Genomic DNA, 72,089 nt, shown 5'->3' with positions numbered 1-72,089 from the left:
CACGCAAACACAACGCACATAACACAAACAGACCCTCGAAGCATCAAAAGGCTTTTTGAGTCTGATTAATTCGCCGGAGCTTTTGAAGCATAATTTCAGGGTTCGGTCATGGGAACTTCTTTTGGGCAAGCCCCTTGGCAAGGCGGGGGTGGGTAAATAAAAGCTCCAGTGCCATTCTCTCCACGTTTGCAGAGATCGCAGGAGTGAGTGTGGGATTGTTGTAACCCGAGGCATTGTCGTGGCCTGTGCATAAGATTTGCACTTGGAAGCATTCACTGCAAGGCTTTCTGTCACTTCTCTGCCTTGCCTTGACTTTTGGTGCTTGATAATACGATAAGATCCTCCCTCCATTTCTCTTGTGCAAAATTCTCCTTCAAATGCCCTTTTATAAAGAGTGGGAGATGCCCTGTCTGTGCAAATCTTAATTCAAGGCACATTTTCACAGCAAGTCACAGAGCCCAAAACCACCAATTCTTTTTCTCCCCAATCGTCTGGCCCCACATCCACCTGCAGAGACCCTGCTGAACATTTTAAGACCTGGCACCCTTTGCAAGCAAAAGTTGCAACTCCTGGTCTAAACACACAATGTAACCCATCTAACAACTAGCATAGAAAAGGAAATTTAAGACGGGCAGCCTGACTGCAGCACAAAACAATGTCTGCTGTCTTTAAAAAAAGGCACTTTGCCAGCTATTAAAAAAACCCATCTTTGCAATTTGCTTTTCCACGAAACTTCCTTTGTTTGTCTATTTTTTTATTTCTCCTTTTTTTTTCTTTTTAATTCCTTCCTTCAAGATGGAGACTGTCCACAAGTGTTTTCAGTATTTTTTTTTAGAAGGTGGAACTACTTAAGGCCATTTAAATGCAGGAAAAGTTACTGTGTTATATCACGTTTTCCTACATTCTGAAATGATTATGAACATACTGGATTATCCAGTAAGTGGTCTATATGATTATTTTGGCTGGTTTACTGTAGATTTCTAGCTTTACTTTAGGAGACAATATCCACTGACAAATTTGAATCCACAATTTTAGTGGAACTATTGTGGAATACTGATTTAATTTTTGCAAAAGATGGAAAGTTGATACTTTATTATATAGTCACTTTAGAGGCCTTCAATGGTTATCTATACCATTAAATAGCTAATATTTGGAAGCTAATTTATGAATATCTCTTATGTACTAGGTAATCAATTAATTGTGACATCAAATATGAAACCTCATAGCAGGATAGGAAAATAGGAAAATAAAAATATTAATCGAACTCTTTCACATCTTCTAAAGCCTTAAATTAATCCTACAATTTAGGATGGTAGGATTACAAAAATATTTAATTGTTTTCTAATAGGAATTGTTACTACACAATAGCATCCATTCCAAATTATTCCCCAATTTTTAATTTCTGGAATTCTGGCATCCAAAACATTAGATCATTGTGGAAAATCAGAATAATTATCACTCAATGTTTAAACAAATGTATGGTATGAGCATTGTTTTAAAAACAAATAGATCATTTTGGTGTTGCAGTGAATTTTTAGAAATTGTATTGTGCATTTTCATTTTCTCTTATTTTCAGTAAGAGATTTATTTTGAAATAATCCAAGGCCTTTTAGCCTTCTTGAATTAAGGAATTACAGGGTCATAAAAAGGTAGTTTTCATAAATTTATATATCTGTATCCCATAACTGTCCTAATTTAATTTCCTTGTGTGTAGACTAAATGCTGGTTACAGTATAACAAGTGTTTTGCCTTTAAAAGACAAAAATTATGTCTAGCACTTCAGTGTTTGGGTTTTAAATGACATACAAGGCCAAAGTTATTATTCTGAATACTACAAAATATAGTCAAGGCACATCTAATGTATAAGTAAATCTCTCCCATCTCACTCCCAGCCTGACCTTTTCTCTGCTTTTTGAATTGATATTCACAGAAGAGTGAAATATTTCACAAATAAAATACATACCGGAAATACAGTACAAATACAATATATATAGGCAATACAGTAAGGTCAGAGTCACCATTTTCCATGCAGAAACCAGGAAATTATACCCTGTAAAGGAAGCTTTGCATGTCACAGACAGTGATTTCTTGCACCTTTATTATTCCATCCAGTGAAAAGACACTGGCTCATTTTTAACAAATGGGTCAAAATGGTTTGCAGTGGAGAGTGTCCTATTTTGTCATTGCTTCCATGTCAATGATTAATATTAATAGCAAACTCTCAAGAAGCAAAGCAAAGAATAAGGTCTCTAATTCAGTGAAGTTTCGCCTTTTCAGAAGACTGCCTGCCTCCAAAACTAATATTCATTGTATTCAGAACTTCTCTGGGGTAGCACAGAATGGAAGTGAACATGCCTAAACTTTTATTCACTCGTGTTCAAGAGCCCTCTAGCTTTCTACTTTTCAAATATTTATTATATAGAACATCTGTGGGATGTTTCTTGAATTTGCTATCGTTTTGAGCCATGGAATTTTTTGTTCATTATTAAGTTGCTCTGTTACAGTAAATACAGTTTCACAACTGAAACTGAAAGTACGTGATAGTAGTACCAAGAAGGCCCCGTGGCAATTCCTTACTTGAGATTATGCAATATTTAAAAATGTATTTCCAATCATTTCAGCAAGAGATACTGAATACCCATTTGTGTATCTATGGATGCCTTTTAAAAAGGAAGATTTTAGCTGGCTTAGTGGGGAAAAATCATGTAGTCCATTCTTGAAAGGATATGGATTCCTAATTTCTTACAGTTGTTTAAAAAGAAATATATTCTATAAAGTTTGTATTATTTGTACATTACTTGCAGACAATGAAATATTTGGTAAGTATTTTTGCCAATATTTTAATGTTCTAGAAAAGAGTAGGTTAGAAATCAGAATTTCTTGAAGAGAAACGAGAAGGAAATATAAACTATCTCTATGCATGAGCCATCTTTCTGAAGTAAATCTTTTTTAAAAAAATAGTTGTGCTGATACCTACCTTAACTGTAGATAGCTGACAAAATTAGAAACTGGGTCAAATCAAAACTGCATATTTTGGCCAAATTCCATTTCATCTTTCTACAAATGTTGTTTTGTTTAAAACTAGCTGTAAAAATGAAGACATCATGGGGAAGAAGCATTAATATATTTTGTGTTCATGGTTAGTTTGTACACATAAAAAAAATATTGGCATTGTTCTACAATTGATAAACTATAACTGAAAACAGTTTTGTTTAGGAAAACTACACATACAGAACTTGCAAATTATTAAAGGATTTTTTCCTGTTCTGTTTTCAGTGAAAAATTCAATTTTGATCTTATACTTTTATTGAAAAGTCAGATGTGTTTAAAAAGAAATCAACTTAGGTAATGTGAATTATGTGAACACAAAATTTCAAACTTTTTAAATTTTTAATGAAAGTATTATATAAGGACTTAATTCTGACAATACTTTATCATGTCACATTATATCAAAAAGATCATATTTAGTGAAATTTTCCTTTTGAGTAAGCCCTATTTATTTTAAAGATACTATTCAGAATAAAGATTTCTAAAAAATATTGCCCTTTTTTTAAAAAAAGAAAAGCATAAAGGAAGAGTCTGTGACAAATACGATTTTGTTTGTGGAGCTGTTCTGTCACACCCCTTTAATTATAATTTCTGATCATACTATTTTTAAGGGCCGTACAAATTTTTTTACTGTAATGGTTCAAATTTTAATTAATTATTGAGGTCTGTTAATGGATGTGTATGAAAATATAGGAAAGCTGCATGTAAAACATGTCCTTAATTTAGATGATGATACTTGTAAGGAAGGAAGGAAGGAAAGGAAATAAAGAAAAGCTGCATGTAAAACATGTCCTTAATTTAGATGAAGATGATACTTGTAGTAAGGAAGAAAGGAATATTTTGTGTGTATTTGATCATTTCAGCTTACTAATTTAAATTTGAATCAACAAGTTGTGTCTTCTTTTTGAAACAATTTTAAATACATTACATTAATAAAAAGGCCTCACAAGGGTTTATCAAATACACTTTCTCAGAATTTCTTGGGGTGTTGAACATTCCCAGACAAGTAATAACAGCAGCACAAGCGAAGAGGGTCAAATATTGTGAAAAAGCACAAGTTGTAGAAAAAAAACCCCACTGCTGTCCATTTCTGGGTCACCTGCTGGGGTGTTGAGGACAAGTGCCCATTATTTTCTTTTAAAATTAGCATTGTTGACTACCTTCACTGCAATTTGGCGATTTCAATCTTTTCCACGGCAGTTATAAACTTGTCTGCTCAGCAGTATGTTTTATTGAATTCTACAAAACTCTAAATTCATGTCTGTTCTGCATTTTATGGCACTGTAAATTAATTCCTTCTCTTTTTGGCGCAGATAGCACAGCAGCTGTGCAATCTGGACACGTAATCCACTTTGGTTCTAGCTCTACAGATATCTAGGGCCAATTAAATTTCAGTCAGGAGATTTACCTGAAATTTTCCCGGAAGCCACACAACGTATTGACACTTCCTGTTAAAATTGGAAGAGAACTCAGGAATTGTGTGTCAAAATTTGCAAGATGGCGGGTGCTCTATAAATAAAAATCCCCACCCCTTTTTATTTGCTTGCAGGAGGGGCAGGGGTTTTGACCACATTACAGTATCCCACTCTTGCAGATTCTCCAGAGTAGCCAACCATTGAAATTTATTATAATAAATCATAACATTGTGATACAAATGCACGGCATTTTGATTTAATTTCCAGATGTATTCTTAAGAAAAAATTTAGAAGATATGTGAAATCGGTTCACGTTTGATTGATTGATTATGTGCCATCAAGACAGTGACCATCTTAAATTCTTATATGAAAACATCATGACAGTGCTTATTATTATGGTGATAGTTATACACACACACACACACACACACACACACAGACATGCATACATACACACACAGACACAACACAAATGTTTAAATCCATATGAAATGGCCACAAAAGGGCAAAAATATATAGGCCAGAAAAAGAAAACTTTCACTTAATAGTCATAACTCTGATTGTTCCACATTTAATTAAAACACAAATCCTTTTGTCTGTCTTTAAATCATCCCTAATAAAATTGGCATTCCTTTGAGGTGAGCTCAGCTATTGGAAATTCTATAAAAGCAGTTTGCCATCATATTTTTTTCTGCTTTGTTCTTTTTTTTTTCGTGCCCTGTCTCTACTACAGGGCTGGCATTTCCTCGTATGTTCCTTTCAAACATTAATTAGGGCTAACTCTCATTCATTTCTTTGAAATCAGCTAAAATCATGACAAAAATTTGCCCATTTACATAGTCATGACTTAAATCTGATTAATACTTATTTATCCCAAGAGTCTAACAGAACTTTGGCATCATTGCAGAATTATTTTTATAAAAATATGCACCACGTTCTTGTTTCTTTAAGAGCACTCACGAAAATAATTGCAGTAATAGAATTTGTGCAGTCAGTAATGAAAAAAACAGTACCCGAAGATTGCAATGCAAGTTGAAAGCAGGTTCATTTGTTTTGGCAAAAAAATGTTTAAAAAAAGACTTTAAAAGATAGAATTGTGCAACCCATGTTGGAAATGTAACTATCCTCAATAATAGAGAAATAGTGGGTGTTTTGAATTGAAGTATTATTAATTCGTGGCAGGAGCTACTCCGCTTCTCCAAAGTATGGAATAAAAATTCTCATTATATTCTATCTCTGAATGAAAGGTTTATTGTATTTTTCTTACAAAATCAAAATTTAAAAGCACATAATTTGGGAATGCCTCCTCCAAAATCTTGTGAAATTTGGCACTCTTCAAACCTTAATATGGATCTGTGTTTTTTGAACATTATGGCTGCACATTCTCCAACATTTTTTTTCTTCTAGTAAAAAGCAAGAATAACTTTGTTAGCAGGTTGAAAGCTCAAAAATATTATCCCAAATAGGATTTGAAATTTAGTTGATTTCCTTCCTTTGAAAGATTACATTTCTCTTATAGACAGGAGATGTTCAGAAAAGCTTTTTTTAAAAAAATAAATAAATGGGGTCCATAATCACACAATTGAAATACCCACATAAAAAGGGGCGGCTGCCATTTTGACTTTTTTGACCTCCTGCATGGACACCCCTAACTACAAATGCCGTTGCATTCTGGGGATCAAAACCTGAAAGTTATAACCATTATGCATGGTTTTCCAATTGTAGATTATGACCAGGTTTGGTTCTGTTTCTGTCTGATTCCACTTTTAGAATGAAGGTAGTTTAAACTATGGCTATATTGATATAAAACAGGTTGGGATCCTTTAAAAGCCTTTTGGGTGATTGCACAGTGATTGAATAGCTGTCCTTCTAGTCTGCCTAGCCACTTATGGAGCCTGATTTTTCATAATACATTAAAAATTGTTTTTCTTATTAACTCCTTCATAGTTTTAACATAGTCCATTCCACACATTTTTTTAGAATTTTTCCCAAAATAAAATAATTGTTTTTTTTTTTTTTTATGAAACAAGCTTCTCTGGGTAAAAAATGAAAGTTCAAATATCATTTATTTTACCACTTAGTTAATAGTTTCATTTTAGTTATTTAAAAATTGTATTGCTTCAGAAATACAAACTGTTTGTAATATACTTGTATGTATACATAAACATATATACAAGCCAATGAGTATTGTATTTTGTGAGAGCAAAGTATAATTCTCTTAACTATTAAAAAACTCATTTTGCTTTTTTAAACAAATAGCCTCAAGTGTTATTTTTACGTCTGTTACTATACTTAAACATTCATTCTTATTAATTTGGGCAAAAGTAAGGAATATAGTTTGGTTTTAAAATTACATTCATTTGTGCCGAGCTTTTCTTTCTATTATTTTCTATAAACAATTTGGTGGAGTAAGATTATATATTATAGCATACATTTTCTAACACTTCTTGCTTCAAAAAGATATTATTGGAATCTTTATTTTATCTATGAAGGTAAAATTGCTCTTTAATATATTTATAAACTGGGATTGAAACAAATAAAAGTTTAAAAAAGAAACCACTTGTGTGTTTTTTGAACAGTACAGATTTCATTTATTTTGCAAAGAGCACACTCTTTCAGTATTGGCATAGAGCATAAGTTTCCTTCGGCATAAATATCTTAACTTTTAAGCTGCCTGCTATTCTTCAAATAAAATTACTACAATGTATGTTTCAACAGCTCAGTAATTTTTATAATTTCAAGCATAAAACTACTGCAATTCAGCATCGTTCTCATTTTTTTTATTATTGTTGCTGTTACAAATTGGAAGCCATTGAAAACCTACACGGCAAATTGTTTAGTAGAGAAATCTTTTCTGAATTTTAAAATGTAGATCTTTTTAGATTCAGCCTGGGTTTTAAGCAGAAGAGCATAGGGAAATTCTCATGGCTTCAGAGACTTTTCCCCCCTCTCTTCTAAATAGGCTTCTTAGCACTTTTGGGGTATGCAGGAGCAAAAATTAGGTGACGTGATACTTTTGGAAACTAATCCCAATTCTCTTTCAATAATAAGATGTTGAATTTCTAGCAGAAGATTTAAACCAGAAGGCTGGGCGTGATAAATTGACATTCAAGACTATTACTTAAAATTATAATAATACTCTGCAGAAATTTCAGATTGCATCTCATCAAAAATGGCTTTGTAAATCACATTTGTATTAAACTTTGAATAGAACATTCATCAGCTTTAGGCTCTGGCGGTAACTAGGAAATGGGAGTGAATGGGCAACATTTGCAAGGAAACATGAAGCATGCCGTTCTATTTCATTTCTTTGCATGCCTAGGTTAGACCCGAAGAGACTTCAATGAAGTTATCCTGATAACGTTTTCCCTTTCATGCCAGCACGTGGCCCAAATTAGTTCTCCATTTTGTGATGGCCCTTAGAGAGCAATTCCCATTGAAAAGGGAACAAAGGCCGTAACCCTGAGGTCAGAGTGCAATGCGCGGAGCATGACCCCCTCTTTGTAAAGCTCAACACTGTTTATTTTGCCTAAGTAAAGATCACCAATACATTAACTAAAGAGCATTAAAAGGGTCATATCCCCCGGGAGGGAGATCAGACAAGGAGCTGCTCTCCTTAGCCAGGAATAACTGTTGGACTTTTTTTTTTTTAAGCAGGCCTAGGCATTTACTTCCGAAGAAAGTAGTAGATGAACATGCTTGCGCTTAATTCTAACTTTTTCCCATGCTTGAGAAAAGCATACCCTAAATCTTTTTTCTTAACTGTTCAAAACAATTTTCTCAGATGAAAATATTCTCAGCTTGCACTTAACATTTTAGAACAGATTTAAGTATTTTTTTTTTTAATCAAGTGCAGTCAGGTTTTATTTTGAAATCTTTGAAAACAAAAGTAATTGATTTGTAAGTAGTCAAGATAAAATTGTAGTTTTCTTTTTATGTTGCCTGAGGAGTCACTAATCCTTTTTGACCATCTGAAATGAGTGACTATGAGCCAGTGGCTTCTATCCAGTCAACTTCGCAGGGTTTTGTGCAGGGAAATAGCAGGAGGTACAACGAGTACTACATACTTATGATTCCGAAGGAAAAATCAGATATAAATCTAACAAGTCATCTCAAAACTCAGGAATTTTCCTCACATCGGTTCCCTCGATAGATCTCAGGCATTTATTGTATTCTCTATATTTAATGAAAGAGAAGACGAGAAAAAAGAAAAGAAAAAAAGAAAGCACCACCACAACCATAACAATAATTAGATATACTCTACAAGTAGTTCTCAACTTATAGTCATTCATTTAGTGACCATTCGAAGTTACAACGGAACTGAAAAGTGAGTTAAGACCCATTTTCCTCCTTACAACTATCGGGGCATCGCCGTGGTCATGTGATCAACATTCGGGCATTTGGCGACTGGCATGTGTTTATGATGGTTGTAGTGTCCTGGGGTTATGTGACCATCATTTGTATCCTTTTCAGCTGACTTCCAACAAGCAAAGTCGATGGGGAAGCCAGATTTGTTTAACATCTGCAGTGATTCACTTAACGACCATGGCAAAAAGACCGTAAAATGGGACAAAATTCACTTGCTCACTGGACTCTATTGAGGTCGTAAGTTGAGGACTTCCTGTATAGAATGGCTTTTCCTCTGTGTATACTTGTGCCTCTCTGTATTTATATATATCTATCCATATTTCATTCTAATCATCTATCAATCATCTATGTCTGGAACTCGTCTATGAATCTCCAGTGACATCAGGTCTAACTGGGCCGTAAATTTATCTTTCCAGTGTTGAAAGACTGGTCTATTAGCATTAATCTGAGACATTGTTGGTGAGGTAGTATCTTAACCCAAATTTTATTCGGTCTAGCAAGGATCCTGGTGTCCCAAGAATTCCTCTGTAAACGTGGAGGGCCTTTATTAAGACTTCCTTAATAAAACTTTAGAGGGACCCGGTGGCTCAATGGCTAAGATGCCGAGCTTATCGATCAGAAATTTCAGCAGTTCGAATCCCTAGCACCGTGTAACAGAGTGAGCTCCCATTACTTGTCACCGCTTCTGCCAACCTAGCAGTTTGAAAGCACATAAAAAATGCAAGTAGAAAAATAGGAACCATTTTGGTGGGAAGGTAACAGCATTCCGTGCACCTTCGGCGTTTAGTCATGCTGGCCACATGACCATGGAGACATCTTCGGACAGCGCTGGATCTTCAGCTTTGAAACGGAGATGAGCACCGCCTCCTAGAGTCGGGAACAACTAGTACATATGTGCGAGGGGAACCTTTACCTTTAATGAAACTTTATTTTATTAAGATTGGCTACACTAGCAGAATCCATCATGTCTGATGGTACTGTACTTCATCCCACTTCTTACATACTAGATCATCAGGCAGGGGTCCATCTGAATTGCTTCTGAACGTTATCTCATTGCTCTGGACTTAAAAAATGTTTCAACCCCCTTTGTTTAGTAAACAGTTCCTGTGTATTTCTGCCCTCATCTTCCTTGCTCCCAACACCAGGATTTCACAACCTGGACAATTTTAAGGTGATATTTAAGCCGATAAATTTTACAAATAATAAAAGGATTTTTTTTTAAGTGGAGAGATTCAGAATTGGACCTTTAATAACATTTTTAAAAATTCTTTCTGAACTCTTAACTTCCTTCTCTGGTATCGTACTGACATTGTTTTCAATAGTGGTGGTGAATGTCCATTATGAATATATTTTTATCTGCATTTATTTTATATATTTAAAATATTTCTATATCAACCGTCAAATTTTTGGTTGCTGTTTTTAATGTTGGGCATTTTCCCAACACACAGACAGAAGAATGGCTAGAGTTCTCAAGGGGAAGCTAAGAAGAAGCACCCCAGTATGCTTAATTTTGGTAGCAACGGAAATGCTCCAGAAAGAGGTTGCATCTTCAGTGACAGCTAATGATCTGGAGGGTTGATAAAAAGCAATTTGAGCTCAGCTCGGCCTGTTTAAAATTTATTTTACAGATATCAGCACTCTTTGCTTAACCTGCAATAGCCATTCACTCCCAAACCTAAATCCTAAAATAGAACAACAATTTTTGCTAGGATAGCAGGTTAAAGGAAGGGAGAAAGATGTTTTGTTAGACATACTGAAATGTTTTCACCATGTTTCACTATTAGGCAGTTTTCTCTCAATAGGGGCTCCTGAAAAAAAATAGCTATGTCCATTTTAACTGGCCTCATGTTTTGAGACTGAAGTCTGAGTAGGCCTAATCTTGGTTCACTCAGCAATATTAGCTATTAGCAAAGACGTGGTAATCATGGTTGCCGTTACGGAATAGAGGCTTATAAGCTCATTGAAATTACCATTATCTTGGTCAACCTATTTGGAAGACCAGTTAAAAAATGCACAGGGAGGGCAGCTACCCAGATCTTAGACAGGATTTTCAAGCATGAAAATGTCAATTGACCCACTTCATGCTATGAAAGAGGATATCAATGTTCAGCTTTATAATGGATGCTGTTTTTTTTCCTCTTACAAATATACCGTACAACAATCAAACCTCAATTGAGATGTTTCTTATATCAAATAGTTTCACAACCGCAGCATAGAGTGTTTTTATATATATAAAAATTAAATAGGAACTGAAATATTTCCTTTTGTACAAGTGAACTACAGTCACAATATTTATTGATTATATATCCTATGACGATGATGGCGGACCTATGTCACGAGTGCCAGAGGTGGCACACAGAGTTTTCTCCGTGGGCACATGTGTTGTCGACAGCTGTTCTTCTGATTTTCAGTGCACACATGGAAAACAGCCCAAAAATGGCCCGAAAACAGCCAAAGAAATAGCCTGAAAATGGCCCAAAAACTGGCCAGAAAACGCCCTGGAAAATTGCTGAAAACCACCCAGAAAACGGCCCTTAAAACAGCCCAAAACCCAGCCAAAAAACTGCCATGGAACTTTTGTGTAAAAGTGGATTCCAGTGTGAATTTAAAATCAACAACAGCTACGTAGTCCCTGTTGTTTTAAAACAAACAACAGGAAATGCTTCACCCCAGCTTTTAAATAAATTAAAATAAAATAAATAAAAACCATTCAATTCTGCCGAAAATGATATATTTAAAAAGCTGGACATACAGGGACAAATTCACCATGTGTTGATCCAAGAGGTTATTCAAAACCAGTGTCAGCCTTAATTCCTAAAAGCCAAGAATTTCTGCAATGTGGTATTTATTTTAAAACAGTGTTTAAACCAGTTGATGGGGGAATTCTGGGATCTGAAGTCCAGAATTGCTAAGGTTGAGAAACACTGGATTAAAAAGCGAATAAGTGGTAATTTACGAATTCCAACCACAGTTTTATTCAAAAGCAACTCCTATAGAGAGAGATGGATACTAGCCTAGCAACTTTGTGCCTCCATAGTCTCTCCATCTTTCCATGTGTGAACTCCAAACCCCTATGAGTAAAATCTCCTTGATATCCAGACCTTTTCCTCAAGCAAGTATTTGTAAGGATTTTGGAGAACAATGAAAACAGACCAACCATTTTCATGAAGAACTAGCAGGAGTCATCTGCTATTTACCCAAGGAATTAAAAAAAAAATATTGGAAGCTGCACTTTCTCCAGATCTGTTCCTTTAGCCCAGTGTTGTAACCCCAGCCCACCACCCAAAAATGAAAGAGAGAAAAACTGTGGGTGGGAAAGAGTTTTGTTTAAGCCTTCTGCACTCATCCACAACTATTTGGTACTTGTAAAATGACTAAAATATATATAAAAGAGGAGAGAAGGAAGTGATAAGGGTGATTTGAATTGTACTAAATCTGTTTTCAGCCATCAACAAGAAGAGGTGTTTATAGTTAGATCTCGTTCCAGTCAAAATGCAATCAATATAGCTGAATTTAAATTTGATTTAACCAGATTCACTGGAAGTAAATCTGCCACCCAACTACCATCCGAGGTTCAGCATCTCCTTTCATCTTGTGCACACAAGATCTGTGTGATATTTGGGTAAATTAAGTTCATCCAGATCCAATGTGAATCTAGACATCTAAAATAATAAAACATCAACTGAATATTTTACTGCAGAATTCACATAGTTTATCCATCACTCTTTTTCAAGGAAATATGCCACAATTTTAACTGCAGATATTAATGGAAATCATGGCAATTACAGTTTTTTTGGATTGAGATAGTATTTTGGTATCAAACCCTAATTTAGTTTCAGTATCAAATTATAATTTTAACAAAAAGGTAATTCAGTATCTATTATTATTGCATATTCAGTATCCTACAACATAATAAAACAAATCCAGGTGTCCTGGAATTTAAAACAGCAGATTTAATTCTTTTTAAAAACATGAGTATTTAATGATGCAAATATTACTTGATCATTGCAGTTTTATTAATATGTGGAAGTAATTGCTGGCTTATCTTTAAAAAAAACTGCTCTTACTACAATGTAGGATTTTTGGGGGGGGTATGTATAAAAAAACACTTCAACTGATGAAACAATGAATATGAATACAATTTAAATGTATTATGAAAATGACTTCATTATCACTGCTATTCAAAACAATTTTAATTATAAGGCTTTTCTGTGTATTATTTATTTATTTTTTATTCTGGAAAAAAGCCAAATGCACAGACAGTCATAATTTCTTCATAGGTCCATTAATTAGAGAGGCAGTCCATTTATGCATTGTTTTAAATAGCAAAAAGGTTGCCAGCTCTCCAGCCTTCCTAGGGTCTGTCGCAAAATTATTAGTAAATGTTAAAAAAAAAAAGTCCAAATCATTGCAAGTACAATCTCAGAAATTTGAGATACATAACTGATAGGAAAATGGAATTATTTCAGTTCCTTATGAGAAAAGCAGCAGGATTCCATTCCATTTTAGTTTGAAACAATACAGAGAAAGGTTGTTTTTTTTTAAAGATGTGCGGCCTATATAATTCAAAATCAGAATAACAGAATAAGAGTTGGAAGGGACCTTGGAGATCTTCTAGTCTGACTGTTCAGTCTCTTTTTAAAAGCCTCCATTGATGGAGCACCCACAACTTCTGAAGGCTAGTATTCCACTGGTTTATTGTTCTGTCAGGAAAGCATTTATTTTGGTTCAATTCTAATGGGTTTTTCTCCCTTGTTTAGATTTTTTTTCTTTAATTTTAAGGATAAAGGGTTAAAAATGCTGCTGTTTACAGAGTTTGGGCCACTTGGAGTGGCCCAACCATATTTTTCCAAGAAATTTAACTAAAGTTACCTCATCACTCATTCATCCCAGATAATTCAGAATAAACTATAACTGTCTGCCTCGTTATTTGATAAATTTCTCCCAAGAAACTTTAGTGATTTTTTAAATAAGATTACAGCATTGTATATAAGGAGGCTTATCAGTCATTTAAACCATAATTAGCTCCTCTCCAAAGTCAGCACTTTTTATATTACGCCTTTTGCCCAGGAGCAACTCCAGAAAAACTAGTTTGTACACATAAAGAGGTCACAAAGATTGTGATTAGTCTCACAAAGATTCTGCCCAATCCATTGGGTGCTTTTTGACTGAAAGCAATGGAAGAAAATGAGTTTGAAGAAATATTTCAGAGAAATGCAAGGGCAAAAAAAGAGGAAAAATACTTACGGGCCTATGCAAAATTCCAGATATTCCTGTAATATGTTTTGATAATGGGACATTCGTGAAGTTGGCTGTAGCACCGTTAAAACAAGCAAGCAGAGAGAATGGAGTACAGTTGCAGGTTTGAACCAGGGAAAGAGACTAAAAGAGATGGAAATTATTTTGCATAAGGAACAGTCTCGGTTTTGCTCCCCAGTCTAAAAAGAGTAACACATGAGAAAAGTTTGCAATATGCAGATGAATTTTAAAATGTTCGCACATAATATACACACATTTGTGAAATGAGTGAGATAAACAAAATGAAATTATTTCGACTACAGAAATGTGAACTTCAACAGTCATCTCAGATATTATTTGCAGCTCAGGGAAAGGGAATAAAATTAATTTTCAAGTAACTTGAGCAAGAATTTACAGCACTTCCCCCCCCCCCTTCCATTTATAAAATGGAAACTTGTAACATGAAGTGCTTGTTGTTGCCCTGTTTAGGAAGATTTAAAAACCAACAACATTCTGATAAAACTGTTACATTCTTCCTGTCCGAATATCTTCACTCTATTTACTATAGGGGTTTGTGTGTCACTTTGGGGGGGGGGGAGTCATTCGTCTGTTTTGCACACACACGAGGCAAGTATAATTTGGATCAAATTCTTCTTCTTGCACATTTGTAAAAAGATATTTCTAAAAGTACAGCTACTTTCACTGTGAAATAAGAAACCAATTTTCCCAAACAGGCATGCATTCATTGGTAAATAGGATTGCCCTAATTTCCAATGTGTTTGAATCTTGAACCTTTTTTAAACCAAGTTAATGGCCTTTTAGGCTTCCTCCGTGTGAGCAGAATTCACTTGTTGAGTAAAATAAGAATTATATGTCACGGGGGGGGGGGGGGGGACACCAGGATTTTAGAGATGCTTGATGAGGGAGCATGGCCAAAAACAAGTTGGGAGCCACTGCTTCGACTTTTTCGAAGTTGAAAATGGAAAGACATTGTGGGAACAGTCTCAGATAAATATAATGTGTCAGAGGGGTAGGATGCTGCCGGCGTTAACTACCAGTTCGCTGCGCATGCCGTTTTGCAGGCGCAAAACATTAAAAAAGGAGTAGAAAACTCCCATGGGTGACCGGGGACATGCCCATCCTGCCATACCTACCAGTTCGGCGAGCCAGTCTCAAATTTCCACTACCAGTTCGCCCGAACCAGTGCGAACCGGTATCAACCCACCTCTGATGTGTCAACAGCAGCCTATAAAATGCGTTATTTGTTGACAATCTATTTAATCTATTCTTCATTTATAAAAGCTGGTCTCCAAAATTTTCTGGCCCAAACCAGGCTCTACCGAAAGTCATCCTTCCCATACATACTGTATGTCCGGCTGTCTGCTCCACCAGTGGGATGTTTTTCAGATTCAATGTCTCGACCTCCCCACCTTTTCCTTGAGACATTGCAATCTTTCCACATACTTAATCTATCCCTGTAGTTTATAAGCAAATGAAACCAGGAGGGGGAGGCAGGAGGAGGACTTACAACAGAGGCCAATTTTTGATAAATGGGTATGTTGGGTTGTGTCCAGACACTCAGCTGCAGCAACACAACTTTTGCTTTCCCTGGGAATCTTCTCACTTGCTCTTGATTTTGAAAGATCAGCATAGGAACAACGCACAACTGCCAGTTAATATGTGTACCATTTCTGATACAAGAAACAATGCCCACAACCGTACCTGTGGGTGTGTTTGTGACTGGGGTGAGTGGAACTGCAAAACCATACAAGAGCACATCCTGAGATTGTTCCCTTCCCACGGTGCCTGCAATCGGCCCAAAATGCATTCCCTTTCTATGCACATCGTTGGTGGTAGCAGCCATGTTTCTAGTCCCCCTTTTGACTTTTCTGACCTTGTGAGAAGTTTTACATCCAAATGGATTTTATTCTTTATGCTGTTTCCATCTTCCCTTAAAATTTTAACAGAATCCACAATGGTCTGAGAACCAGTGTCTCCACTAGATAATTGACAGTCGAACTGAAACTCAGTTAATCAACTAAAACTGGCAAACTTCCTCAAATAAATTACCAACAGCTAATCCACATATCAAAGGATAAGGTCTGCAACCATAGAGTTAATTAAATTATGTCTCCTAGAGGAACTGCATGTTCACAAGAACAAACATACCTACACACACGTACAACCCCCTAAAGTGTCACCCTAGAACCAGCACATAGGCACTTCACCCTGACAAGCTCCCCCTATAAAAACTTGCTGCTGCCCCCCCCCCCCATGTCTCTGCAGCCTGCCCCTAAAGACAAACTGTTTTGCTTTTAGGAATACATATTTCTTCTTTCCCCACAGCTGTCTGGAATCTCATTTTTATTTATTCTTGCACAGTCCCGGTTCCAGTTGGAACCCCAAATTATTCTTCTGACAAATCTCCCAGCTCCTTTCCTTTCATTGCCAAAGGCAACAATAGCAACTCATCCACTCCCTCCTTTTCCACACCAGTGCAATCTCTTTGTCCGCCCCCCCCCCCCCCCGGCAAGCCAGGTGCCCAGTTTGGGGCCCGGGAGAAGCCAACCGGGGAGGTGTTTAGTGTTTATTAGGATTTGTATGCCGCCCACTCTCGAGAGACTCAGGGCGGCTTACAGATAAAAGCAGGAAAGGGGAACATATAAAAATAAAAAACAGACATTAAAATTCACAACATTCATAGCTCAGAATGGGGCTGGATAAATCAACAGCCCCAAGCCTGCCGGAACAGCCAGATCTTAATCGCTTTGCGGAAGGCCGGAAGGGTAGTAAGGGTCCGGATCTCCACGGGGAGATCGTTCCATAGGGCCGAAGCCGCTACAGAGAAGGCCCTCCCCCAGGGAGTCGCCAGCCGACATTGACCAGCAGATGGAATCCGGAGGAGGCCTAGTCTGTGCGATCTTATAGGTCTCTGGGAGGTAAATGGCAGGAGGCGGTCTCTCAGGTGTGCACTGGCAGCCGGAAAGGTGCCTTTTCCTCATCCACTGGATGTGCAGGGCCATTACAACATGTAACATGTTCACACTGTTGTAATGGGACTGGGTGTTTGTTAATATGATTTATTGGGTTAGGGATATTTTTTTTTCTTTTTTGTGTCTTCACTGTGAGTTGTATTATGTTGGGGGGGGTGTACTGAGGGAGCTCAACCAATCTCATTGTACATATATTGTGCGCTGACAATAAAGAATTATTATTATTAGATACTTTATTCGTTAAACATGAAGCTCAGTCAACTGAACATTCAAAAATGCATCACAAATACCAGTGACTGGTGCTAATGGTTGATACGGTTTGCTGCCAGCGTCCTAGGTATCAACCAAGTACCTTATTAAAATATAAGATGTTCCGAGTAGCGCAGTTTTTTGCATTTCCGCTGGTGTTATTGCAGGAAGCTGCAATTTGTTGATGTATCTTGTAAAATTCTTGGACATGGTGCCAAGTGCCCCGATGACAATGGGTATCAATGTTACATGTTTCATCCATAATTGCGTAGTTTCGATGGCCAGGTTGCGGTATTTCGTGATTTTTTCAAGTTCTTTTTCTTCAACTCTGGCATCTCCTGGTACCGTAAGGTCAATAAATTGTACATTTCGGTTTTTGACAACTCTGATATCTGGCATGTTATGTTCCAAATGACGATCCATCTGTATTTGAAAGTCCTCTACTCATTTTCGATAACTTTTTCCACTTTTATGTTCCCATGACTTTCTGGAAACAGGTAACTCGTATTTTTTACATAATGACCAATGGATTAATTTAGCAACTCGGTCATGTCTAGCTTTGTAATCAGTTTGTGCGATTTTGCTGCATTCACATATTAAATGTGAAACAGTTTCGACTTTGCCATTGCAAAGTCAACAGTTTGGATTGTCGGTGGATTTTTGTATCTTCGCTTTCATGGCATTCGTTTGTAGTGCTTGTTCTTGAGCAGCCAGTATTAAACCTTTCGTTTCTTTCTTGATAGTTCCCATCTTAAGCCATCCCCATGTCAAGTTGTCATCACATTTTCCTTCAATGTTTTTCAAGTGCTATCCATGCAAAGCTTTGGTTTCCCATCCATTTAATCTGTCATCCAACTGTGTTTCCTTATATCCTGCCTTTGTTTCTGTTGTTTTTATACTGTTCTCCGTTTTCACAGCCTGCAGCAATTTTTCTGTACTTTGGTTCACATAATCATTCAAACTTCGTTTTTCTTCTTCTACAGTTTAATGGATGCGCAATAGCCCCCTGCCCCCTATTTTTCTTGGTAGGCACAGCCTGTCGATGTCACTTCGTGGATGTAAAGTGTGGTACATATTCAAAAGTTTGTGTGTTTTCCGGTCCAAGTTTTCCAGTTCAGCCAAAGTCCAGTTGGTGATTCCAGCTGAGTACCGTATCACTGGAACTGCCCATATATTAATGGCTTTAATTATGTTTCCAGCATTCAGCTTTGATTTTAATATTTTGCGGACTCTCCTGCTGTATTCCTTTTGCGTTGACTTTTTGACTTTTCCATTCAAGATATTATCTGCTTTCAATATGCCTAGGTACTTGTAACCATCATCCTTTGCTAATGCTTTCACTATATTTCCATTTCCCAGTTCTATTCCTTCTTTTTTTTCATTTTTCCTTGCCGCATGGATAATAGAGCACATATATCAACCAACTACCTTTTTAAAATATACGATGATATTATTATTATTATATTAGTATTAGTATTATTATTACTTCTTTTATTCATTAAACATGAAACTCAGTCAAGTGAACATTTAAAGATGTGTCACAAATACCATTGACTGGTGCTGGTGGTTGATACGGGTTGCTACCAGCGTCCTAGGTATCAACCAAGTATCTTAAAATATATGATGCTCCTAGTAGCACAGTTTTTTGCAATTCTGCTAGTGTTATTGCTGGAAGCTGCAATTTTTTGATGTGTTTTGTGACATTCTTGGACATGGTACCAAGTGCCCCAATGAGAATGGGCATCACTGTTATTATTTCTTCTTTTCATTAAACATGAAACTCAAGTCAAGTGAACATTTAAAGATGTGTCACAAATACCATTGACTGGTGCTGATGGTTGATACGGGTTTCTGCCAGCGTCCTAGGTATCAACCAAGTATCTTAAAATATAAGATGTTCCGAGTAGCGCAGTTTTTTGCAGTTCTGCTAGTGTTATTGCTGGAAGCTGCAATTTCTTTATGTGTTTTGTAACATTCTTGGATATTATTATATACTTTATTCATTAAACATGAAACTCAGCCAACTGAATATTCAATAATACTAATAAACCTCCAAGGTGTGTGTGTGTGTGTCTATCTGTATAGTGTGTGTATAGTGTGCATCTCAAGGGTAGCATTTCCTGGGGGGCCAGAAGAAGTCTGGACGTGTCTGTTAGGTTTCTGCTCCCACTGTCCCTTCCCACTCAATATCTCAGGGGTTGCCACAAAGAAGAGGGGGTCAAACTATTCTCCAAGGCACCTGAGTGTAGAACAAGAAGCAATGGGTGGAAACTAATCAAGGAGAGAAGCAATCTAGAACTAAGGAGAAATTTTCTGATAGTTAGAACAATTAATCAGTGGAACAACTTGCCTCCAGAAGTTGTGAATGCTCCAACACTGGAAGTCTTTAAGAAGATGTTGGATAGCCATTTGTCTGGAACGGTATGGGGTTTCCTGCCTAGGCAGGGGGTTGGACTAGAAGACCTCCAAGGTCCCTTCCAACTCTGCTATTGTATTTGCTCCCCCTGGCAGTCTCCAGACTGCCCATTCCCCCAGCAGAAGCAGCTGCGGCCTGGCAAGGCGCCCTCTGACCCGATGCCCGAAAAGGCTGCGGCGCAGACTAAACAACGCCAACTTTGGAGAGGGGGGGGGCGCCTTCTGCGCGGCTCTTATCACTGGGCTGGGGAGTGGGGGGGGGCGTCTGGCAAGCTGCCAAGTCCGCTCCCTCCAGGCTGGTGTCAGGCCAGGGCAAAGAAACCGTCTCTCTCTCCCTCCCCACTTTCTCCTGCCCTCCCCACCCTCCTGCAGACAGTCACGCGGCTGCGGGCGCGGACGCCTCCCCAGTCGGAGCGCAAGGCAGCCCTCTCGGTCCTTGCGCCGGGATGCCGGCTGCAGTGTTTGGGGGGGGGGGGCACGGTGACAAAAAGCCTCCCACCACCCCCGTCCCCCCTGCCCTAGGGAGAGAGAGAGAGAGAGAGAGAGAGAGAGAGAGAACCCAGACGTCGTGGAAACTGTCTAGCCGGAGGAGTTCTGCGCGCCTGCTTTGCTGGGAAAAGCAACGCGCTTTAGAGCAGGCGAGGGAGATGCAGGATTCGCGCGGGGATACGCGCTGCCCAATGCACGCAACCCGGGGAGTGTGTATGTGTGTGTGTGTGGGGGGGTGTTGCGGTCTTTGCTGCAGTTGGGGGGGCGCAACCCCTGCGGCTGTGCCAGAGACGCCTCTCTGAAGGGCTGGATCGGTGCAGGGTGAAATGAAGGCGCCCAAAGGCCCGCGCTCTTCTTTGGAGGATTGCAAATTCTCCTGGAATCTTTTAATTGCTTAATTCCCCAGACTGGATCCTTCTGAATTTCCATGCCTGAATTTTGGGGACGTTGTTTTTAATTAGAAAATCATTTTTTATTTTTTTTTGCTAGATTCGAGGAAGACTTTCTTATATTTGACATCCAAATAACATTTGGCACACAGAGAGACGAATCTGTTTGCGGATAAGAAATTTGAGAACGTGAAATGTGTGTGATCACATCTCCTTCACAGCAACATCAAAATGTGGAAGATGTTCCTCCTCCCAGCTGCCACTTTTTTTGTGTCAATTCAAGCTACCTTTCTAGTGATTTTACAAATTCTTTCAAAAGAAAATAGCCTCAAAGTAGCTGAATTTTCCAAACTATATCTGCCTGTCTGTCTGTCTATCATCTGTCTCTTAGTCCATCTGTCTGTCTGTCCGTCCATCCACCCAGAAAAGACTTCTCCATCTGTGATTGGGCAAAATGACCTTTTCCTAATTCACTTGGAAGACCTGAAAAAGTCAGTTCAGTTCAGTTCACTTTATTTGTATGCCGCCCTTTTCCCTGGGGGGACTCAGGGCGGCTCACAGTTCAAAAGGGGTGGGGGAAGGACAAACAATTTACAACATAAAAACATTACATCATTTAAGAACTCAACAGTCATACAATTCGAGTAGGGGTTAGAATCTTTAACCCCAGGCCAGCCGGGATAGCCAGATTTTAAGTGCGGCGCGGAAGGTCTGGAGGGTGGTGAGGGTCCGGATCTCCATGGGGAGTTAAGGACAGATTGTCATTTTCCTGGAGAAAAATCTACCTGTATAATTGCTGGTAGTCGAGAAAACAACTTGTTGGCACATCATCCGTTATCTTTGGGCATCTTCCACAAATGTGTACAAATTTGGGATTTTGTAATCTAATGGTTGAACCACGTAATTATTAATATTTTTATTATTTCTTTGAAATCTGTTTATGACAGGTACAAAAATGGGGGTGCTATGATGATCACCTTACAACTTCAAGAGGTCCCCGCTCTTCTTTGTAGGATTGTAATGGTCTCTCCTGAAATGTGGGGGTGGGGAAGGGTATGGGAAAAGGAGGCCACTGACTCCTCCATCGCCTCCCACCCACCCTGAAAATTCTCACTCACCAACCATTGGAATCCAGCCACTGTCTGCTCAGTTTCATTCACACGGCTGTAAAATACACAGGCTTTGTCGGCAGTTGCGATAGGGTTCATTTATACCGGGGGGGGGGGGGGGGGTATCTGAGGGGGGGTCAAAAGCATCAAAAGGGCAGCTACACCCATGACATCGAAGCTCCACTTTGGTTTACAGGCACTATACTCATTTAAAATGGGGTGGGGTTTTGCACGGTTGCGGAAGCCATTTTTTAATTTCTTCACTACCTGCTCCCCCATGAATAGCAATAGCACTTAGACTTATATACCTCTTCACACTGCTTCTGCGTCCCTCTCTAAGTGGTTTATAGAGTCAGCCTATTGCCCCCAATCTGGGTCCTCATTTTACCGACCTCGGAAGGATGGAAGGCTGAGTCAATGTCCCTGATTTCCAACAGGATGGGCATTTTTATAATGGTGGGAGTTTAAAAAAAAATAATTTTGCTGTTGACGTCGGTGGGAGTTCATTTTGGGGCAATTATGTTAGGAGATTGTTCATTTAAACCAGTGTTTCTCAAACTCAGCAACTCAAGATGGATGGATTCCAACTCCCAGAATTCCCCAGCCAGAATGTTGGCTCGAATTCTGCAAGTTGAAGTTCACATAACTTAAAATGACTGTGTGTCAGAGTTTGTTGCGTAAATTCAAATCCAGAAAACACAAACAGATAACCGATTCAGCTGGATTCATTAACTTATTTACATACGTAAGAATAGATGAATAAATGTACAATACCAACAGGTGGTTCTTCCAAGTAAACCCAAGGCAGGAGAGTTACAGGCAAATACGAGCAGTTAGTTTCATTTCAGCAGACAAGCCCAGACAGACTGCTAGTTTACTTCTCAGAGCAGCAGACTGCTTAAGTTTCTGTTTGAATTCTTTGCACAGACTCAGATCTGTTTAAGCTGTCATTGGCTGACTTAGTTGCTATGCCTATTCATTGCCTGACCTTGTTCCCATGTCTTTCCCAGTCATGAATATTTTAAGAGCTGAGGTGGCGCAGTGGTTAGAGTGCAGTACTGCAGGACACTTCAGCTGACTGTTATCTGCAGTTCAGCGGTTCTAATCTCACCGGCTCAAGGTTGACTCAGCCTTCCATCCTTCCGAGGTGGGTAAAATAAGGACCCAGACTGTGGGGGCGATATGCTGACTCTGTAAACCGCTGAAAGCCCTATGAAGCAGTATATAAGTCTAACTGCTATTGCTATTGCTAATGCTGTGGTTGAGAATCGCTGGTCTAAGCAAAGGCTTCCATGAATATTTTGCTTTTTCAAGAGTTTCCCTGCACAACAACAGCAACAAAAAAAAAGATTGTGCTGCTGCCAGTCTGAAACTTTCCAGTGGGTTTTGGGCTAAGGAATACCACATCCAACAGGTGCTGGTCAAGGATTGTCCAAGAAAATGATGGTTTGTGTACTAACCAATTGTCCTTTTTCACTGCTGCTCCCCATCAGCTGGTAATTAAGGAATGCTCCTTGTTTCTTCATGTACCCGTCTCCTATTAAGATCAGTTATATCGGTGGCCATTCTTACTTTGGATGGTAGCAGCTACTATCATTTGACTGCTGTATGTATTTTCCTTCCTGAATCTCTCTGCACTGAGTTTTGATGATCATTGGTTTTAACATTTTAAGAGATGGGAATATATTTACTGTGCTTTTCCTTATTCTTTTGCCCCAGGCTAAAAAACCTCAGATTCCATCTTTTTACTAATAATGTTGACTGCCATTTTTGCTCCATTTTTAGGTAGTGGGCTACCTTGCAAGGTAGCCCCAATCCTGACATCACTGTGTTGGTGCCTGGTAGGGCCTACTTCAAAATCCTGGTAAAGGTAAAGGTTCCCTTCACACGTACTAGTCATTCCCGACTCTAGGGGGCGATACTCATCTCCGTTTCAAAGCCAAAGAGCCAGCACTGTCCGAAGACGTCTCCGTGGTGATGTGACCGGCATGACTAAATGCCGAAGGTGCACGGAACGCTGTTACCTTCCCATTAAAATGGTCGCTGTTTTTTCTACTTGCATTTTTACGTGCTTTCGAGCTGCTAGGTTGGCAGAAACTGGGACGAGTAATGGGAGCTCACTCCATTACACGGTGCTAGGGATTCAAACTGCCAACCTTTCTGATCGACAAGCTCAGCGTCTTAGGCGCTGAGTATCACGTCCCTCTGAAGTCCTGGTGATGACCTTCGAAACCCTTAATAGTGGAGCATCGGGTAACATCAGGGGCCCTGCCAAGCCCAGCAAGAAGATAGAATCATAAAGCTGGAAGTGACTGTGATGTACCCGTGGGTCGCTCATGAGGCCAATGTTGCGAAAAGACACGGACACGAGCTTTTTCGGGATGAGGCGACCCAGATTGGACCCTGGGAGCCCCTTTTATTGAGATAGGACAAAGGCAGGAGGAGCAATCAGCATGTGATTTAAGACAGCCTGTCAAACTCCAATTGCTAATCTGCTCAGGGAAGTTCTGTCTATATATGGTCAAATCCTGGGCGTCGTTGGGTAAGGCACATCTAGAGTGGACTATCAGGATGTTATGTTCTTTTAGGAGTTTGTTTTTTCCTGTGTGGTTCAGCGTGGCTCTGCATGCCCTGTTATGCACTGGGCCATGGGTGACCGCCACGCCTACACAAGGAGTTATATGACAACAAGTGACCTTGGAAGTCTTCATCCGTCCCACGTCCCACTCATCTCAGTCACCTGCCTGGACAACTGGTTGCCCAGTCTGTGTTTGAAAACCTTCCATGATGGAGCACCCACAACTCTGGGTGGCAAGTTGTTCCACTGCTTAATAGTTTTCATTATCAGGTTGAATCTGACAAGCTTTGATCTATTGCTTCCTGTCCTGCTTTCAGGTTCTATGGAGAATAAATTGATGTTTGTTTGTTTGTTTGTTTCCTGAACTTGCAGCCTCAAGCACTGGAAGACTGCTATCACATTACCCTTAGTCCATTGTTTCTCAACCTTGGTCACTTGAAGATGTCTGGACTTCATCTCCCAGAATTCCCCAGCCAGCCTGGCTGGCTGGGGAATTCTGGGAGTTGAAGTCCAGACATCTTCAAGTGGCCAAGGTTGAGAAACAATGGACTAGTCCCTTTTAGACTAGACATAATCAGTACTCTCAACCATTCATCATACAGTTTGGCTTGCAGACCTCTTAAAATCATCTTTATTGCTCTTCTTTGCACTCTTTCTAGGGTCTCAGCATCTTTGTTGTATTGTGTACATCTCAAGATGGGAATTGCCCCCTCCATTGGGGTACGTGGATTAGGCAACCACTGTCTTGTTGCAAACTTCTGACTAGGGAATTCTGGGAGTCGAAGTCCACACATCTTAAAAACCTTAAGTTGAGAAACACTGTGATACACTATCCAGATAGCTGGGCTGGCATTTTTCATTGAAGTCCACCCTGATGGCAGATCAGGGGTGGGCTTCAAATTTTTTTAGCAAGGGGTTCTCTGCCCAGTTGCCTCCTGCACCATGGGGGGGGTGTTGCATTTTTGCCCTCCCTGGCCTCCGGTTGCTTTGCTCGAGTCTCCGGGAGGGTGAAAACGGCCTCCCCAGGCTCCAGAGGCCTTCTGAACGTCTGTTTCTGGCCTTACTGAACTTCCGGTAGACCCATTTTCCCCCCTCCCTGAGCCTCCGCGCACGCCCTGCACATACCTCCATCCAAAGCAGCCCGCGTGAGGACTTCTGGGAGGGGTGGGGTGGGCAGGGCGGGGCCAGCCAGGAGTGGCATTTGGGGGTTCTCTGAACTGCACAGAATCTTAGCTGGAGGTTCTCCCGAACCCCCGGCAGCCAACCCCTGCTGCAGCCTGTCTTTTGGGGGACAGTCACCTTCGACTGCCCATTCTTTAGATTCTTCGTGATATTCTGCACCATTTTTGCTAAGGCACGCTTCCCATCTAAGTCCAGACCCTCTGTTTCAACCCTCACAGAGCTCCTTGTCATCCTTTCTTCTCTCCCCTGGTGTAATCTGAAAGCTTAGCCGCTTAAATGCTCCTCCCTGAATAAAATTGTTTTTTGCTCTGATCTTGATTGGAGTGGGACTCCCACTGCCAACAGGGTTACGGTATGAAAATTGTCTATTTCCAGTTTTCAGTTCCAACGAGTTATAGTGTCCAAAGCAGGGGTGGGTTCCTGCCAGTTCTAACCTCTTCTATAGAAGAGGTTCCACAAATCTACAGTGCCATTTAGAACTGGTTCCAGCTCCCTCCCCCCACCCGTCCCACATCATCAAGATGAAGAGCGAGAGGAGGAATTCTGGGAGTTGAAGTCCACAAGTCTTAAAGCTGTCAAGTTTGAACACCCCTGGGGTTTTTTTCCTAAAGGGTTAGGGGTTGCAAGGGTCTTGTAACTTGACAGCTTTAAGACTTGCACACTTCAATGCCAGAGTTTCTGAGCCAACATTTTGCTTGCTAAGCAAGAGCGTTGTTAAGTGAGTTTCACCACATTTTACAAGTTGGCCACGCCCACCCAGTCACATGGCGGGCAAGCCACTCCTACCCGGTCACATGGCTGGCAAGCCACTCCCACAAAGCAGGCCACACCTACAGAAGAGGTTCTAAAAAAAATTTGAAACCCACCACTGGTCCAAAGGATACAGTGGGCAACTGAGAATGCCAGCAGACTGGAAGGAGGAGACGGTCTGGACTCAGGAGCATCTATGGGCAGGACTGATCCGCAAAGTCATTACTGCAGCCTCAATCCATGTGCAAGAGGCCTGGGACTTTGACACACCCATCACCTCGCCTTTGTCCTGTGAGCCTATATAAAAATCTAGATTCTATCCAAGAACCAAAAAAAAAAAAAACCCCAGCCGCAAGATAAACCATGTTTGAGCCATTGGTACTGTTTGCAAATTTCAAACGGCTGCTTAAATTCTGCAATGGCAGCAGCCTTTCTACTTTTTAAAACCAGAGGTTAAAAAATGCAGCTCGCTCTTATTTGCAAATTGTGATTGCATCATGTCTATTGCTGGAAATCATTTGTCGCCATGGTAACAATAGCTTGGAGCAACAGGTTCTCGAGACTGGATCCTTCTGAATTTCCATGCCTGGATTTTGTGGAAGTTTCTTTAATTACATGATCTTTTTTTTTGTTTTTAGGCTCGGGCGGGGGGGGGAGATTATCCTATAGTTGACATTCAAATAACATTTGACACACAGAGTGATAAATTTGTTGCAAACCAAAAAATTCAGAACGTGAAATGTGTATTATCACATCTCCTTCACAGTAACATCAAAATGTAGAAGATATTCCTCCTTCCAACTGCCACCATTTTTGTGTAAAATCTAACCACCTTTCTAGTGATTTTACAAATTATTTCAAAATAAAATATATTTTAAGAACATTAGGATCAAGGTAGCTGAATTTTCCAAACTCTATCTATCTATCTATCATCTATCTATCTATCTATCTATCTATCTATCTATCTATCTATCTATCTATCTATCTATCTATCTATCTATCTATCTATCTATCTACCTACCTACCTACCTACCTACCTATCTATGAAATCTATCTATCTACCTACCTACCTACCTACCTACCTACCTACCTAACCTACCTACCTCTCTTTTTAGCTAGCTAGCTATCATCTGTCTCTTGGTCCATCCGTCCATCCATCCATCCATCTATCCATCCATCGAAGTCTTCACCCTGCATAATCCATGGGCATAAATTATCTTCTAATTCACTTCAAAGACCTGAAAGGCCAGGTTAGGGAGATTTTGTCATGGAGAAAATTTATCTGTGTAGTTGCTAATGGTTGAAAACAACTTGAATGCGCATAATCGGTTATCCTTGGGCGTCTTCCACCAATTTGTATAATCTTCCATAAGCTAATGATTGAACCATGTAATAATTAATTTAATATTTGTATTATTTCTTTGAAATCTCTTTATGGCATGTACAAAAATGGAGGTGCTATGATCACATTGTAGGAGCTGACACTTTTATTTTTTTTGATATCCCAGCCCACAATACAATTGCTGTTGAATGAAGGCAAGCAAGTTCTTGACTAAATCAAGTTCATATTACAGGTAGTTCTTGACTTATAATTAAAGTTGGATAGAGATTTCAGTTGCTAAGCAATTTAATTGTTAACTGAGTCATCATGCGACTAGAACTGATTTTATTACCATTTTACCATGGTCCTTATACGAATCGTAGTAATTGGGGAACAAGGTTTTTCCAATTGATGTTGCATATTGGAAACTGGTTGGGAAAGTCATAAACCACACTCCAAGAACCTGTTGTGGCCCGCCAGCAGAGCTGGCAGCAGATTTGGACAGTGAGGAGGTTGGGGAGGAACATGGGCCAGTCCTGGAGTCTGGGGAAGGCTCTGATGAGGGCTCTGTGTCAGAGGCAGAGACGGGGCCAGAGCCGTTATCAGCCAGTTATCAGCTGCCTTCAGAGTCGGACAACAGTGAGGCAGAGGAACAGCTGGAGCCTGTTCCCAGTGTGCGCAAGCGCGGAGTTGCCAGACGAAGGGAACGGCTAAAGAATAAGGGTCGACTTGGGAGTAAAGCACAAGTGGACCATGAATGGCCCCTCACAGAGGAAATAAAAGAGGAGCAAAAGGAGTGGAGTTTGAAGGAGACAATTAATTCGTTTAATTGGTTTGTGACTGTCCGAGATTCCTTGCCACATTTTGCAGATATTGGCCTGTCAGCTCTCCAAGCCAAACGCTGTTTGCTACCGGTGCTTGTGGCTGGTGCTACCATATCACCTCCTTGTTTAATCAGCTGCACTTTTACTGGGTTCTTCAAAGCTGGACTACCCAATTCTATACAACCATCATTAGCAAATTCATTGTAGAACAATTCTGTCAATCAAGAGGAAGGCAGCCTCCCCTTACAGCAGCGTAGAAGAGAGCTCTGAACAGATACTTGGGAGTTTCAGAGATTTTACGCTGGTGGTTTGGACTTTTGTTTACATGATGGTTTGTAATATTGGTTTATTTAAACTTAAGCCTAACCAGACTGATTGGAGTAAGCAACCCCTCCCCCTTCCGTTCTTCCCTTCCCTCAAACTCCTGCTTGGTCGTCTCCAAATTGCAAAGCTTTTCAGGTCTGTTGAAATGTCGAAAGAATAGAAACAGCCCCAAAGATTGCCGCGCAAAATAAAACTTTTGCAAAATGTCAAGATGAACGGCGTCTCCTACCACAGTCACAAAAGCACAATGGCAACCGAGCCCGGCAGAAGAAGCAGGTCTTAATTGTGAAGGCCTGTCCTGCGAACGGCATGCAGTTGAAAACAAACCAGAAAACCCACTTTGCACAGAGAGCTTTGTTGCCTATTTTGTATGTGTGTGTGTGGGTGGGTGGGGGGTTGTTTTCTTTCAAGTGCTTTTTGGGGCTCTTAAGAGAAACGGGACCCATCCTTGGCGATGGATATGAAGATCTGCAGCAACTCAGGGGCCATTGTTTCTTCCAGGAGAGAAAAGCCAGAGCACTCAGCACCCCCCCCCACCCCCCCACTCAGCCTCGCCAACAGCCCACTTCCAATGTCTCCTCGCCCTTCCCAAGCGGAGAAGGGCAGAGAAAGCCTTGATGGCCTCTCCCTCCCTCCCTCCTTCCCCTGCCAAGAGCCTCCTTTGTGGCTCTGTCTCTTCTGCTCATCGATGATCAGGCTCATAAAAACCAGCCCTTGGCACCGGGGAGCAGGCGCAAAATGCTAATCCCAAAGCAACCAGTTGCCGCCTTGGCATCCAGAGGCCTCTGTCTGAGACTTCCACCTTCCATTCAGCCCCTTTCCAAAGAGGCTGGCAATTGACCGGACCTGTCTGCGGGCAATGAATCGAATGTCTGGTTTTTTTGTGTGATTTAAAGCCCCCTTTTGTGGCCGTGAAAATAATATTTCCCCCCCACCCCTATTCCAGTCTATGACACGGTCACTTTTGGGGTGGGGGAGCCCAAGCGACGTGCTGATTAAAAAGGTTGATAATTGGCGCCATATCGTTCGCTCCAAAGGTCCATTTTCTTTTGCGGGTCTCCCCCCCCCCCCCGTTTCAGCAGAGGCCGCTGTGTATGCCGAGGCCTTATTACCAGACATAATTCAACAAAAATGAGTTCCAACGATTAATAAAGCCATCTTTATAAATATCTAGGCCTTGTCGGATTGTAAGGATTCAATCCTCAAGAGAAAAGACTTGCTCTGTCTTTCAGAGAGCGTTTTAATTTAAATTGGATTCAAAACTGGTCTCCTTTGTGCGAATTGGAGGAGATTGGGTATCGGCAGGGAGGAAGGCTTAAAAGCTAAAATGGCAGCCATAACGGCACCATTAAGCCGCCATCTTGACTTCTTTCAGCCATTCCACTTGGACTTATCCTCCCCCCCCTCCATCTAAAGTTTTATCTACTGGCCATTTGAGGGGAGTCTCCTTTGAACTCAGGCCAGCTCGGTCTACTGACCAAGTGAAACATTTGTTAAGTGAGTTTTGTCCCCTTTTACAACCTTTCTTGCCACAGCTCTTAATCACTGCACTTGTTAAGTTAGTAACACTGTCGTTAAGTGAATCTGGCTTCCCACTGGTCGCAAAAGATGGTCATGTGACTCCAGGACACTGCAACCGTCATAAATACGAGTTAGTTGCCAAGTGTCTGAATTTTGATAACGTGATCATGGGGATGCTACAAGGGTTATAAGTGTGAAACTTAAGTCAGTTTTTTCAGTGCCATTGTAACTGCGAAGGTCACTATATGAGCTGTTGTAAGTCTACCTATACAAGATGGACAGGTAGCTAACATGAATTCAGTTTGAGTAGAAGAATGGTATGAATGTTGCGTTTTAATCATGTACTGTCTTATATGTAAAAGTCTGTCCCCCCCTTCCTTTTGATTGTGAGCCGCCCTGAGTCCCTCCAGGGAAAAGGGCGGCATACAAATAAATAAACAGAAACAGAAACAGAGCAGTGTTCCAATATATGAGGGGCTGCCACAAAGAAGAGGGAGTCAAGCTATTCTCCAAAGCACCTGAGGGCAGGACAAGAAGCAATGGATGGAAACTACTCAAGGAGAGAAGCAACTTAGAACCGAGGAGAAATTTCCTGACAGTTAGAACAATTCATCAGTGGAACAAATTGTCTCCAGAAGTTGTGAATGCCCCAACACTGGAAGTCTTTAAGAAGATGTTGGATATCCATTTGTCTGTAGTGGTGTGTAGGGTTTCCTGCCTAAGCAGGGGGTTGGATTAGAAGACCCCCAAGGTCCCTTCCAACTCTGTTATTGTATTGTATTGTATTGTATTGTATTGTATTGTATTGTATTGTATTGTATTGTATTGTATTGTATTCCTTCTGCAAATAGAATAAATCACAGCAAGTCCCATACCACAATTAAACGAGTTTGGAACCCATCATTTTATTATCAGATTAGAAGCCCAAGCTGCAAAACTAGAAATCACACAGAAAGCATGTAACTAACTTCATGTGGAATTATCTGTACAGATTGTCAGAAGTGGTTTCTTTAGGATAGGCACAAATACTTGGAAGATAAATGTGCTGGATGTGATGAGTTTTCCTTCTGAAAATTTTATCTGCGGTAAGAGAAAGTTGTTATTAAAAAATAGATTACATTATTTTCTACTGACTGAGAGAAGGACAAGTTTCATGTTAGTGTGGTTTTGGAGAAAGGTATAGCAATAATTTGGAATTTAATAGTAATAAAAAAGCTACTATGCATTATCTTGAGGAAAGATCATTTTTAAGCAGAGAGATGCCATATAAATAAATAAATTACATTGAAGTGTTTTTCTTATACAGCGCTATGAAAACATTCTTTTACATTTAAATAAAATCGCCCTTATTTTGATAGTTGCTGTTTCTAAATATTCTTCACTAGTTGATTATCCAGCACTACAATGCCGTCAAGTGTCTATCTGAGTTAGATTAGGATAATTCACAAGGGGAAAGTTTTAAAATGCATTGAATTGTATGAAATTTCACTCTGAGAGCTCATGTATGTATAGGACACACTTAGCTCTACACGGTGACCAAATGACAGTCTTAGTTACAGTAAAAGGGATATGTGCGTATATTTTAAAAATGCATATTTTTAAATGATACCTAAAAGATTCAGAATATTTCAGAGGTTTTTTTTTAAAAAAATATAAGTGTATGTATATGTGTATGTATGTATGTATGTATGTATGTATAAAAATATAAGTGTGTGTATGTGTGTATGTATGTATGTATGTATATATACATACATACATACATACACACATACACACACTTATATTTTTATATATATCTGCGTACAGTAAACTGCCTGATGCTATTGAGGCATATAAATGGGCACATTAAAATGCATAAATAAAATAGCCATATTTTGCAGTAAGATTTCATGCTCGACCATAACACACACACACACACACACACACACACACACACACACACTAATTTGCTTGGGACTAGAAAGATGCTTAAGGAAAGGGTGGCCAGAATTTCTCCAGGCCTGGCTGACACTACCAGAGACAATCAGGCAATTGTACCTGAACATTTGCTGGAGGTGGATGGTGGGGAGTTTGGCTGAAGGGTTCAAGACAGTGCCTGAATGCTAATCAATCTTTGGCAGAGATTCAGGTCTTTAAATGGGATTCCCTGCCTATTTCAAAGGGAGACATCAAAAAACGAGATTTAGCCAGCCTCTCTCCTGAAGCCTCTGAGTAGAAGCTCCATCTGCATTCTGCAGGATGCCTTTTTCAAGTGGATTCAGGAGTCGGCGTTTGCATTTAAATGGGGGCATTACACTCCAGGCTGGGCAGATGTTGACACGCGGGGGAGAGAAACTGGGGGGAACAGCACACCTCAGACACACAGATGCGGGATGAATGGATCCTTGCCCCTGAAACCGAGATATCTTCACCCACTCCGGAGAAGGACCCCTTCCTTAAGACCAAAAGCAAGGAAACCCCATTTTCAATCAAAACCTATTGTGAGAATCTAATAATAATCAGTAGCATCTTGTTTCAGCATCTCTTCCTCTGCCTGGCACTTGGGTGTTAAAATCTCTCTCTCTCTCTCCCTCTCTCACTCCCTCTCTCTCTCTCACTCTCTCTCACTCTCTCCTTCTCCCTCCCTCCCCCCCTCTCTCTCACACACACCTTTTTTTCCATTCCAAGTCCCATTGTCCAAACCTTAAAAGTTTGAAGATATTTAAAAGATACTTTAAAAAAACAACACCAATTCCTCCAATGTTTCTTTCTTTTTTTTTTTTTTTAGTTTCAAATATTTTTATTAGTAAAAGAAAAATACAACAACCAATAACTGGTAAAAAACAGTACAACATTCACTGTTTCGCTTTACAATTGACTGCGTTTCAAGACGTTCCCATAATATCAAAATCCTTATAGACATCAGAGGTTAGATATCTTCTCCCCTCCCTCCCTCTTTCCTTCCCTTGTTTCTTCTTTCCCACTCCCCTTCCTTCCCTCCCTCCTTCTCTCCTTCCTTCCCTCCTTTCTTTTCCTATCCTACCTTTCCTTCCCTCTCTCTTTCCTCTCTTCTTCCCCCCTCCTTCTCTCATATCTTCCCTCCCTCCTTTCCTCCTTCCCTCCTTCCTTCTCTTCTCTTAAGTTCCCTCCTTTCTTCCCTCCTTCCCCCTCTCTCTCTCTCACACACACCTTTTTTTCCATTCCAAGTCCCACTGTCCAAACCTTAAAAGTTTGAAGATATTTAAAAGATACTTTAAAAAAAAAACACACCAATTCCTCCAATGTTTCATATGCTATTGAACAAACCCACCCAAGAGTTTATCTTGTCATTAGATACAAGGAGCATCTTCTATCTATCCTCAAAGGGATTTTTCCTAAGGCAAACTCCCCCACGAATGAATGGATGCCTTGCATAAAAACAAAATACAGTCTCCGGCTTCCCTGGAAAAAAAAAAAAGACCGAAGGCCCCGTTTCTCCATCCTCGCTCGGCTGAAAAAGCAGCAGCCGACCCAGAAAGTCTCCCCCCCCCCCGCCCCGTCCCCACGGCCGCCTTCCCTCGCAAGTGCAGCTAATGCAAAGCTGGCGCCGTTTTGCGGGAGGAGCGAGGCGCGAAGGGCGCCCCCTGACTGCCTCGGCGGGTACCGACGCGGCTGCTGCGGCTGCCTCTTCGGGTGGGCACCAGGGAGGCACCGAAGGAGGGAAGGGCTGAAAAGAGCCGAGTTGGCACCAAGCCACGTCCTCCATCTTAGTCCCAGCTGGTACCAAGCTCCGGAGGAACAAAGCGCATTCAGAGCCCGCGCCATCATATATTCATGGCGGGGAAGAAATATACATTCCTGACAACCATAGAAGAATGGGCCGGGGCTGGGAATGGTGGTTTTCGGTTGACAGCCAGCCTCCCCTGACCTATAAACCTTTGTGACTGGAACAAATGCAAATTCAGCTGCCTTGCTTCGCCAGGAAACCCCTCACCCACCCCCTATGAAGGGTGTTTGGATGGAGTGGTTGTCAGGAGGGGGGGCTAACAATAAGCCACTGTCCCCCGTGCAAAAAAAAACCCACCGTCTGGGGGGGGGGGGAAACGGCTTGACAAAAGCCCTTGGCGGAGACACACACACACACACAAACCGCAGGCAATGTTGCACAGAAACAAGCATCCCTCTTCTTTGCCCCTCATTTGTGTGCATCCAATGCCTCCGACTACATGGGCATCGCCAGGAGGAGGGGATGGGGGGGGAAGGCGGGGAGAGCGGGACCGAGGATGTTTGGGGGGGGGGGAGAGAGAGAGCTCGTTGTTTTGTTTTTGTTGTCTTCCTTTCCTTAAACCGAAGGGCCTTCAAAGCAAAATTTAGGCAAACGGAAAAATGTAGAATGGAAGGGGAAAATTTCAGAAGAGAAGAACTGGCCTGGCATGGAAAGGAGGGGGGGGGGAGAGAGAGAAAGCAATCCAGATGTCACTCCTGGCAATGCAAATCAGGAGGATGACCCCGATTTCTGCACAGATGCTGTATGAAAACCCTAAACTCTGCCGAAGATGTCACCTTAGCCTAGTAAAGAAATGTCTGGAAATCAACCCATAAGGTCGGAGAACGAACCGCCACCGACACCCGAGCTACAGATATTTGCCACCATCACAAAGAGATGCCATTGCTGCAGAGTACATTTAAAAAGAACGCCAGGTACAGCTTTGGTCCCACTCCTGTAGAATGGAAAGGAATGGAATAGAATAGAATAGGAGTAAGACTAGGATTAAGAATGGAATAGAATAAGATTAAGAATGGAATGGAATAGAATTAGGAATAGGATTAAGAATGGAATGGAAAGGAATAGAATAGAATAGGATTAAGACTAGGATTAAGAATGGAATGGAATAGAATAGAATTTGGAATAGGATTAAAAATGGAATGGAAAGGAATGGAATAGAATTAGGAATAGGATTAAGAATGGAATGGAAAGGAATAGAATAGAATAGGATTAAGAATAGGAGTAAGACTAGGATTAAGAATGGAATGGAATAGAATAGGATTAAGAATGGAATGGAAAGGAATGGAATAGAATAGGATTAAGAATAGGATTAAGACTAGGATTAGGAATGGAATGGAATAGAATAGAATAGGATTAAGAAGAGGATTAAGAATGGAATGGAATCGAATAGAATTAGGAATAAGATTAAGAATGGAATGGAATAGAATAGGAGTAAGAATAGGAGTAAGAATAGGAGTAAGAATAGGATTAAGAATGGAATATAATAGAATAGGATTAAGAATGGAATGGAATAGAATTAGGAATAGGATTAAGAATGGAATGGAAAGGAATAGAATAGAATAGGATTAAGATTGGAATGGAATAGAATAGAATTAGGAACAGGATTAAGAATGGAATGGAATAGAATAGAATAGGATTAAGAATGGAATGGAATAGAATAGAATAGGAAAGAGTAGAATAGAATAGAATGGAATGGAATAGGAGATGAGACAAGAGGAGGAGAGAGGAGAAGAGAAGAGATTTCTTTATTGGCCAAGTGTGATTGGACACACAAGGAATTTGTCTTTGGTGCAGATGCTTTCAGTGTACATAAAAAGACAAGATACATTCGTCATGAATCATAAGGTACAACACTTAATGATAGTGATAGGATATAAATAAGCAATCAAATCACACTAGGAAACAATCAATATAAATCATAAGGATACAAGCAACAAAGTTACAGTCATAAGTGGGAGGAGATGGGCGATAGGAACAATGAGAAGATTAATAGTAACAGTAGTGCAAATTTAGTAAATAGTTTGACAGTGGTAAGGGAATTATTTGTTTAGCAGAGTGATGGCATTCGGGGAAAAACTGTCCTTGTGTCTAGTTGTCCAGTGCCCTATAGTGTCGTTTTGAGGGTAGGAGTTGAAACAATTTATGTCCAGGATGCGAGGGGTCTGTAAATATTTTCACAGCCCTCTTTTTGACTCTTCCTCAACGGAAGGCAGGTTGGTAGCAATTGCTTTTTCTGCAGTTCTAATTATCCGTTGAAGTCTATGTTTGTCTTGTTAGGTTGCAGAACCGAACCAGACAGTTATAGAGGTGCAGATGACAGACTCAATCATTCCTCTGTCGAACTGTATCAGCAGCTCCTTGGGCAATTTGAGCTTTCTGAGTTGGCACAGAAAGAACATTCTTTCTTGTGTTTCTTGTGGCTGCCCTCCTGATTTTTCTGGCCATTTCCTGAAGACACTCCAGAAGGAAGGCAAGTTATGTGCAGAGGGCAGGGAAAAGAGGCAAGGAAGAGCCTGAACAAATGTTGATATAAATAAGAAATTTGTGGCATCACTACCACAACTTCTCAACGGGAAAATGACTGAATTTAAGTTAAACGTCCCACTTGATGAAATTAAAAACCAGGAAAGGCAAATAGAATATTATGTACAGAGACAAAACATCTAAATTTTGAGCAGTGCTCGGCTTTGTCCTTGCAAACACCAATTGAAAACAATATCCCCCCCCTCCCAATAAATTTGGGCACATGTAAAGTTTTATATATGCATGTCCATCAGTCTGCATGTTTATGAGTATGTACGTGAAAAGTTGAGTGGATACTCAACGGTTGATATTTTTGACTGAATAACTACTTAGTAGAATTAGTTTGCTAGCAAATAGTGCACCATGTTTACAAGTTTCTAGCTCACACATGTACAAATTATTCTTTCACTTACACCTGCTAAGAACAGCAGAAAATCAAGGTGACCTCGAGATTCTCATCTAGAAGTCGCCAAGAGATACCCAACCAATCACTTTTTGTTGCCATCTACTGTCCAGCTGGATTTCTGCCATCAGATATGGTAGTTGTTGTTAGTTGCGAAGTCATGTCCAATCCATCACAGCCCCATGGATCCTCCAGGCCTTCCTCTCCTCTACCAAGGTGGCGCAGTGGTTAAATGCAGCACTGCAGGCTACTGCTAGATCAGCAGGTCAGCGGTTCAGATCTCACCGGCTCAGGGTTGACTCAGCCTTCCATCCTTCCGAGGTGGGTAAAATGAGGACCCAGATTGTTGGGGGCAATATGCTGACTCTCTGTAAACCGCTTAGAGAGGCCTGATAGGCCTATGAAGCGGTATATAAGTCTACTGCTATTGCTACCATCCTCTGGAGTCCATTTAAGCTCATGCCGATTGCTTCGGTGACTCCATCCAGCCACCTCATTCTCTGCCGTCCCCTTCTTCTTTTGCGCTCAATCGTTCCCAGCATGAGGCTCTTCTCCAGGGAGTCCTTCCTTCTCATTAGGTGGCCAAAGTATTTGAGTTTCCTCTTCAGGATCCGGCCTTCTAAAGAGCAGTCAGGGTTGATCTCCTCTAGGATTGACCGGTTGGATGGCCTTGCAGTCCAAGGGACTCGCAGGAGTCTTCTCCAGCACCATAGTTCAAAGGCCTCCATTCTTTGGCGCTCAGCCTTTCTTATGGTCCAACTTTCACAGCCATACATTGCAACTGGGAAAATCATAGCCTTGACTAGACACACTTTTGTTGGCAGGGTGATGTCTCTGCTTTTTAGTGTGCTGTCTAGATTTGCCATAGCTTTCCTCCCCGGGAGCAAGCGTCTTATCAAATATGGTAGTCCTAACCAAATCACCACTATACACATACACACACACCAAAGACAGACGGTGTCACGAAAGTCCTTCCAACAGAAACATCAGAAAATAGTAAGGAATGGAAATGGAGCAAATTATTGGGGTCAATGTTAGGGGAGGGGAGGGAAGAGAAGGCTCAAAGTAAATGGTACTGGGGTAAAGGAAGCCGTAGTGAAAGGCAGAGCAATCTCTATGTATTATAAAAAGGGTTAATTGCACCCGGCATGCTGCCTGCCCCCAGCAAAGGCTAATTTTCGAATTCAGCCTACTGAAAACATAGGAGGAAAAAAGCAGACTCCAGAGGCTTTGAATTGCCTATAAACATATTCCATATTTAAAAGCACAGTTACTTGCTGGAATTCTTATATTCCCACTTCATCCTTCATCCATTAATCTTATTGATCTGCACGCAGATAGAATTGTTCTTTGCTGTACTTATCCAGTTCTGATTGCTACTAGGGAGATCTGGCCGTAAATTTGATTATACCATCCCGTTAAAAGGCAGTTACTTGGGGAAGAACCCTTTCTGATTGGATAAATATACAACACTGATGTGGGGTCCTTGGTTCTCTCTAAGCTAGGTTGTTTTCTTGCAAACGTTTCATTACCTTGACTAGCACTGATGATATACCTGGAAATGTTTACAAGAAAATGACCCAGCTTAGAGAAGACCAAACCTCTTCATTTCCACCCTGAGCTATAAATATGCTCCTTTATTGGTACCATGTAATGCAGAGGACTAGAACTGGGAAGATCCCAAGCCAACTGGCAGCCACAGGAATTTGCTAGGTCAACCTCTACCTTTCATGCAAATTGTTAGGAATTCTGTTTATGTGAAGTACCACAACAGAGCAAACAAGAGTACAGTCACCATGTGCTTTACTGCTCAACTATTTAACTGTAATAGGAAACAGGAAAGTTTACTTAGGACTAAAGAGCATAGAGTATATACATAGAGCCAAACTTGTAAGTACTGCCAGGATACCATCTATTGGCTGAATACTACTGTAGTTGTTGCATAGAAATACATTCCCACACAAATTATCCTCAGAATCGTGGGGGATAGTGTAAATCTTTTGCACACATTCACCATAGTCCATATGCCCTTCAAAAGAGGTAAGAGATGGAGATGGGGGGAAGAGAGAGGGAGGAAGGGAGAGGGAGACAAAGACTAATTTGAGCTTCTAGAGAAAAAGCACAATCTAATTAATAAATTAAACAAATCATCTTGGAAGAGAGAGAGAGAGAGAGAGAGAGAGAGAGAGCTTTTTTGTGTAGTGATTTATTAGATTTCTATACTGCCACCAATGAAAGCTTCATGGCATTGCATAGAGTATAAATCAGTAAAAAATGTATATTGTATAGTCCAGGGGTGGGTTCCTGCCAGTTCTAACCTCTTCTATAGAAGAGGTTCCACAAATCTACAGTGCCGTTTAGAACCGGTTCCAGCTCCCTCCCACCGCCTGTCCGCACATCATCAAGATGAAGAGCGAGAGGAGGAATTCTGGGATTTGAAGTCCACAAGTCTTAAAGCTGCCAAGTTTGAACACCCCTGGGGTTTTTTTCTAAAGGGTTGGGGTGCAAGTGTCTTGTAACTTGACAGCTTTAAGACTTGCGTGCTTCAAAAGGCGGAGTTTCTGAGCCAACATTTTGATTGCTAAGCAAGAGTGTTATTAAGTGAGTTTCACCGCATTTTACAAGTTGGCCACGCCCACCCAGTCACATGACTGCCAAGCCACTCCCACCCAGTCACATGGCCAACAAGTAACTCCCACAAAGCAGGCCACTCCTACAGAGGAGGTTCTAAAAAAATTTGAAACCCACCACTGGTATAGTCTATTTTTATCTTAATACTTCGTTCTCTCTTTGCTTCTGTACATCAGCTTCTTTGTCTTTTCTTTCCCTTCACTTGTATTTAATAACTGCACTTAAGTGTTGATTAATTAACAATATGGCTATTTCTAAGTGCAATGCGCTTGGACAAGAATTGCCACCAGTGTTCTTAGAATTTTAATTTTGCTATCCAAAAATCACCTTTAGCTTAGATGACTTGAACAAGAGAAAAATAGGGATGCTGAAAGTGGTGGGATCCTACTGGTTTAACAACTGGTTCGGTGATCACACACTTTGCGTTCTCTCGCTTCACTCGTGCATTCACTTGACGCGCACTGCACATGCATGCACAGTTTTGAAAAAAAGTAACTTTTGCATTATTGCTGGGGAGGAAAACAGCTGCGGCACAGCAATCCAGTCTGTTGCGCGACTCAGCTGAGAAGATGAGCAGGTGAGAAGGTGAGTTATGAGCAGGAGTGTGGGGGGGGCACTTCATCATCAAAGCGAACCAGTTCGCTCCCAGCTGATGGTCGGAGCTACTGGTTCGTCTGAACCAGTCCGAATCAGTCGAATCCCACCCCTGGATGCTGATCTGTTTTTTTTATCCTGACATGAGAGTTATGTAAAGTCCTCCTATATACTGGTAGTTTCTCCTGAAATATCGAATGCTGTTTACAAATGAGAACATATTTTTGTTATGTACCAAACCTTTGGCATTTCACTGTTTATTGCGAATTTGGATTGTATCGTGCCTGGTGTTAACGATATCAAGAAATTAGAAAAGTGAAATTATTCAAGATGTCAAGGAATGGTTGTCAGAACTGTGTGATTTCCATCGCCACCTTGCCTCACCATGTGCAAGTAGGCGGCAATATAAACTTTCTAAATGAAAAATAAAATAAAAAAATAAATATCTTCTTTTAAAAAAGGCATCTTTTCAAACTAAAGGATGCAGCGATATGTGTTACTACCGAAGAGATTTTGTGATATTTTTCTTTGTTGCATTGTTCATATAATAGTGAATTCATTGGTAAACCAATGACTACTGATAAATATAAAATACAAGATAGGTTTTTTTTTTTTAAAAAAGTCTTTTAGTTTGCATTTTGAGCTTTATTTTTATTATTTAAAAAAAATTTTTTTTTTTTACTCTTTCCAGCTATGGCTTCCAAAAATAAGGAAGGTGCCCATTCTGAGAGACAGTTTGGTGCAATGTTTAAGGTCCGGATTGGAAGTCAAATTTGGTTGGTTGGTTTGGTTGGTTATTTACATGGGGCTGCCCTTGAAGAGCATCTGGCGACTTCAGCTAGTCCAGAATGCGGCCGCGCGAGCGATCGTGGGTGCACCTCGGTTCACCCACATAACACCTATCCTCCGCGAGCTGCGCTGGCTACCTGTTGATCTCCGGGTGCGCTTCAAGGTGCTACTTACCACCTATAAAGCCCTTCATGGTAGTGGATCTGGGTACTTGAGAGACCGCCTCCTGCCAATCACCTCCTCGCGACCAATTAGATCACACAGATTAGGCCTCCTCCGAATCCCATCTGCCAGTCAGTGTCAACTGGCGACTACGCGGAGGAGAGCCTTCTCGGTAGTAGCTCCGACCCTTTGGAACGATCTCCCCATGGAGATCCGTACCCTCACCACCCTCCAGACCTTCCGCACAGCCCTCAAGATCTGGCTATCCCGTCAGGCCTGGGGTTAGATTGTAATCCGTCCCCACCCGAATGATGAATGTTGTGTTCTATTTTTAATTATGTATTGTTTTATGTCACTGTTTGTATTCCCCTCCCCATGAATTGTAAGCCGCCCTGAGTCCCCCCAGGGAAAAGGGCGGCCTATAAATAAACTTTTCAATTAGTAAAAGCTGTCCCCGCTACACGATTCTGGCTGAATTATAACAAAAATATGATAGAGAATAGAGTTCATCTACTCTCTACAATTCCCTGGATTGTTCTCTCAGTCTAAATTTCCCCTACCTTCATTATTACAGACTTCGGGATGAGCCATTACAGAAGATGACCACTCTAGATGTCCATTTCTTCTCAAACCAGAGGTGAAATGCTACTGCTTCAGACCGGTTTGCTTGAACCGATAGTAGAAAATGCTACCGGTTCGGGCAAACCGGTATTTCTGATGATCAGCTGGGTGACGATCAGCTGTGATGCACAATTTATATTAGCTAGAATCGTTGGATTTCCTGCTTTCTAGCTACTCTAAATCGCTTGGCACAGTGGATTCCCCCACCCCGCGCTGTTCTACTTATCTTTGCAGCAGAGGTGGTATTCAGCAGATTCCGACCAGTTCTGGAGAACCGGTAGCGGAAATTTTGAGTAGTTCAGAGAACCAGTAAATACCATCTCTGACTGGCCCCACCCCATCTATTCTCTGCCTCCCGAGTCCCAGCTGATCTTATGTTTTGTCTTGCACTCCCCCTCCCATGAATTGTAAGCCGCCCTGAGTTAGGCTTGGTCCGCGCCCCTACACCAAGTTTAAAATAGCTTCTTTTCCACTGATGTCGTGATGGACTATTTTGAAGCAAGAGGGTTTGGGGGGCAGGGGGGCATTCATTGGAGGCTGGCTCTCTTATCAATTCTTTTCTACCAGTTCAACTGCATGGGAAGGACTGACAATCCAGGGGCACTTCTCTCCCCACTCCCCTTGAAAAAGTAGTGCTTGAGAACGGAGGGTAAAAGGGAAGGGATTGCTTCCATATGGAACTACTTGGATGGCTGGAATTCTCTCCAATTGGAAAATAAAGTTATTATAATTTTTAAAGCAGAATAAAAGCTAACGAGAGCTAATATTTAGAATGAAACAGAAAGAATGAGAGAAAGAAGGAAAGAGCAAAGACAAGGGCACAGAAATCAAAGGAAAGAATGACTGTATAAAGAAGTGACTTCCAGTTTTCTTTTACAGTAATTATAGCTTTTCATACTTGCATAGCAATAGCACTTAGACTTATATACCGCTTCGCAGAGCTTTTACAGCCCTCTCTAAACGGTTTCCAGAGTCAGCATATTTTCCCCAACAGTCTGGGTCCTCATTTTACCCACTTCGGAAAGATGGAAGGCTGAGTCAACCTTGAGCCTGGTGAGATTCAAACTGCCCAATTGCAGCCAACTGACAGCCAGCAGAAGTAGCCTGCAGTACTGCATTCTAACCACTGCGCCAGAGGTGGGTTCCTACCAGTTTGCACCTATTCGGTAGAACCGGTTCGTCAAATCTACCGAACCGGTTAGAAGAGGTTCCACCAGTGGACCCGGAAAGCAGGCCACACCTACAGAAGAGGTTCCAAAATTTTTTGAAACCCACCACTGGTCCTTGGATATGATTATTCTATACTACACATGCTCATATTTATAAAACCCCAGTGCCTCTGTGAAAGGTAAGGATGACTACTGCGTTTGTGGTGCAATCAGAACATTGCGTGTGTTGAAGTTGTTTTAATGCAAACCAAAGATGCCTTTTAAAAAACAAGTTTACATCACATTCTTATGCATGCCAGTGCTGTGTGTGAGGTAATTTAAGGTGGTTCTGACAAGTGTCGTCGGCATCTTCATATCCGGTCACATGGGCGGCAAGCCACTCCCACCGGTCACATGGGTGGCAAGCCACTCCCACAAATGATGCCACACCCACAGAGTAGGTTTGAACAATTTTTGAAACCCACCACTGCACTGTGCCATCGAAACTCATTATAATCATGCAATAATTTACAACCTTATTTACATTTTCTCTACAATCCATTATTTTTATTCTCATTTTTTTCTGCTTCCCACCAAAGTCCCTAAGAGGTTTTCGCCTGTTGTGCTTTATAACCAGTTGCATCTCTAGGCCTGTGATTGTTGGTCTTTTCTGTAATCCAACAAGGTTGTCGGGATACTGCCCACGGTTTGGACGATGAGTGTATTTCTGATTTTTCCCTATAGAGAGATGTTAGAGGTTCTAAAGCACAGAAAACCGCAACGGGTTACTCTGTTTCCCCGAAAATAAGACCTTCCCAGATAATAAGCCCAATTGGGCTTTTGAGCGCAGGTGCTAAAATACAGTAAGCCCTCCCCTGAAAATAAGCCCTCCCCCAAAATATTGCAACACAGCAGCAGCCTCCTGTCCCTCAAAAATAATAAGACTTCCCAAAAATAAGGCCAAGTGCTTATTTCCGGGGTCAAAAGAAAATAAGACCCTGTCTTATTTTGGGGGAAACACGGTACTAACTGCAACCAGGATATCCAGTATGTGTCAAAAAAAGTCAAGATGGAGGCTGGCAACTCGAGTTATGGTAAGCATTGAGGCTTTTTAAAACTCTTTTTGGAGATGTCCCATTAAGTGGCAATTGTATTGATTTTTCCTTGATGGTCTGATTACAGGACAAACAAAAGACCATAAGAACCAAATTAGGAAGAAAAATTAAAAATAAGACAAATCTCCGTATATTCTGTCTAGGTTTTTCTACAGAAGCTGCAATGCAGACAGAATCCATTGTTTTTCACTTCCTATTTGCAACACAAAATGCTCCCCTTGTTAACCTGATTTCCTTCAGAGCAGAAACAACGCCTGTTCTGGATGGTCAGGAATTCCCCATTTGCCGAATTTTTACACGCTTTTGGTTTATACTCCTGTTACCTTCCCCAGGCTTCACTCCATTTTCCTAAAGGAAGGAGAGAAACTACGAACTGAAATATGTAGTGGTCACTTGAGGAGCATAGATTGTAAGGCCCTGTTGTGGCCCGCCAGACTAGAACTGATTTTATTACATTTTACCATGGTCCTTAAGCGAATCATGTGGTAATTGGGCAATGAGGCTTTCCCAATTGATGTTGCATGTTGGAAAGTCATAAACCACACTCCAAGAACCTGTTGTGGCCCACCAGCAGAGCTGGCAGCAGATTCGGACAGTGAGGAGGTTGGGGAGGAACCTGGGCCAGTCCTGGAGTCTGGGGAAGGCTCTGATGAGGGCTCTGTGTCAGAGGCAGAGTGGGGGCCAGGGCCCTCTGACAATTATCAGCTGCCTTCAGAGTCAGACAACAGTGAGGCAGAGGAACAACTGGAGCCTGTTCCCAGTGTGCGCATGCGCAAAATTGCCAGATGAAGGGAACAGCCAAAGAACGGGTCAACTTGGGAATAAGGCCAGATGATAAATGACCCCTCCTAGAAGAAATAAAAGAGGAGCGAAAGAGGAGTGGAGTTTGCAGGTGACAATTAGTTCACTTAATTGGTTAGTGACTCTCCAAAACTCCTTGCCAAGGTTTGCAGATATCGTCCTGTCAGCTCTCCAAGCCAGATAAGATCTGTGACCATAAATCCTCCTTTGAAAGACTTTGCTGGATGTGAATGAGCAGTATTCACTGTAAATTAATAAAAGGGTTTTTTGCCGGGACAAGGAATTTGCTTCATGCTCTTGGGAAGTCTTGGTCAGAACAGGCCCTTTACCCCACAGGCAACTGTGGCACATGGAGTAAAACATCTTCATCACTGGAAGTTTTCAAAAAATAGACTGGTCAAACATTTGACCAGGATGCTTAAGATCTCCTGACTTGACTCAAGTTGGACTTGAAGACCACTGAGAACCTTTCCAGTCCTTTGATTCTATATTCTCATCTCAAAAGTTTGGGATAGTCCAATGTGACTGAAGAATAGAACAGTGTGAAGCTATTGTTACATTTCTGGACCCTTAGAAATTTAGTTCAAGATTGCCATGGATTTAAAGAGCCAAGCAAAGTTTGCTTCATTGATGTCCAGTAGCATCTTCAAAATGCCCCCTTCTATGTGATTTCAGGAACATAGAAGGAGGACTGGATTGCCTCCCTATGGCCCAGAAGGGTTAAAAGTTCGAGGAAGGAAGTTCAGCTAGACATTAGGAGGTCCTTCGTGCCAGTGGAACAGACTGCCACTTGAAGGGAGGAGTTCTCCTTTGCTACGAGTCTTCAAAGAGATGGTGGAGGGGCCTCTACCAGAGATGTTTTCAGCAGTCCTGTTTTGAGTAGAAAGATGGGGCAGATGACTCCTAGTCATTGTCCCCAACACCATGTTTCTCTGTACTGCACATAGATGACTAGTTGGCTTCTTGCAGGAAATTATTGCTGTAACAATAAGGTAAAGGTTCCCCTCGCACATATGTGAGAGTCGTTCCCGACTCTAGAGGGTGGTGTTCATCTCCGTTTCAAAGCCGAAGAGCCAGCGCTGTCCGGAGACGTCTCCGCGGTCATGTGGCCGGCATGACTAAACGCCGAAGGTGCACAAAGCGCTGTTACCTTCCCACCAAAGGTGGTCCCTATTTTTCTACTTGCATTTTTACATGCTTTCGAACTGCTAGGTTGGCAGAAGCTGGGACAAGTAACGGGAGCTCACTCCGTTAAACGGCGCTAGGGATTCGAACTGCTGAACTGCCGACCTTCTGATCGACAAGCTTAGCATCTTAGCCCCTGAGCCACTTAGTTACACAAGGCAGGAGTGTCCAGGGTGTGGTCAAAAAATTCAAGATGGTGACTGAGACAAGTTGGTGTTTCAATGTTGTGACCACACCTTGGGCACCTATAGTATGATACAAACTCCAACCAGCAATTAAGAACTAAGGATGGTGTATATGTCATTATTTTTGCCAAGCGATGCCCTCAGCACCATCTTACTTGCACCCATTCTCCTCTGCACTTTTTCTCTTTTTTTGGCTTCCGTCCACTTGGACCATTTCCGTGTGGCAGCTGGTATTTTCTCCTCATTACACATGCTGAAGCTAAACCGACACTCTGCCCTCTGCGTATTTTTACATAAATAGTCCCGAAGATTAAAACAAACATATGCAGCTGATGATCGTATTGTGCGAATGGGTTTGGCGCGTGCCAAAAATTATTTATGGGAATATATATTGTTGCCTTCATTTTTGACTAAGGAAGGGTGTTGAACAGCACTGTGTGTTCTCAGTCAATCAATCAGCCAGTCAATCAATCAATTAACCAATGAGGGCTTGAAATATGTAGGAATGGTGCGAAAAATGGTGTTAGGGTTTTGCCCTATGAGTTCAAAAGGTTGCCCGAATTTTGTAAAATCAAGTAGCTCCCATTAACTGTTGCTGCTATTTAACACATTTTATATAGAATATAGAATTCTTTATTGGCCAAGTGTGATTGGACACACAAGGAATTCGTCTTTGGTGCATAAGCTCTCAGTATTCATAAAAAGAAAAGATACATTCGTCATGAATCATAAGGTACAACACTTAATGATAGTGATAGGGTACAAATAAGCAATCAAATCATACTAGGAAACAATCAATATAAATCATAAGGATACAAGCAACAAAATTACAGTCATGCAATCATAAGTGGGAGGAAATGGGTATTGGAACGATGAGAAGATTAATAGTAATAGTAATGCAGCCTTAGTAAATGACAGTGTTAAGGGAATTATTTGTTTAGCAGAGTGATGGCGTTTGTAGTTGTAGTTTATTGGGATTTATATGCCGCCCTTTTCCCTGAGGGGACTCAGGGCGGCTTACAACCACAGGGGGGGGGGGAGGGGGGGTGCAAGGTCAAAAACAAAACAATATGTGAACAAAGAAAAAATAGTAAAACACAACTTTCATTCAACAATCAAACACTCGGGCGGGTGAATTGGAAGCCTATCCCCAGGCCTGCTGGGAGAGCCAGATCTTGAGGGCTGCGCGGAAGGTCTGGATAGTGGTGAGGGTACGGATCTCCATGGGGAGCTCGTTCCACAGGGTCGGAGCAGCAACAGAAAAGGCTCTCCTCCGTGTGGTCGCCAGTCGGCATTGACTGGCAGATGGGATTCGGAGGAGGCCCAGTCTGTGCGATCTAATTGGTCGATTTAGGGAAGTAATCGGCAGAAGGCGGTCTCTCAGGTACTCAGATCCACTACCATGGAGTGCTTTAAAGGTGGTCATCAGTACCCTGAAGCGCACCCGGAGACCAACAGGTAGCCAGTGCAGCTCGCGGAGGACAGATGTAACGTGGGCGAACCGCGGTGCGCCCACTATCACTCGCGCGGCTGCATTCTGGACTAGCTGCAGTCACCGGATGCACTTCAAGGGCAACCCCATGTAGAGCCCATTGCAGTATTCCAGTCTAGAGATCACAAGGGCTCGAGTGACTGTTGTGAGAGCCCCCCGGTCTAGGTAGGGCCGCAACTGGCGGACCAGGCGAACCTGGGCAAATGCCCCCCTGGTCACAGCTGACAGCTGGTGATCAAAAGTCAGCTGTGGGTCCAGGAGGACTCCTAAGTTGCGGACCCTATCTGAGGGGTATAAAATTTGACCCCCCAGCCTAAGCGTTGGTATATTAGCCAAATTATTGGGGGGGAAGCACAACAGCCACTCGGTCTTGTCCGGGTTGAGTACCAGTTTGTTAGCACGTTCAGGAAAATACTGTCCTTGTGTCTAGTTGTTCTGGTGTGCAGTGCCCCATAACATTGTTTTGAGGGTAGGAGTTGAAACAATTTATGTCCAGGATGCGAGGGGTCTGTAGATATTTTCACGGCCCTCTTTTTTACTCGTGCAGTGAACAGGTCCTCAACGGAAGGCAGATTGGTAGTAATTTTTTTTCCTGCAGATTTATTTATCCTCTGAAGTCTGTGTCTGTCTTGTTGGGTTGCAGAACCAAACCAGACAGTTATAGAGACTTAATAATTCCTCTGTAGAACTGTATCAGCAGCTCCTTGGGCAGTTTGAGGTTTCTGAGTTGGCGCAGAAAGAATATATCAAAACACAAGACGTAATGTCCTTTCCCCCCCCCCCTCCTTTCCAGACATTGACAATTTGGGCAACTGGGGCTGTCGACATAAAAGTCACAAAAGTCAAGACTGCAAGTGTGATTAATGTGATCAACCCTCTGCCTCCTTTTTGAGTGTTCTTGATAGCGCTGTCATCCAAGTCCTACCCGTATGGCAGGCACTGGGCACCCATCACATAGCATCCATCTTAATTTGGCAGACCTTCTTAGAAGGCTGGTCTTGAAGAACTCGGTCCAAACAGATCTTGAGGGTACCAAGAGGGAAGAAGATGGCCAGCACGACATCTGAGACATTCCTGGTTTCCAGGTGTGGGCTTCAAAAATTTCAGCAACGGGTTCTCTGCCCAGTTGCTGGGTGGGCATGGCCTAGTCGGCCTCCTGCACCACAGAGCGGGGAGGACATTTTAGCCTTCCCCAGGCTCCAGAGGCTTTCCTTGAGCCTCTGGCAGGGTGAAAATTACTTCCCCCAGGCCCAGGAAGTTCTGGGAGGCCCATTTCCCCCCCTCCCCTAGACTCCGCATGGGCCCTGCGCTTACCTCACATCCAAAAAGGGCCGTGTGGAGGCTCCTGGGAGGGACGGGGTGGGAGGGACAGATGAGATGGGAGGGGCCAACCATGAGTGGGATTTGGAGGTCCTCCGAACCAGCCATAACGTTAGCTACGGGTTCTCCTGAACCCGGGCAAACCCGTAGCAGCCCACCCCTGCTGCTTTCTCCTGTGGTCACCCAACGATTGGTAATAACTGTCCTATGCCAGTTAGGGGGAGAACCTAGCTCTGGCTTCTTATGTGGTTACTCCAGCTCTTACTCAGTTGCAAAGGCAGAGTGATATCCCTGCCTCCCCTTCTGTATTGTAAATATTTACCTGGGAGACCGCCTCCTGCCGATTACCTCCCATAGACCGATTAGATCTCACAGGTTAGGTCTTCTCCAGATCCCATCTGCCAGCCAATGTCGGCTGGCGACTCCCCGGGGGAGAGCCTTCTCTGTCGCAGCTCCAGCCCTCTGGAACGACCTCCCCATGGAGATCTGGTCCCTTACTACCCTCCCGGCCTTCCGCAAAGCCGTTAAGTCCTAGCTGCTCCAGCAGGCCGGGGGGCTTTCGAAATATCCAGCCCCACAGAAACTGTGATTGTTGTGTATTTTAAAGTGTTGTTTTGTTTATTTATCCCCTTCCCTTGTTTATTGTAAGCCGCCCGGAGTCCTTCGGGAGTGGGCTGCATACAAGACCAATAAACATCAAACATCAACAACATTTCCAGGGGGTCCATAATGTGTGGTCAAAAGAAGGCAAGATCGCAATATACATAATTGGGGGCAAGAGAACATTAAGCGGGAACTAATCCTAAATGCATATGTGAGGGAGAGGACTTTTATTTTTATACTGGAAGGGAGAATGGAACAGTGCCATCGCTTCCTTAGTTTGCAGAAGCCATGCTGAATCTTTATTTCTGGTTCTGGGTCAATTTTCCAGGCCGAATGCTGATATACTGTATTTCTATAAATCAGGTGAGATGGACTCTTGCAGGCTAGGTTCCAACCTGACACAATGCGTCACTTGCCTTAATTCCCCACCCCCACTCCCCCACCCCTCCAATTTCACAATTTGCCTGCCTGTTTTTCCTAATTATCGAATTTGTACGATGGAGAAGATTGTTTGGACATCTTGCAGCTGATCTTCTCCACTGCCAATTAAATCTGTTTCTTAACTGAATATGTAGCACTGAGTGTGTAAATGGCAGCCTTCTCTTCAGGTGCTAATATATGCTGGATACAACGGAGGCGGGGTGTGTATGTGTGCAAATTGCAAATGATCAAATCACGTTCAGAATTAACAGCCACCAAATGAGAGATGAACCCAGTAGCCCATCATTTGAAAAAACTAAAATCAAATAAAAAAATCAGGTGTTACTTGCGGCACAACCTTGAAACACAACCCTTCCTTCCTTCCTTCCTTCCTTCCTGCCTGCCTGCCTGCCTGCCTGCCTGCCTGCCTGCCGGCAATCCTTCTGACTTGCCTTGCCCTTCCTTCCTTCCTTCCTTCCTTCCTTCCTTCCTTCCTTCCTTCCTTCCATCTTGTTTTGCCCTTCCATCCTTCCATCCTTTCTTCAATCCTTCCACCTTGCCTTGCCTTGCCCTTCTTTCCTTCCTTCCTTCCTTCCTTCCTTCCTTCCTTCCTTCCTTCCTTCCTTCCTATCATCTTGTTTTGCCCTTCCTGCCTTCCGTTTTGCCTTCCTTCCTTCTTTCCTTTCTTCCTTCCATCTTGTTTTCCCCTTCCTTCCTTTCTTCCTTTTGCCTTTCCTTTCCTTCCTTCCTTCCTTCCTCCCTCCCTCCCTCCCTCCCTCCTTTCCACCTCCCTCCTCTCTTCTAATCTCTAGTTGTATTAATGGGTTCATAAATAAATCGATATATATTAACGTCACCCCAACACACAAGAATCCCGATGGATGAAGAGACATTGCCTAAAAACCTATAAATATAATGCCAAGCAGGGATGATGGTGATTATATTACGAGAGTGAATAAGAACTTAGATGAGTGATCGCCTGCTTGGAACCCCATCATCACTTAATTTCTAATCTGAGGATTTAGAGGCTTTTCAAAAACCAACATTGTTCCCACTTTCCTCCCAGAAGAAAGAGAAATAGATCTCCCTGCTCGGGAAAAGATATATAGCAGAGACCCCACTCTGAATGAAAGAAGGATTAGGAAAGGAAGAAATGGTTCTGCTAGGCCAGGGTCACAATGGCTTTTGGCTTTCTTAAACATCTTGTCTGCCCATTCTCTCTTTAGAGCAGTGATTTTCTGTGAAATGGGTGGACTTCAGTGGTGGGATTCCAAATTTTTTCCTACCGGTTCTAGGAGGGAATGCATGGCATGCGCTCTCACACTTTGCACATGTGCAGCACTCAAAGACCGCCTTCGATGTCAGCACTGGGGAGCTAAGCTGTTTTTTAGCTGAGCTAAAAAAACAAGGGAGTATAGGACAGGAAACGACGAAGGCGGGCGGGCAGGACGAACAAGAAGTGGTATTTGCCGGTTCTCTGAACTACTCAAAATTTCCGCTACCGAACCGGTCCGAACTGGCTGAATACCACCTTTGATGGACTTCCTGAATTCCACAGCCAACTCTTCAAGTCACCAACATTGAGAAACACCGCTTTATACTGTGGTGAAAAGGATGAAATGATTAACTTCTTAGCTTGGATCTGGCTCTCATTTGGAAACCTGGTTCAGGAGTGCATGCGGAAGGGACATCTGATTTGTATTCAGAGTCTACCAGAAAAAGCATCTGATTTGGTCCAGAGTCTACCAGAAAAGGCCACAGCAATCGTCTAGGTGGGAAAAGCCATATAAGTACCAGCGCTGAGCTGCAATTCAAAGGAGATCTATTTGTAATGGCCGAGGCTCAGCAACCCGGGGGCTCTGGAGCCGCATGTGGCCCTTTCATCCCTCTGCTGCGGCTCCCTGTCGCTCAAAATATGCGTCACAACTGCCAGTGTGCGACACCCGCCAGCACATAATTGATTGAGCTTTTCGACCAACCATGGATAAATCCAAGAAAAGAAAAGTTTCAGAAGAAAACAGAACCTTTAATTCAAGTACATATACTAGTTTGAGTGATAGGGCACTCAAGAAATAGTCAGGCACAGGCTGATGGTATCAGACTTCCGGGGCGGGACCTTGCTGATGGCGGCGGCTTATTGAGCTGCCTCCAGGTTTCTAGTCGCGTTATCTGCCTAAATACCTGGTAGATACCTCATTCTTCAGGCAAAGAAGAGTGAGAGAGAGATCCAGCTGGTAAGAGCTTTCTTTGAAGTTTGCAGCTTTTTTTTTTTTTTTTTGCTGCGAACAGAACGGGGGGGCAACCAAGGCTGAATCATATCTCCGTGCCAGAAGAAATAGTCAGGCACAGGAAGGGTTTTGTGGCTGTTTCCTGGTGGGAAACAGGTGCCAATGGCTCTTTTGAGTGTATAAGGTTGCCGACCCCTGGTAATGGCCAATTAAAAGGAGGAGAGATGTTTTATTTGGGGAAATGTCTATGGAGATTCTCAGTCATCCAGGTCATAGTTGTCCCAAAGGTGCTTTTTCAAGAGAGCTGAAGAAGCTTCTTGGATGAGAAGCGAAACATCTTCAAAGAAAAACAATAAAGTCCAATTGCCTCTTGGAAAAGCACCTTTGAGATATACCATTTCAACGTTTTAGATCCCTTTCCCTGTAGATTTCCTTGCCTGGTTGCTATGCACTGCCAAAGTACAGAAGCATTTTTAGGATTAGCAAGAAAAATAGACCAGATCAAGCCCATGGATTGCTAATGCCAATCACTAAGATACACTTTTTTTTTTGCTAGTCAGATTAAAAAAGCCTTCATATGTTGTGCCAACATGGTGGTTAAGCACACACACAAACACACACACACATACACACAATGTTCTACATCGCCTCTTCCAACTACCTACTCAATAATTCTTTTGATGGGGCTTGTGAAAGTTTTTTTTCCCCTCTCTCTCTCTCCCTGCAACTCTGAATTATTCAGGCACGTGGAAAGAAGAGTTTGCCGATAGCAGTGATAAATATGAATCAATAAGGGAAAAGTCACTTGGGATTATCCAACTGTACATCAGAAGAAACTTCAAACATGAATGGAAGAGGATGTGGAGCACCCGGCTACCAACCATGCTAAAACCCAAAGGTAACATGTACTAAAATAATCTTTGGAATATTAAGTTTCTATGGAAATTCTGAGTTATCAAAATACTAGCCGATAACCCGGGTATTTATTTATAGGGGGAAAATGTCCGGACCAAACGTAATTTCTAATGTTGGATTTTCCCTCTTACCAGAGGGAGTTCCCTTGTGGAGTACTGTGAAGCCGTTACCATGGCAACCTCACTGAGCTGTACAAAAAAACCATTTTACGGCAGTACAGTAGAAGCCATTTTATGGCAGAACAGGCTGTATGGCAACAGAACACACACCCCGAGTGTTAGGGGTGTCTTACCCCCACAGTATTTGTTTCCAGAGAGTAAGTCATCTCTGTACCAAATATGGTTGAAATTGCTTGAGGCATTCCAGAGTTATGCTGGATCACACACACACACACACACACACACACACACACACACACTTTTTATAGTGTTTATATATATAAAGATTAACACCATATAAAGAATGACTGGAAAGAATATGAATAGATGTACTTTAAATGTATAAATGATTGTGATTGGTACTAAAACTGTATACTGAGATATTGAATAATGAAAGAATGAAGAATGAAATTTTGATATAAAAAGGATGTGAAGAGTTAACTAAGGGAAATATGAACAACAAAAGAGGTGAGAGGGGATGGAAAAAACACATCTTTGAATATTACAGTGAAATGGGGGAGAAAGTTAAAACAGGGATAGAAATAAGGAGAATAATAGTATACATACATACATACATACATACATATGATAGATAGGAATTAAGATATTAAGATATGTAAAAGAAGAGAAAGAAGATCTAGAACTGAAGGGTAACAGTAAAAGATATGTGTAAACAATATGAAATAATGAAAATGAAATGTAATAACTAGGAGTAATAAGATTATGTTTATGTGTATTGAATTGTATGATAACCAAGTACCACACCAGAGGTGGGTTCTTACCAGTTCACACCTATTCGGTAGAACCGGTTCGTCAAATCTACCGAACTGGTTAGAAGAGGTTCCACCAGTGGACCCGGAAAGCAGGCCACACCTACAGAAGAGGTTCCAAAAATTTTTGAAACCCACCACTGGTCCTTGGATATGATTATTCTACACTATCATGCTCATATTTATAAAACTCAGTGCCTCTGTGAAAGGTAAGGATGACTACTGCGTTTGTGGTGCAATCAGAACATTGCGTGTGTTGAAGTTGTTTTAAGGCAAACCAAAGATGCCTTTTAAAAAACAAGTTTACATCCTATTCTTATGCATGCCAGTGCTGTGTGTGAGATGATTTAAGGTGGTTCTGACAAGTGTTGTCGGCATCTTCATATCCGGTCACATGGGCATCAAGCCACTCCCATCCGGTCACATGGGCATCAAGCCACTCCCACAAAGGAAGCCACACCCACAGAGTAGGTTCGAGCAATTTTTGACACCCACCACTGTACCACACCATTCAAGCATTGATATGCATAAATAATATAAAATAAAAATCTGATTGAAAAATAAAGCAGTAGAAACGGTGAGCTCAATTGTGGTCATGAATTGAGGAGCGCCTGTATAAAAAGAGTACAAACCCCCTTCTAGCATTGATGATGTTACCTAGCTGGGTAATGAAATGTCTGCAAGGAAACCACCAAGCTTAGAGAGCACAAGGAGACCACAGTTCAACCCTGAACTACAAATATTTCTCTTTTGTCGCTATTTTTTTTTTTAACTCATCTTCCTGTTTGGATTCAGCAAACTTTAACTGCATTCTTTCTTTTCTTTTTTTTCCAAGCCCTTAGTGCGGCAGAAAGAGCAAACATTGCTTTGCCCGTCACGGATTCTTATTTGGATTGAGTAAGGATGATTCTTGACTCCACCCAGGTCCAGAAGACCTTTGGCACGATTTGGGTGAGCTCTTGCCAATTGGAGCAGACAGAGTTGGGCCAATACGCACCTGTTTTACAACTTACCTGCCTCACAGGTATATATATCTCAGTGAACCGGCATGTTGTTTGAGTTTGCATAGTCAACGTCAGCATTACCTTGTCCTTAAGGCTTCTGGCATGGGCACAATTGTTGATGGCAACAGGAAGAAAAAATAGGCAGATCAAAGCCATATAGGAGAAGAGCAGAAGAGGTGTTCTGATCTAGGCTTCCCAAGAGCATGAAGCAAATTCCTTGTCTCGACAAAAAAAAAACCTTTTATTAATTTAACAGATGCTTTAACAGATTAGCAGAATTGGAAGGGATCCTATAGGTCATCTAGTCCAACTCTCCCCTCCCCCACTCAAGCAGGAGACCCTACACCATTTCTGACAAATAGCAGTCCAATCCCTTCTTGAAAGTCTGAAATAAGGAAGCCCCCACAGTTCTGCTCATTCACATCCAGCAAAGTCTGTCGAGGGAGGATTGACAGTCACAGACCTTACCTGGCTTGGAGAGCTGCCAGGCCGATATCTGCAAAACTTGGCAAGGCGTCTCGGAGTCTCACAAACCAATTAAACGAACGAATTATTGCTTGCGCCCGCAATCTCCCCCACTCCCTGCACGCATGTGTGCACAAACTCCCATCATCCCTGCCCCCCTTTGCATGCACACACAACCCCCCCCCCCACATGCACCCCGCCCACCCACCCACCCGCACCCATTTTGGACCTGGAAGGCCTCCTGCACCAACATGGAAGCCAAAACGGGGCATGTGGGAACCTGGCGAGGCCCCAAAATGTAATGCGAGTGCCCCCCCACATGCACATCTCCCGCAAGCACCTAGCCTCCCCTTGCATGCGTGACAGAGACCCAAAGACTAGCTGGCCAGCGGGAGGCACGTGCACATGTGTGGTGGAGCTGGGCTGGGTAGACGGCTTGTGTGCCCGCAGAGAGGGCTATGCATGCCGCTTGTGGCCCGTGTGCCATAGGTTTGTGTTGTGACTCAGCAGATGTCTGCTGTGAGTCTTTTCGGGATACAAGATTCATTATGCAGCTGGGGCTTGTTAGGGGCAGGTTTGGAGATAAAAGGACAAGCCCTAGTCGCAGGAGTCAACGTTCCTTCGTGCATACAACATTGCTTGATACACTTGGATAAGTGCTTTGGTGTTTCCTGTAACCCTGATTCAAGGCTACACTTGGAGAAGTGCATTGCTTGTAAGAGTTGTTTTGTTTTCATTCCGTTATTTGGTCAGAGACTGTATTTATGTTATTTTTGGGCTCGAAGTCAGTCTGAGCCAAGAACTGATAAAGAAAGTTCCTTCTAAGTTTATTCATCTTGTCGTTTGTTAAGAGCTGTGAAGGGGGGACAGAACAGGTTTGCCATCACGGGCCTAGATAACCAAGCTCAATTAGATTATCAAACTCATATTTCACCATCATTTCATTTTCAGCAAGGGATTTATCAGAACAGGGCACCATCATCCTAAACTAGAGGATCAGATGAAGACTTCCTCAGTCTGTATTGTATTTGTATTGTATTGTATTTGGTTTATTTGTATGCCGCCCTTCTCCAGGAGGGACTCAGGGCAGCAAACAACTCAGGGGGGAAAGGGAACATAAACAACAGTACACATAATTAAAATACACGAAAATCACACAGCCATACTAGTCGAGAGGGGAGGGGAACTCATCAACCCCAGGCCTGCCGGCACATCCAGGTTTTGACGGCTTTCCGGAAGGCCTGGAGAGAGGTGAGGGTCCGGTTCTCCGCGGGGAGTTCATTCCAAAGGGCCGGAGCTGCTACAGAGAAGGCCCTCCCCCCGGTAGTAGCCAGATGGCATTGGCTGGTGGACGGAACCCGGAGGAGGCCGACCCTGTGAGATCTGACGGGTCTTTGGGAGGTAATTGGCAGCAGGCGGTCTCTCAAGTACCCAGGTCCAATACCATGAAGGGCTTTATAAGTTACGACTAGCACTTTGAAGCGTATCCGGAGACCGATCGGTAGCCAGTGCAGCTCGCGGAGGATAGGTGTAACGTGGGTGTCTGATGCATCTTCGCTTGTCTTCCTTAGCCAAGTACGGTATGTCAGCTTCTCCTCTCCAGACCTCAAGCTCCAACAAAGTGGACTTGGAAACTCTCTCAATCGAGTGAATGAGTTGCAACTGCTGAAAGAGTAAGACGCTTGATCTATTCAATGGTCTGATGATTTATTTGGCCATCAGGCATCACTGCTCTCCTTTCTCTTCCATAACCCTTTTCTTATAACATAAATGGGCTTTTTGTCTGCTGCCAGCCTCTGATGAACCATGTGATATTGAGGTCTAGTCCGCTGCTAATCTTCCCTCCTAATAGCTTTGATGTGAAAGTGTACACACATGCACAAACACGCACACACACAAACACACACAGCTCCAAGAGACGGATGACCTTATTTTCAGGATTAGAATGATGATTCTCTCCGTTCAAAAATAACACAGTTCCTTGAATGCAAAATCCGCCCTCCAAAATCATATTGAGAGGGACCAAAAAATAAAGAAAACCCCACAAAACCCCAACCCTGGAAATCCTAAAACTGTGTGCTTGAAGCTCAGGAAATCGGCATAAACTTTAATACGCATGAATTAAGACAGAAACATTTGGGCGGGGAGGAGAGGCTGATGCAGTCTCCTTAGTTTATTTGTTGATAGAGTTTGGGATCCGCCTTGATCCAAGCTTCTTATTTAATAATTGGTATCTACTGGGGTATGGGACCCTTTCCTGCTTCTTTGAGCAGTAAACCAATTATGATAATTTCTGGAGCATACTGATCTTGCCAGAACAAGCATGCCTTTGTCACCTCTCAATTAAATTACCGTCACTCTCCCTGCGTGAGGCCATCAGTTGCTACCATTGGTTGAAAACTGGATTTTGACTGGCTTTGTAACACCCCTCTCATTCCAGCTCCTTTGGTCCCAAATTTACTTTTGGGGTATTTTTCCTGTGTTGAAATCTCCTTGGAGTTCAGAACCAAAGAAGGCCCACATGAAATCGCACCTGGCTAGATATGTTTATCCTCCCCATGAAGCAGTGGTGGGTTTCAAATTTTTTTTGAACCCACTCTGTGGGTGTGGCCTCCTTTGTGGGAGTGGCTTGTCAGCCATGTGACCTGGTGGGAGTGGCTTGCCGGCCATGTGTTTTCTCTCTCTCTCTCTCTCTCTCTCTCTCTTTCCTTCCTTTTGTCTCTCTGTTCCTTTTTCCTTTTTCCTTTCATCTCTCTCTCATTTTTTAATTTCTTTCTTTCTTCCTTCCTTCCTTCCTTCCTTCCTTCCTTCCTTCCTTCCTTCCTTCCTTCCTTCCTTCCTTCCTCTCTCTCTCTCTCTGTTTGTGTGTGTGTGTGTGTGAGTAGTGGGTTTCAAAATTTTTTGGAACCTCTTCTGTATGTGTGGTCTGCTTTCCGGGTCCACTGGTGGAACCTCTTCTAACCGGTTCAGTAGATTTGATGAACCGGTTCTACCGAACTGGTGCGAACTGGCAGGAACCCACCTCTGCCATTAAGTCAAGCCAGAATGTACATAGCAACAGAAGCAGTGTTTTTTTTTACTACCGGTTCTGTGGGCGTGGATTGGTGGACGTAGCAGGGGAAGGATACTGTAAAATCTCTATTCAATCCCCACTCCAGGGGAAGGTTACTGCAAAATCCCCATTTCCTCCCAATAAGCTAGGACTCTGGAGGCAGAGAATAGTTGGGGCAGAGCAGTGGTGGGTTTCAAAAACTTTTAGAACCTCTTCTGTAGGTGTGGCCTGCTTTGTGGGAGTAGCTTGCTGGCCATGTGACTGGGTGGGAGTGGCTTGCCAGCCATGTGACTGGGTGGGAGTGGCTTGCCGGACATGTGACTGGGTGGGAATGGCCAACTTTTAAAATGTGGTGAAACTCACTTAACAACGCTCTTGCTTAGCAACCAAAATGTTGGCTCAGGAACTCTTGCATTGAAGTGTGCAAGTCTTAAAGCTGTCAAGTTACAAGACCCGTGCACCCCTAACCCTTTAGGAAAAAAAAACCCAGGGGTGTTCAAACTTGACAGCTTTAAGACTTGTGTACCAACTCCCAGAATTCCTCCTCTCGCTCTTCCTCTTGATGATGTGGGGACGGGCGGGGGAGGGAGCTGGAACCAGTTCTAAATGGAACTGTAGATTTGTGGAACCTCTTCTATAGAAGAGGTTAGAACTGGCAGGAACCCACCCCTGGGGCGGAGCCAGTCAGAGGTCGTATTTACCGGTTTTCTGAACTACTCAAAATTTCTGCTACCGATTCTCCAGAATTGGTCAGAACCTGCTGAATACCACCTCTGAACAGGTGAGACCAGTAGTGAGTTCCGGATCCCGTTGCAACTGGTACGCTGCGACAGGGCTGGGCGTCCACCACGTGCATGCGTGCTGTGCTACCATGCATACCCACTGCCCTGCAACTCTCCAGCTGCTCGACGGAGCATTGTGCAGCCGCCGTATGCTGCGTGCATGTGCGCAAATGGCCCAGTTGGGCCAGGAACGCGGGTGGGTGGGCTCTCCAAAGCACCGTACGAAAACGGTGCCTGCTGCTCCCAGCAGGCACCGATACGCCCGTACCGGTGGCGTACCAGCCAGAACCCACCACTGGGTGGGACCTGTTTCATTACCTACTCCAGAATTGTCCAAAGGACATAGTTAAAAGATGGCAGCCACAAGGGTATGATTGAAGAAAGAACTTTGTATCATCATGAAAGCCATCTTGACTTTTTTGACCACATCATGGTCCATTTCCACTTTGGGAGAGCTGTTACCACTGAAGCCATCTAGTTCCAACCCTTTATTTGGGGAATAGTTTTAGCTTTGGCGGTTATATTTAATCAGTCTAATACCTGGATTTCTGGATTGGCAGATGTTTTAATATATATACTTTTTTAAAAATGCTGTTTGTAAATGCAAGCCATATTTTAATTCTGTTTTCTTATAATCCTTGATAATCATATTTTATTTTGCATAGAATAATGTTAGCATATTTGGAGCAACGGCTGAAGTTGTGACAAATGTGCCTAAACTTACTAATCTGGTCTTTGCTCTTAATAGGAAATGTCGCAAGTGCCATAGCTGTCATTAAGTTTGGCAACCAAGTTTTCGCCATCTCTAGCTCACTAGGTCTTATACAAATGTACAACTAAGTTGAATCCAAGACGTCGGTAAAATTAACCAGACTTCCATAGTGGAGCAACAGCACATTCTTAGCCTACTAGGAGTACAGGTTGATCTTGGCAAGATGATCATAATCACCTATTCTGGATAAGAGTTCTGGACACCTTCAAAGTAGGATCAGAATCCTTTCTATTGCCATTCACATGTTGCCACAAAAATAACCAAAAATTATTGGTTCTTTCATACTCATGTTGTTACATTGCAACACATGTTCATCATTTGTTCCCTACTCTTGAGGAGCATTCTAGCCTTCTCGAGAGCAGGGGTATCAAACTCGCGTCGTCATGGTGGCGTCACGTGATGTATCTTGACTCCCCCCCCCTTTTGCTAAACCGGGGGTGGGGGTGGCCAGTGCGTGACGCATCCAGCATGCTAGCCGCGAGTTTGACAGTCCTGCTCTAGAGGCGTTGAAATCAAAGACTGCTATGTAAACAACAACGTAGCCTGGAGAGAGCGGAGGAGGGGAGGAAAAAAATTCTATGTTGTCCCGCCTTGATTCTCTTTAGTACAAGAAGGTCGGTGGATTTTAGTATAAGAGGGTTATCCACATTCTGCATTTGTAATGGGGTGTGAGAATCACCTCAAGGAATGGGAAGAGAAGTCACTGTCAGGGTTCCAAGTAACGCCCTCAATGAAAGAAGACTCCACGGCTTGAGTTTCCTCAAAGTTCCATTTTATTAGAGATGCCATATTGGCACATATGGGAAAACCCGAATCTGAAAGTTTCCAGGTTTTCTCCAACCAAAAGAAAGTCCAAGCCCCTGCCTAGTACCCACATGTCCGTCACATGATCCAATCAGGTACCGTCCCAACTGGAGATGCCTCCCAGTCACCTCATCGTAGCTGCAGGGCCAGATGACCTTGACTTTCTGAGAAAGAATGTTATTATGGCTACATAGTATAATCCCCCCTCCCATTTTCTCACAATAGAAAATGTGGCAGGCCTGAAGTTGACCTTGACTTTCCGAGAAAGAATGTGATTATGGCTATACAGCACCCACACTCTGTATAATCCCCCCTCCCATTTTCCCACAGTAGAAAATGTGGCAGGCCTGAAGTCCAAAAGGTAAAAGATGGCTTCCAGGTCTGCCACAGGCCAATGGACAGAATGAGAAAGAGGAAAAGACCCTTCCCAGAAGCTCAAGGGAGGGATGGGGAAAGCGCATTCAGACTTGCAAGGTTCCACTACAGGTAATTCTCGACATGCCCCTATTAACAAGAAACCCAGCCCTCGTTGGGTCTATGAAAACTCACCACGGCCAATTCGCTGTGGGCAACTTGCTACAAGACAATTTTCCATGGGCAATTCGCCACATGACAACTTGCCGTGGGACAAGAGTTTCACTAATATCAAAGAAATAGTGCAATAGAATCATTAAAGAAAGGATGCCAAAGGAGGGACAAAATAAAATGTGAATAACAAAAAATTAAATAATTAATTTTATATTAATTTTATATTAATTTTATATTATTTTATATTATTTTATATTATTTTTATATTATTTTATATTAATTTTATATTATTTTATATTAATTTTATATTAATTTTATATTGATTTTATATTGATTTTATATTGATTTTATATTGATTTTATATTAATTATTTTATATTAATTTTATATTAATTTTATATTAATTTTAATTTTATATTAATTTATATTGATTTTATATTGATTTTTTAAATTATTTAAATAATTAAATTGAATTGTTGAATTTGGCAAGTTGACCATGGCGAGTTTCTTGCAGAGAGTTGGCCATGGTGAAGTGTCTCATTCCGCCACCAGTTAACTACTATTCCAATGCCAACTTTATCTTACCCCTTCAAAAACGAAAATGCTTTTAATCATATTGATTGATAATGTGTCTGACTAGAGATATTCATCTGAGTTTTCATTTATTCCCACCAAATCTCCCTGTGTGCATGTTGAAGCAAATGAAGCCTGCGCTTCCTATTCAGACAATTTGGACATCTACACAAGTTCATTGTGCATGTCAGATAATATGAAAATGAGGCATTTGCAGAAATGTTCTGTTCAAAATTACTTTTATCTCCTCCCTTCTCCCCCCATCAGTGCAGGACAGGGTTCTATAATACAAATGAATGGCTAATTTTAGCAATGATCAATAGTTTCGAATAATCAGGGAAGGTTTCTTTTGATAAAGATAAGGAAAGTTTCCTAAAACTCTGAATAAACATCGGTCATGTTATAAGATGTGTAGAGTGGTCAGATTGCAGAAGAAATATCAAATCGTGCATCCCCGTCCAAGTTATTCAAAAGTAAGTCTGAGTGAAAAATTCACATTAACAGAATTTAAATTGCTACATTTCTGCAGTTCCTGTCTCTGAATACCGAAGGGCAGATCTTTAATTTAAAAAATAAATAAATGCAAAAGTGATGCACGTATTAGGAGAAAATGGACATAAAATGCAAACCCACTGAATATGTGCCACACAAAGGCATTTTACATTTGCTTATATTGTGAGAAATACACTAAAATCCATTTAAAATGTTATGGGGATTTTTTAAAAAAAAGAAAATGTGACAATGAAACTTGGCACTAAAAGTCTGATCAAAAGTTATACAATCATCCATCCCTTTAAAAAAAAAAAGGTTTGGACGATTCAATGGAACTTACTTTATTATTTATTTTATTTATTTGATTTGTCAAGCATGTATGAGAAAACAAGTGTAAGTATGGATATAACAAGCATATAAGTATAAGCAGGTATAAGTATATACATAAGAAATGAATTACAAATAAATGAGAGCAGTAAGACAGGGACGGTAGGCATGTTGGTGTGCTTATGCACGCCACCTTACAGACCCCTTAGGAATGGGGTGAGGTCCATGCTAGACAGTTTAAGGTTAAAGTTTTGGGGGTTTGAGGATGTAACAACAGAGTCAGGTAGAGCATTCCAGGCGTTGACCACTCTGTTGCTGAAGTCGTATTTTCTGCAATAGGGTTTGGAACGGTTTACTTTGAATTTGTATCAGTGGTGGGTTGCAGGCGGTACGTCCTGGTACAGGCATACCGGTGCCTGCGGGGAGCACCGGGTACTGTTCCGATACGGTGGTCCGGAGGGCCTACCCGCTGTCCTTACCTGTATTTGAGCTCTACGGCGCTTCCACATACGCGCACGGAAAGTACGGCGCCTGGGCAAAGCTCCGCCGAGCAGCTGGAGCGTCGCAGAGGCATTGCAGGAGGTAAGGATGCATATGTGCGCTGCGCATGTGCGCGCACATGCTGCACGTGTTCATTGTGGTGGACGCCGGGCCCCGTTGCACCGTACCGGTTGCACCAGGATCCGGAACTCACCACTGCTTTGTATCTATTGTTTGCCCATGTATTATTGCGGTTAAAGCTGAAGCTGAAGTCATTGACAAGTAGGACATTGTAACAGACAATTTTGTGTACTAAGCTTAGGTCAGACTGTAGGCAGCATAGTTCTAGGTTGTCTAGATCCAAAAATTTAAGCCTAGTGGCATAAGGTATTCTACTGAGAGTAGAGGAGTGGACTTCCGGGGAGTGGCCTGTCGCCGGTCGGCAGCTTAACAGAGCTGCCCCCAGAATTCAGGACCGTTATCTACTTAATATCAAGAAGATAACTCTTTTTTCAGACAAGAAAAAAGCAGTGAGGAATCTCAGCTGGTAAGAATCTTCTTTGAAGTTCACAGTTTGTTTCTTTGTGAGCTGTGGACGGAGGGGGAGGATCAACCCATAGCTGAGTCATTCAACTCCGACCTGAACTTCGCAGCTGTTATCCACAGCACAAGACAGGATCCCCTCCCCCTCAGGACAATCTTTAGAAAAGAGACTATTAAAAATCAATACGAGCAAAGACCAACTTGTGAACTTTAAAACCTTTCTCTATCTGAAATACCAGCTTCAATGTTATAAAAACCTCTTTTGTTTAATTGTCTTCAAAATGGCGTTTACAGCTTCTGCATTTGTTATCTCCGGCTTCCTGCTACAGAACTAAAGAAATAATCTCTTATAATTTAATTAGAGCTACTCCCTTAAAGCTTTCAAGACTCTTTGTTGATTCAGAGACATTCCAAACATTCCAAACGGACTTTCTCTTTTGAAATCCTCCGTAAAACCCCTTGTAAAAAAAGAAAAAAAGAAGGAAAAAAAGGGGGGGGGGAGGAATTTCTTTTTCTCCACATAGCACAGTGGATTAGTAATTTAGAATAAATAATTAAAACCAAAATATAATGGCATCCAAATCAACCTCTGTTAAATTACCTCCGAAAACGTCTCCCATACCTGGCACAAAGTTGCAGCCCCCACCATCTATGCCCCCTAGTGGAGATGTACTAACAAAAGAATTTTTTCTGGAAATGTTCCAAAAATCCAGAGAACAGAACTTAGAAATGTTTAAAGAATTCAGAGAACAGAATCTAGAAATGATTAAAGATTTCAAAGATGAAATAAGGAATGAGATGGAAGTTCTATATGACAAATTCGATACCAGGGTCACTAAAATGAATGATAATATGATGGGAATTGTAAATGTGATAACAGAATATATTTCTGGAATGGAAGATAATTTAGAAACTCTCAATGAAGCTAAAACTAACCTGATATCCAAAACTGAAGTGGTGGAACAAAAAATTGATAATGCTGAAAAACAAATTATTATAATACAGTATAAGCAGATGGAGCTTGCATTAAGAGTGAGGGGGCTGCGTGAAGGAAAGCAGGAGAACCTAAAGCAAATGTTTTCTGAAGCTTTTGACCGTCTGGTGGGAAAACCGGGATCCAATTCGGATTGGCAGATTGACAGGATTTTTCGTGTTAATTCATGGGCGGCAAAACAAAGGCAACTTCCCCGAGACGTGGTAATATACTTTGTTACAAGAGAATCTAGAAATATGATACTACAAGAGTCCTACAATACTAAGCTTCAAATTGGTGGACAGGACCTGATTGTTTTGAAAGAAATACCGCCTCAGATGCTAAGAGCCAGAAGAGATTATGCTTTTCTGGTGGAAGAGCTCAGAAGGCGTCAGATACAGTACAGATGGGATGCCCCATTCGGTATTATAGTTACAATGGACAAACAAAGATATCGTCTCAGCTCTGTATGGAAAGCTCGTGATTTCTATCATAAGATTCTGAAGATGGGATACCCTGAACCTTCGGGATATGGTGAAAAACCACGAGACGAACAAGATAAACAGCAAACCACACAACCATTAGATAAAATGTATCATCTCCCTCTTCCGGAAGGGCAAGGAGTCAAGGAAAAAAGATCCAACCGTAAGACCACCAGACAAACGGATAAACAAGCTACTATGCAACAATCTCAACAATCATTGGCCACTGACCAAGGTGCTACTGCAACAAGCTCAGAAGCTGTGGGAGGAGCCAAACCAAAGGTGAGACAGGCCTTGCAGGAGGCTCTAAAAAAGCTTCAGGCAACCAAAAATGACAACTAAGATTTTGACATGGAATGTTAACGGACTGAACTCTCCACAGAAAAGAAAGAAAATATTTCATTATCTTAAGCAGTTTAAGAATGACATAATTTGCTTGCAAGAAACTCATATCAAATCAACCGATCAAAAATATTTGTTTAACCCCAAACTGGGCCAACATTTTGCGACCTCAGCCATGGAAAAGAAAAATGGCATAGTAGTATATTTAAGAAAAGACATTAAAGCTGAGCTAATTGAAGCAGATCCCTTTGGAAGATATATTGCATTAGATTTAATCTTAGAAGGGAAAAAGACGTTACTATTGGGAATTTATGCTCCAAATCAACAACAAGATGGATTTTATAGAAACCTCCATGCTAAATTAGTACAGTGGGATTTTGAGTCTTGTATATTAATGGGTGACTGGAATGGCGTGATCGACACCAAAAGAGATAAGAAGACAGCTCGACCGAACACCAAATTTCGAGCTAAGTTACCCAAACCCTTTTTTGACATGCTGGACGACTTTGAATTGCGAGACGCTTGGCGCGAGAGGCATGCAGAAGAATATGACTTTACCTTTTTTTCCAATAGACATCAATCTCTTTCAAGGATTGATTTTATACTAATTACAAATGATTTACTTTGTAGGGTGAAGAAGACAAAGATTATGGCGAGAGTTCTTTCAGACCATAATCCAGTCTGGATGGAATTGGGAAGGGTAGCCCAGGCAAGAAGGTCCTGGAGGTTGAATGAAAATTTATTTAGATATGAAAAGTATGTTAATGATTGTAAAAAATTGCTATCGGAATATTTTGTCTTCAATATGAACAAGGGTACATCTTTGGAATATGTATGGGATGCAAGCAAAGCGTATATGAGAGGAGTATTAATGAATATAAATAAAATACATAGATACAAGCAAGGGCAAAAACGAAAAGAATTGGAAGAGGAAATTAAAGGGAAAGAGTCAGAATTAACATTGAATCCAGGAGATACAAAGATTAGGGAAACAATTGCTATATTAAAATCTCAGTTTGATATGCTGATCTCTGACCAGGTAGCTACTAGTTTATTATATGCTAAACATAATACTTTCTGCAATGCAAATAAACCCGGTAGGTGGTTGGCTTATCAGATTAGAAAAAAAAGGAAAGCTCGAAATGTATCCAAATTGTGTTACAGAGGGAAGGAAGTGTTTCAACAGGAAGAGATTCAAAAGGTATTTCGGGAATTTTTTACAGAGTTGTATAAAGGGGATAAATTAAGGACGGAGATATAGACAAATACCTAGATAAAGAGAAAATCCCCCTAGTCAGAGAAGAACATAGGCATAAGCTGAACCAACCTATAACCTCTGGGGAAATTTTGCAGGCAATTAAACAATTAAAGTTAGGGAAAGCACCAGGTACAGATGGTTTAACAGCTGTTTATTATAAATATCTACAGTTAGAAATGGTAGAACCCCTCAGAGAACTATTCAATAAAATTCAATCGGGAGGGAAAGTGCTTCCCTCGTGGAAGACTGCGTTCATATCGTTGATACCCAAAGAAGATCAAGACCTTACCCAACCAAAAAATTACAGACCTATTTCATTACTCAATGTAGATTATAAAATTTTTACTAAAATATTAGCAAATAGGCTAATGGGGGTAACTCAGCAACTGATACATACCGATCAAACTGGTTTTATACAGGGCAGACAGATGAAGGATAACGTTAGATTAATTATCAACGCTTTAGAATACCTGGGAAAGAACAATCAAATCCCGGCCGCATTCATATTTTTGGATGCGGAGAAAGCCTTTGATCGAGTTAATTGGCAATTCCTGCTGAAGACATTGCAAAAAATGCAGATAGGAGATGGCTTTTTACGGTCAATTGGTGCAATATATCAGCAGCAAACAGCCCAGATCATTGTCAATGGAAGTCTGACAGACTCCTTTCAAATTGAAAAAGGTACAAGACAGGGCTGTCCTCTGTCCCCATTATTGTTTATTATAACTTTGGAAATACTGTTGAATAAGATACGGGGCCTGGGCGGTCTAAAAGGGATCAAAATTAGACAGCAAGAATATAGAGTTCGTGCATTTGCGGATGATCTGGTTATAATATTGGAGCAACCGCAGGAAACTAGTAGGGTATTATTGAATACGATCAATCAATATGGTCAAGTCTCGGGATTTAAAATAAATCTAGGAAAAACCAAAATAATAGCTATAAATATGACTATCAAACAGAAGGAAGAACTGGGGGCGACGCTAAGATGTGAGGTAGTTAAAAAGTTAAATATCTTGGAGTTAATATTTTAATCTCAAATGGGAAATTATACAAGTATAATTATGAACCACTTTGGCATAGTACACAGTTGGAGTTGAAAAGGTGGGAAAAACTGCATTTGTCCTTGCTGGGTAGAATAGCGGCAGTAAAAATGAACATTTTACCAAAATTTTTATTTCTTTTTCAAATGTTACCAATACTTAAAAGAGATGCGAATCTTCTAGAATGGCAGAAGGGTATCAACAAATTTGTGTGGGCAGGAAAGAAGCCGAGGGTAAAGATGAAAATAATGCAAGATGCACGTGAAAGAGGAGGATTGAAATTACCTAACTTAAAATTATACTATGACGCAGTGGCATTATCTGCAATTAGTGATTGGATTCATCTAACTAATGACAGAATTTTGAATATCGAGGGATATGATTTGTTATATGGTTGGCATGCTTACCTGTTATTTAACAAAAAAACGGATAAGAAATTTAAAAATCACATCTTAAGAAATGCTTTATTGCGGGTTTGGAAAAAATATCAACATAAACTAAATGATAAAGTGCCCATGTGGGCAATTCCTAGACATGCAATTGAAAATATGAATGTAGAACAAAAACTCGATAGAACCACCTATAGACAACTTCTTATCTCAGAAAGAGGGGTGATGGAACTAAAATCTTTAGAGGTACTTAAAGAAGAGAAGGTAGTTCAAACGTGGTTTCAGTATGGTCAACTACAAGCTAGGTGGAAAACAGATCAAAAAATTGGCTTTGTAAAAGTTGAGGATAATTTGTTTAAACAAATAAGAGATCAAAGCTCAATGCATATAAAGAGGATATAATGTATTAGTACAGATGGATTCTGAAACGGAACTGATTAAGGATTGTATGATAAAATGGGCTCAGAATGTCGAGGAACCAATAATGCTTGAAACATGGGAAAGAATCTGGGTAAGAAATGTGAAATTTACACAAGCACAAAACTTGAGAGAAAATTTTTATAAGATGTTTTATAGATGGCACCTAGATCCTAAAAAGCTTGCCTCTATGTATCCAAATGTTCAACCTAAATGTTGGAGATGTGGTTCTTGTGATGCTACATATTTTCATATATGGTGGACATGTCGTAATGTTAAGGCATTTTGGATAAAAATATGGTGGATCCTGCAAAACATCTTCAAAAGAAGGATAAAATTTACCCCCCAGTTGTTTTTACTGGGTATATGCATTGATTTTACAGTAGCAGAGACTAATTTGATCCTGTATTTAATAACGGCAGCAAGACTCTTGGTGGCGCAGTATTGGAAGAAGAAAGATTTACCTATAATTCAAGAATGGACTTTGAAAGTTATGAACTTAGCCGAAATGGCCAAAATCTCAGCATATCTCAAAGAACATTCAAACGAGAGATACAAAAGAGACTGGAAAAGTGGATTGATTACATAAAAAGTAAATATGGGACTAAAAAACTCCAGATAGCTTATGCTTAGTATCAGTAATAATTTAAATTGTTTTAAATTTGGGTAACAGTAAGAAGCTGAGTTCAATGTAGAGATATTTCAGACTGTGATTGTTCAAAAATTATACCACGTATGGTCTTTGGGAAGTCGGGGGGAGGGAAGGGAGGTGGGGATTTGGGGGGAGGGGGAGGGGGGAAATACAATATGTGTTAAGAAAAATAAATAAATAAAATTGAGAGTAGAGGACTGGAGGACTCTTCTCATGAAATGCCCCTGGACTTGCTCAATTGTATTAATAACCATTATACAGTGTGGATTCCAGACAGACAAGCTGTATTCGAGAATTGGTCTGGCAAAGGTTTTGTATACTCTGGTTTGCAAGTACAATGTTACCGGAGAAGAAACTTCGGAAAATTAGGTTAACAACTCTTAATGCCTTTTTAACAATGCAGTTACAATGAGCTCTACACTTAAGGATATATGTCTATAAGATTGTCATCTTTAGCGTCATAAACTTGCTATTCAGAATAATTTCCGTTGGAAATAATAGGGATTTCCCCATAGGTGGGCAGAGGGCTACAGATGATTTCAACAACAGCAGTAGGCATATGAAGTAAAAGTAATGTAACACTTCCACATGAACAGATCTTATATGTAAAGCATCAGATGCCCCAATGAAGATTACTGTTTTGGGATGGTCCATGGAGAAAGTCTATCTTCGTGGTCATTAAGAGTTCAGACTAAAGCGATGGCACATAATCAATCAACTTTGGGTGAAAGTGTAAAAAAAAGAAGATCTTTTTGATTTTTGTTTATTTAAACCAATGTTCACATAACTATGAAATGTGTAGCCTGTCAGGAGGGATATAAATTACCTCATGTCATTTGTTAAATGATGTCATGGGGGACAGGATGACATCACTTGCACCAGTGGTGGGTTTCAAAAATTGTTCGAACCTACTCTGTGGGTGTGGCCTCCTTTGTGGGAGTGGCTTGCCGCCCATGTGACCGGATGGGAGTGGCTTGCCACCCATGTGACCGGATATGAAGATGCTGACGACACTTGTCAGAACCACCTTAAATTATCTCACACACAGCACTGGCATGCATAAGAATATGATGTAAACTTGTTTTTTAAAAGGCATCTTTGGTTTGCATTAAAACACACACGCAATGTTCTGATTGCACCAAAAACACAGTAGTCATCCTTACCTTCCACAGAGGCACTGAGTTTTATAAATATGAGCATGATAGTGTAGAATAATCATATCCAAGGACCAGTGGTGGGTTTCAAAATTTTTTGGAACCTCTTCTGTAGGTTTCCTGCTTTCCGGGTCCACCTCTTCTAACCGGTTCGGTAGATTTGACGAACTGGTTCTACCGAATAGGTGCAAACTGGTAGGAACCCACCTCTGGCTTGCACCCTGTATCCCGTGGGGGATGCACTTGGTGCCATGTACTCACATGCACTATTGCCAGAAAACTTTTTAAAAAATTTCTCTATAGTGTCATCAAAAAAGAAGGTTCATATTCCTTACAATTCACAGCTTGCAACTCAATGAACCGAAATTGAATAATACTAGGCCTCACAGACTTTTTTTTTTAAAAAAAATCTTCCTCTGATATAAGTTCTATGTAAAGTTTCATAATTCAGTATAATTTCCAAGTTTGTAAATTACAATAATTATACTGTTGTTCAACAATGAAAATAATTACATACTTCTGTGTAACTTTATTGAAAAACTGTAGCATTAACCGGCTACATCTTAACAAATAGACTTTATCAGATAAGATATGCTGGCCTGTACCTGCAGCCATCAGGTTGCAAGGCCCTATTTAAACATATAAAATTTAACACGGAGAGGTAAAGGATGATTAAACCAACTCACTAACTGAAATTTCCGTCAACGTTGTAAAGTTTGCTATCCGGTGAACACTATTTTATACAAAGAAAAGGAGGCACATTTTCAACAACTGCACAATGCTGCTCTCTTGCTCAAAAAAAATGCCCAACTAACTTGTTTTAATGCTTAAACTAATTAGTTTTGAGATGCTAAATGAACAAGGCGCATATGTCTAAAAACATGAAGCACAATTATGAAAGATAAAAATCAATTATCTATTGAGTTATACGTATGATTATAAATTAAGTCCTTTAGATAAAATTTAACGTATCAAAACATTTGTCTGTTATTCCTTTTTTTCTTGCTTAGAGAAAGGAAAAGAAATCAAATACAGTTTGGAACATAGAATAATAAAATGGCTCTACTTATTCACATTGAAAAACTAAATCTAAGTTGTACATTCATTTAGCTTTGAAGCATTTTGAGCTCGCTCTAATTTTCAAAACTACATACATACATGCATGCAAAACTAGAGAGTTTTTCTTCCTTTATATTCCTAACTTCCAAATCATGATAATGAAGAGAGGGTACTGAATAGATTAGAAGCAGGATTTTTTTAATTATTATTTACAAAAATCCAAAATGTGATTGCTTCAGCATTGCATTCTACTAATCCAATCCACGGGGTATAAAAATATTTAACTTGAGACTGGCTCGGCATTGGAAATTACTTTAATAGCTCATCTGCTGTCTTTTTGGCACACTTTTCCAGTTGCAGGTATAAAACAAAAGTCAAGTTTATTGAATGTAACCTGACTATAAAAGGCGATCTTCTAAGTAATAAAATTCCATTAACCCAAATGCAATCTAAATTATTAATTGCTGCTGTAATATAA

Source organism: Thamnophis elegans, chromosome 7 (assembly GCF_009769535.1).
Source record: "Thamnophis elegans isolate rThaEle1 chromosome 7, rThaEle1.pri, whole genome shotgun sequence".
NCBI classification, from domain to species: Eukaryota; Metazoa; Chordata; class Lepidosauria; order Squamata; family Colubridae; genus Thamnophis; species Thamnophis elegans.
The sequence above is the reverse complement of the archived record's forward strand: the minus strand, read 5'-3'. Positions refer to the sequence as shown.